The sequence below is a fragment of the Coregonus clupeaformis genome, chromosome 9, assembly GCF_020615455.1.
Source record: "Coregonus clupeaformis isolate EN_2021a chromosome 9, ASM2061545v1, whole genome shotgun sequence".
NCBI classification, from domain to species: domain Eukaryota; kingdom Metazoa; phylum Chordata; class Actinopteri; order Salmoniformes; family Salmonidae; genus Coregonus; species Coregonus clupeaformis.
In genome coordinates this window covers 20,440,892-20,501,839 of record NC_059200.1, presented here as the reverse complement: position 1 = coordinate 20,501,839, position 60,948 = coordinate 20,440,892, and the positions used below count along the sequence as shown (strand labels likewise).

The 60,948-nt window shown below is 44.2% G+C and overlaps 1 protein-coding gene across 1 annotated transcript; it reads right to left on the bottom strand.

Moving 5' to 3' along the window:
- Nucleotides 1–2,414: 2,414 nt before the first annotated feature.
- On the bottom strand, nucleotides 2,415–45,129 carry LOC121573438 (inactive tyrosine-protein kinase PRAG1). The gene is made up of 7 exons (XM_041885441.2): nucleotides 44,924–45,129; nucleotides 39,401–39,766; nucleotides 37,465–39,233; nucleotides 17,480–17,646; nucleotides 8,115–8,845; nucleotides 5,588–5,857; nucleotides 2,415–5,411 (listed from the first exon to the last, which is right to left on the bottom strand). Exons 2-7 carry the CDS (start codon nucleotides 39,665–39,667, stop codon nucleotides 4,605–4,607), a joined length of 4,011 nt encoding a protein of 1,336 aa, XP_041741375.1. The 5' UTR covers nucleotides 39,668–39,766; nucleotides 44,924–45,129; the 3' UTR covers nucleotides 2,415–4,604.
- Nucleotides 45,130–60,948: the final 15,819 nt, after the last annotated feature.

Genomic DNA, 60,948 nt, shown 5'->3' with positions numbered 1-60,948 from the left:
ACATTTCCCATAGTTTAAGGTATTTCACTTACTGAGAAGGAATCATATAATATAATATGCCATTTAGCAGACGCTTTTATCCAAAGCGACTTACAGTCATGTGTGCATACATTTTTACGTATGGGTGGTCCCGGGGATCGAACCCACTACCCTGGCATTACAAGCGCCATGCTCTACCAATTGAGCTACATGATTAAGTACATTGAAGATTGGGTCTGGGACATTCTACTTTGGCATAGGTATGTTCGTCAGTGTAGATACAACATGGTCTGATCTGTTAATTATACATTCAGACCTCAGGACATCTCATGGAGAAATTGAAGTGAATTGAATCATAACAGAGGGTTGGTTTGTGGTAATGTTAATCTACACATCAATCTAATCATGTAAATCTCTTTGATGTCAGTTCCTCATTTCAGTTCTTCCTTTGTCCTTCTAGTTAATGGAATGTTTAAAGATAACTATTCTGTAGAACTCTGGTATTTGCTGTGGAATGAGCCTCATGACCTCATGACCTGTGCTCATTGGAGAAACAAAAGAAGAGAGGCGCATTCAGTGTAGCCGTTGTCACTGGGGGTTGTCTGGGGTACTGAACTCAACTGAGCAACGCACGCACACACAACCCCCCTCCAACAGGATTGTCTGTGGTACTCTACCGAGTTCCTGCTCCCCCAGAAATGTAATTCCATTGGTCAGTGCTCCATAGCAACACATTCCACCTATGACAAAGGAGTTCTGTGTTTTTGAGAGAGTGATATGAAGCAGAAAGCAACACCGGAGGATTGAAGGGCACACGCATGCACGGTGTGTGTGCGCATGTACTGTATGTGCCGAGACCCAAAACCTCCAGACGAATGTTCATCCCACGTCTGCTTCAAGTTCCTGTGTCCAAATCACTAAGGACTTAATGGTCCACACACACGCAAACAGTCGGGAAGAAGGCATGACAGCGCCTCTTCCCCCTCAGGAGGTTAAAAAGATTTGGCATATGCCCTCAGATCCTCAATTAATTCTACAGCTGGACAATTGAGAGCATCTTGACTGGCTGCATCACTGCTTGGTATGGCAATAGCACCGCCCTCGATTGCATGGCGCTACAGAGGGTGGTGCGGTCAGCCCAGGTCATCACTGGGGCTGAGCTCCCTGCCATCCAGGACCTCTATATCAGGCGGTGTGAAAGGAAGGCCTGGAAAAATCATTTAAGACTCCAGCCACCCAAGCCATAGACTGTCCTCTCTGCTGCCGCACTGCAAGCAATACCAGTGCATCAAGTCTGACACCAACAGGCTCCTGAACAGCTTCTATCCCCAAGCCATAAGACAAAATGGCTACACAGACTATCTGCATTGACCCTTCTATTTTATTTTTGTACTGTCTCTATGCACATTCTACACACACACACACACACACTCATACTGACTCTACACACACCCACCCACACAATCATCATATACGCTGCTGCTGCTACTCTGTTTATCATATATCCTGATGCCTAGTCACCTTACAACCTATACATATCTAACCCTACCGCTCCAGTATCCCTGCACATTGTAAATATGGTATTGGAACTGACTGTATGTAGCTTACTTACTTTCTCCTGTTCTTATTTCTATTTATCGTGTGTAGTAGTGTTTTAGTTCTACTTGATTTTTTAAAATATATTTTTTTATAGCACTACTGCATTGTTAGGAAAGAGCAAGCAAGAAAGGTATTTCACTGTCCTAGTGCACGTGACAAAAACGTAACCTGAAACCTGAGCTCTCCCTCTCCAGGGTCAGAGAAGCAGTGGCCTCCCGTGGAGTGAACTTGACTGGAATGTAAATAGCTAGGAGACAGACCCAGACGGACCCGTTTCCATCTGTACGACTCTCTCTGTAGTTTCTCTCACACAGAGATACTGGGTTATAATTAGGTTTAAGCCAAGGACGAGACAGACAGGAATTTGATTTTGCAATGTGCTGCTGTGAACAATATTGAAGGGCGGAGACAGACTTTTTTGTTCCATTGAACATGCCACCACAATGAAGGCATTTAATTTGCACAAAGAGTGCACTGGTCCTCCTTAAATGGTTTCTATGATCTCTGAATCAGAAAGTTTCTTTTGTAAAATTCCCCAATTTCAATTTCCGCAATCTGACTAAAAGCTCCTCCACATTGTATAATGTACAGAGACATTACAACCAGGAATGTTAAACTATGTGTTTTCCGTGCAGATGCTTTTCACTGTAACTGTACTGTTTGGTACCACATTTTACAAATGGGCTTTTACATTTCCTTATGGCTCCTTGACTCAGTCATTCTAGACATTCTTCCATCCATTAGCAGAGATCTTACACAGTGCAATCAACACCACACACAAACACAATTACATCCATTGATGCCGTTCACAACCGAAAGACTGACGGAGCATGGTATGAATGTGTGAAAACATATTTACAATTTATTGATAAATGCAGGTGAGGCTCACATAAAAATGTACTGAATGTGTTAGTCATCATAGAGTGACGGGGAATAGAACAGAATAGAACAGAATGTGGACTGTTGTCCTGCAGCCCCAGGCCATAGCAATGATTTATCCTTGGAGAAACAAGCTCAGGAGTTGAAGCGTGCATGTGTTCCAAATGGCACCCTTTTCCCTACACAGGGCTCTGGTCAAGAGTAGTGCACTACGCATGGAATAGGGTGCCATTTGGGATGTAACGAAAAACAGAAAGGCCTTCCTCCAGTGACTACTACGGGTTACACGATTGGATATCATAAATACTTTCACTATGGATCTTATCCATTGCAATGATTAAGACCTGCTTGGGGTGGGGCTCACTATTTGATCTACAACCTCTTTATGTACAAGTTCTGTCTGTCTGTCTCCAGACCATTCTGTGAAATTCCAGTTTCACAAATTGCAGAGGGAGCAAAGGGGTTAAGATTTACAATTAGGTTCTCAGTCACCATAACACGTATATGGAGAACTAAAGGCACTATAACAATTTATAATATCAAAAACAACAATTATAGATTACATTAAAAGACATGTTCCGGTACTTTGGCGACTAAGAAAGTATTTTTTTAAACCTCCCGCTTTGGGCTGGATGTGTCAATGCGTAGTTCATACATGCATAATCTATGAGCAGTATTACCGTTTTAACTCAATTAGCCACGAAAACCCTAGTTTGAAAGTGACTTTTCTTGAAGCTGTGCCGGGCCATTTTCCCCACATTTCCCCCCCACATGGGCCAGCCCCTAGCAATTCAAGTTCTAGCCAATGAGCTTCAGCCCTCCCGCATTTGAGTGACAGCTAGCAAGAGGCCTGCCCAGCGTTATCCAATGAGGTTGCAGGGCGGGCCCAACGGCTCAGTGGACACAGCAGAGAGAGAGAGAGAGCAATGACGTGGTGCAAATACTTTATTTGCACATATGTGACGTAGTAAGCAATTTTCAGGGACCACTTTTGGCTCGTGAGCGCTACTTTCAGAACTAGTGGCTGAAAAGTATACAGAAGTACCGGAGAATCTCTAAGGTAAGTATTAGGGTAAGTGGGACCATAGCAGTGGTGGTACTGGCTGTCTTAGTATCGCTTAACTAATGAGATACATACAGTATTATGTGGCATTAGGCAGTACACGTTTTAGATTGGTTCATGTCAGACTATTTCCATGGTTCCCATCCCATCTAGGCCAATCAAAACAGCTTTGGTTTCAAGATGGCCACCTTTCTAACCAATACATGTCCTCCTTGTGGATTAACAAGGAGAAATACAACACCAACCACTCTAAACTGAGCAGTAGACGAGGCATCCTTCTGGAACCAGTTGACTCAATTTCAACACACTAGTTTGAATGTGTATGTGCAATTCAATACACGCCAGTGTCAATGCCTGTGTGTGACATAAAACCAATGTGTGAAAGCAAATCAAAGTTAGCTAGCTGCACATGCACAATCAAACATTTCTGTCAAGAGTTGCTGGACATGGATGAAATGAGGACGAGAGCTCTTGTTTGAAAGGGCAAGAAGTCATATTGATAAGGACAACACAAAACAGTAACACTTGAAATGTCTTGGCAGGTGTGTATACTGACTTGTTCATCAATACTAATGGTAAGTAAGTTTAGGTCTCTCTGCATCACTTCAATCCTCCATTCCCTGCTTCGTTTCTTCTCACAGCTGCTGTGTCTGGGGTGGAACAGAGAGTGCTCCGATTCTGGCAAGAGAGACTATCCCGGTCTGTTCTGCCCATCGCTGGCCTGCTTGTGCTTTGGGACGGTTCCTTACCAGCGGGTTTGTGTCTTTACAGTAAAGTAAACAACCGCAGTCTCTAGGCTAGAGACATACGGTAGAAGTGGAAGCTGAATGGACAGGAAAGTGAGTGATGCCTTGTTACTTTCATGCATTTGGGTGGAGAGCAGACAGGCAGGTTCACATTGTATCACTGTGTATCCTCCGAGACAGATACAGGGGAAACCCACGGCAGTTCATGGTCTCTACACACTAACGCAGTCGCCCCAATCCCAAACCCATCCAATCCTTTCAGATCTCCAGGAGTACCTAGGGGGTAGGAGTTAGGCGTTGATTTGGGATTCAGACGGTCTGTCCGGTCAGTGTGTCAGTCACTTGAGTGAGTAGAGCAGTTCAGCAGTATCACACAGAGACAGAGGGTGAGCGGCGCTGAAGTACTGACAACACAGCCAGTCCTCTAACTCAGCGTTCCTCTCCGGCTCCAGAGACCTCTCTGCAAACTTCATCATCAGTAGGGCTCTCTTCACGTCCAACCAGTTGAGGAGGCCCTCGTGGCAGGTCCCTTCCCCGGGGCCCAGCCTGTCCCCCCACTGCTGTTGCTCCATCAGGTCTCTTCGGGGGCCCCACAGCAGGCTCTGCAGCACCCGCTTGGCCTCCTGGATGTGGATGCGTTTAATGGGGTCCGGCTGGAGGAGTAGCCGGGTCAGTCTCTGGAGTCCAGCGGAGTAGAGAGAGACGGGAGGGATGGGGGGCAGGTCCTCACAGCTGTAGTCCTGTTCTTTCAGTTTCGGGCTGACCTCAAACGGGTTGGGCTGGTGGAGGAGCTCATAGATTAGAATACCGGTTTGGAACTCGTCGAATTTCCGGTACTGGGCGGCCGAGACGATCTCCGGGGCCAAGCGGGCATGGTCACGTTTGAGGCGGGGGTCATTGTGGGCGGAGTCCTCGGTGTTCCGCTGCTTGGCCTTGGCGAAGCTGGAGATGACCAGGCGGGGGAGGTGCTTCTGGTCGTGGGGGGCGTTGGGGTTGGCCTGCGGGGGTCGGCGGTGAGGGATCAGAAGGAGGTTCTCCAGACAGAGGTCTCGATGCGTCACCCCGTGCTCCTTTAGATGGTCCAGACCGTTGCAGAGCTGCAGCAGGAGGAAGCAGACCCACCGCTCATACACCTCCGGCTCGGCCTGTTGGAAAAACAAATACAAATGAGACACAGGCAGGCAAAAGTCAAGTAATATTGCGTCTTTCATTCCATGTCCACTATGGTGAACATCGCACCATTCAGTCAACGTTCCGGCATAGTGGCCTTCCTCAAGATAAGATGCAATGAAATGAGATGTTTAAACGGGCACAATCATACCTGGTGAAAGGACGCCCACTCCTTGACGAAGTCTGCCGTAGTCTGCTGTGGCACCTCCCGGGTGATAACCACCACACGCTCCTTGTCCCCCTGCGTGGGGTTGGGACTGGGAGGCAGCGAGGCCTCGTCAGCGGGGAGCATGCTCTGGGGCACGCAGGCTATGAAGTGGCCACAGTCCTGCTGGAGGTTGAAGTGGGGAGGGAGGGTCTGCTGGACGGACAGGCTGTAGAGATGACCCTGCTTGGCCTCAGAGGTCTGGCTCTTACAGATCTGGCGAGAGAAGAGGAGAGACACCGTGGTTAGAATAGAAACAAAGGCATAATGTGGAAGAAAATGTCTGCCTGGCTCTTAGATATCTGGAGAGTGGAGGGGGAAGGGTTAGACCACAATGTGCGGGAAAGTGAGGAAAATATTAGTTTTCTTAATAATTGCGCTTCAGAGAGAAGAATGGGAGAGACTGGTTAGTCACAGCCAGGAATGAGGAAATGATTCAATTACATTGAAACAGGGTTTAATACACCTCCCCATCCAAGACATTTCCCCTGGTTAAGTAGCTTTAAGTAGAGACTGTGAGGAATATTATCCCCTCTTGCTGTCAACAAGCTTTAAATCCGTCATTCATTTAGATCTTGTTTTCAATCAAGTAGTAGCAGACAGACAGTAATTCCAATAAGTATACCAGTCTAACTACAAGCAGCCATAAATGAGTTTCATCATGTTTGATATGAGTAAAGCCAAACACTGTGGGTATGTCCCTAATGGCACCTTATTCCCTGTAAAGTGCATTTTTGACCAGTCATATAGGCCCTAGTCAAAAGTAGGGCACTATATTGGGAATAGGGTGGTATTTGGGATGCAACTTGTCTATCTCTCCCACTTTACAAACACAGCTGAGCTCTGATATGACATAGGCAACGTCCCAAATGGCACCCTTTCCCCTATATAGTGCACTGCTTTTGACCAGAGTCCTATAGGCCCTGGTCAAAAGTAGTGCACTATAAAATGAATATGGTTCCATTTGGGACATAGTGATTTAATTGTAACTCTACAGATTGATGATTCATATGAGGGCTGGATGATTTCATTACGCATTCACATCACACAGCTGCTGCTGTGTGTGTTTGTGTGTGGGTAGTATGTTTGTGTGAGAGAAATAATGTGTGTGTGTGTGTGTGTGTGTGTGTGTGTGTGTGTGTGTGTGTGTGTGTGGGCCTTGACAACAGGGGTGTGTTTGAACTGTAAATCCTGGCTGGCATGAAAAGATTAATGGACCTAGAGGCATTAGGCAAGACTACAGAGCCTCAGGCAGCGAGCCCCCTTGACACACAGCTCTGGATTTACACGTTGCTTTTACACATTGCTAATGACTTTGGGACAAAGGTCAGTCAGAATGAATGCAGAGCCCTCCTCTCTCCTCAGTACAGCAGGCTACAGTAACACCTCCTCTCTCCTCAGTACAGCAGGCTACAGTAACACCTCCTCTCTCCTCAGTACAGCAGGCTACAGTAACACCTCCTCTCTCCTCAGTACAGCAGGCTACAGTAACACCTCCTCTCTCCTCAGTACAGCAGGCTACAGTAACACCTCCTCTCTCCTCAGTACAGCAGGCTACAGTATAGTAACACCTCCTCTCTCCTCAGTACAGCAGGCTACAGTAACACCTCCTCTCTCCTCAGTACAGCAGGCTACAGTAACACCTCCTCTCTCCTCAGTACAGCAGGCTACAGTATAGTAACACCTCCTCTCTCCTCAGTACAGCAGGCTACAGTAACACCTCCTCTCTCCTCAGTACAGCAGGCTACAGTAACACCTCCTCTCTCCTCAGTACAGCAGGCTACAGTATAGTAACACCTCCTCTCTCCTCAGTACAGCAGGCTACAGTATAGTAACACCTCCTCTCTCCTCAGTACAGCAGGCTACAGTAACACCTCCTCTCTCCTCAGTACAGCAGGGTACCTGGCTCGGCTGAGGTTCCCTTTGGTCTTCTGAGCAGTCTAAGAGCTTGTTAAGGGGTTGGCTTACTTCATTGTACAGGTTTGACTGTTTAACGAGGTAAGAAGATGACCTTGATTGATGAGTAGAATGTACACTGTCCAATCACAAGGGAGTTTGGACCAATCAGAGTGGAGTTTTGAATTTGAGCTGCAGATTACAAATACGTTCTTCTCACTGTAATTAGGGGAGATGCCTCTAGACATGTCTGTCATTGACACACACACACACATCCAGGCCACACGCTTGTTTATAATTCCACAGGTTCTTTCCCCAAAATGTATTCTCAGCCCCATTTGTTTAGTCTCCACACTTATTGCAATGTAAACATTAACCACAAGAGTCCTTGATATTAAAACGATGTGACATCAAAGCACTTCATGACAGCCTTGGCCCAAAAAACAACGCTACTTTGAAACTCAAGAAAACAGAGAGACTGGTCTCCCTTGGGAAAGCGGTCTTCTAACCTAAATGGGACTTGCTGGTTACATAAATAAAAGCTATAGAGATGAAAGGGAGTCAGTGTTCCAGTTACCTTGACTGCGTAGGAGTTGGATGGGTCTGAGGCGCAGGCAGCAGAGTAGTATACAGCGTCTCCTGCATTACAGCTGGCCTTGTTACAGGTCAGTTTGAACAGGGACCAGTTGCTCTCATCAAACCTCAGCGGGTTCTTCTGGCTACGGGTGAAGTGGTCCTCACACTTCAGAGCCAGGCGGCGCAGCGACTCAGCGTACAGGCCTCCCAGCTTGGAGTAGATCCCCTCTCTACTGTCCATGTTACTGAGCAGGGTCTTCAGCTGCAGGCCGGAGCCGTGGGGGGCGCTGAGCTGGGGGGAGGACGAGGAGGTGATGCTGCCTCGGCTGTGACCCCCTAGTCGGCCCCGAACTTTCAGGGGTTCGTCCAGGGTCCGGGAGCGCAGGGGGTGTCCCAGAGGGGTGTGACAGCGCTCTAAGGACTCAGAAGAGGAATAGAGGGGCCGGGGTTCCACTGGGGAGGATGGAAGACTGGATAGGGACGGGACGTTGCTCTCTGAGCCACCGGTGAAGGGGAGGCGGGGGTAGGCCCAGACTAAGGGTTTCCCGGCCATGCTGTCAGGGGCGGATACGGTGCGATTCACCATTTTCTTTTCGGGTAGGGGCGGTGGCTGCAGCTGATTGGAGAGGGTGTTGCTAAGGAACGGGTCAGGGTGAGGAGACCCTGGAGATGAGGCCATCGGGCTTCTGGGAAATGACGAGGTGCACGACAGACGAGGGGCATCATGGGAACCTGCAGAGAGAGATACAAGACATCAGTATTCATGTTGAATATCACACTGAGACAGGCTAGAGACGGGAAGATATTACATTTGAAGCACATTTCAATTTTTTATATCCTGAATTTCCTCAAACACATGACTGGAGAACTACCAGCAGCATCAAAACTTCTGATCAAACAACTTGCCACACTTATATAAAAATAAAAATAAACACAAATCAAATTGCCACAGCATAGATAAAACCTGTTAGAAATAACGTCTCACACTACTAAATCTTCCCCGGTTTACAGTATGTTCATCAGTCAGTTTAAGTGAACACACCATAAACAGGATTAGTACAGAACAGGTACAGTCGGTCACCAAGGGTTCAGGCTGATATAGATTGAGTGCAGAGACAGCAATAAGCAGAGTGAGGAGAGTGACTTAACTGTCGCTAGTAGTTACTGTTTAACTAGTAGTGCCTCAGGTGCCTGTACTGATTCTTATAAATGGGAGCTTTGTGTCCCAGTGCCTCTCTAGCCCATAAAGCTATACAGTACATTGCTATATTACCTCTTACCCACATAACTACAGTACCTTACCCCTCACCTGAAAACTCTTATTAAGAGTGACTTACAAATCAGTGCATTCAATTAAGGTAGGTAAAACAACCACATATCACAATCATTGAAGTAAAACCTTCTAAATAACCTTTGAAAATCAGTGCTAGTACCCATAAACCCATATCCTCACCCATAAACAGTACATACATTACCATACCCTCACCCATAAATCTACAGTACATACATTACCATACCCTCACCCATAAATCTACAGTACATACATTACCATACCCTCACCCACAAATCTACAGTACATACATTACCATACCCTCACCCATAAATCTACAGTACATACATTACCATACCCTCACCCATAAATCTATAGTACATTATCCACTCCCCAACAGCATCTGACTGGGTGGATTCGGCTCAGCAGGCTAGTCATAGTAGCTGCACCCATCCTGTCACTGTGGCCCTCCCCATAATGGCTTAGTCATATCAGTCAGCACACACACATTCATCTATTCATCTGTTCCCTCGGAGGGTGTAGTGACAAGTTTAGAATGAGTTGGTGCACAATTTAAGGTTCAAGATGATGGTCACAATGTCTGCCGTGCTGTACCATTAGAAAAGATTGAATTAAAGAGTAGAGCATAAAGAATGTGAAACTCCACAGTCTTCCCCAGAGAGACGGATAATTGTGTGGTTGTTGATAGTAAGGCTGCATAGATAGGGTCGCATTGGGAGCACAGACTAAATGAGTAGGTTTCCAGGGGGGAAATCTAAAGGAAAGATTGCATGTATGCATGAAGCGGCAAAATACCTTATTTTCCTCATTATCAAAGTCCCATAATTATCTCTTCAAACACTTCCCAGGAAGTGAGACAATTACAGACTGTCTGAGAGTCACTGACTGTCCCCATTCGCACCCTATTCCCTATGTAGTGCACTAGTTTTGACCAGAGCTGTATCGGGCCCTGGTCAACAGTAGTGCAAGAGATAGGGAATAGAGTGCCATTAGGGCCGCACCCCACTGGGCTTTAGACCGTATATGGAGAGATGAAGACTGTGACGCCAAACCAAACCAAGGTGCGTCAGACCTCAGTCAGCAGCGTGCAGGGTTACACACATACACACACTCTATGTGGAAAATTAGGCAACTCAAAACAAAGGCTGACAGACTTATACACACCAAGTCTAAAAGAGGAAGAGGAAGAGGACAGAGAAGAGGACACTACTTATTTTACTATAACCTCATTTGTTACTAACCTCATCTGTTACTATAACCTCTATAACCTCATCTGCTATTATAACCTCTATAACCTCATCTGTTACTAACCCCATATGTTACTATAACCTCTATAACCTCATCTGTTACTAACCCTATCTGTTATTATAACCTCTATAACCTCATCTGTTACTAACCCTATCTGTTATTATAACCTCTATAACCTCATCTGTTACTAACCCTATCTGTTATTATAACCTCTATAACCTCATCTGTTACTAACCTCATCTGTTACTATAACCTCTATAACCTCATCTGCTATTATAACCTCATCTGTTATTATAACCTCTATAACCTCATCTGTTACTATAACCTCTATAACCTCATCTGTTACTAACCTCATCTGTTACTATAACCTCTATAAACCCCATCTGCTATTATCCTATACCTCATCTGTTACTATAACCTCTATAACCTCATCTGCTATTATAACCTCATCTGTTATTATAACCTCTATAACCTCATCTGTTACTATAACCTCTATAACCTCATCTGTTACTAACCTCATCTGTTACTATAACCTCTATAAACCCCATCTGCTATTATAACCTCTATAACCTCATCTGTTACTATAACCTCTATAACCTCATCTGTTACTAACCCCATCTGTTATTATAACCTCTATAACCTCATCTGTTACTAACCCCATCTGTTACTATAATCTCTATAAACCTCATCTGTTACTATAACCTCTATAACCTCATATCTGTTACTATAACCTCTATAACCTCATATCTGTTCCTATAACCTCTATAACCTCATATCTGTTCCTATAACCTCTAATCTGTTACTATAACTCTGGGGCTCTATTCCCCCCAGGACCAACTCTGGGGCTCTATTCCTGGGGCTACCTGCCAAACTTGACAGTTTTTACTTAAAAAAAAAAAAAAAAAAAAAGTTTAATCTATCTTCATTTAACACATTTTAGTTATTTTTATATTTTTTACTCGCTCAACTTTTTTCATTCAACTTTTTCACCCCGGACGCTTTATCTGGACATGGTTCTATAGGACCTCCACCAACCGAAGCTAAGTAGTAACATTAACACTATGGCATCTAATTGCAGTCATGGACTCATAATATACAGGAGAACTATCGCCTTATGGTGAGGATAGCCGTGCTGCAAGCACAGCTTCAGACGCAATCGTTAGGCAAGGGCAATGTAAGTGTAGGAAAGGATGAAACAGCGTCTGTGCCACCAGTAAGCACAGATAGTAGTATAAATCCCCTTGCACGGTCCCCGCAGCCGGACAATTTTCTCAAGGCTTCTGGAAAGAAACGCTGTTGGCATGCTCAACCGGTGTCGCTCATTCAGCCGACAGAAACTTTCAACCGGTTCTCCCCATTAAACAACGAGTCAGAGGTCGAGCCTTCTCAGGTCTCTCCTCCACCCGTTACGGGGTCTGAGCCACCGAAGACTCCCACCATTAGCTCGGACAAATTGAAAACCCTAGTCATTGGCGACTCCATTACCCGCAATATTAGACTTCAATATTAGAATCATCCAGCGATCATACACTGTTTGCCAGGGGGCAGGGCTACCGACGTAAAGGCTAATCTGAAGATGGTGCTGGCTAAGGCAAAAACTGGCGAGTGTAGAGAGTATAGGGATATTGTTATCCACGTCGGCACCAACGATGTTAGGATGAAACAGTCAGAGGTCACCAAGAGCAACATAGCTTCAGCGTGCAAATTAGCTAGAAAGATGTGTCGGCATCGAGTAATTGTCTCTGGCCCCCTCCCAGTTAGGGCGAGTGATGAGCTCTACAGCAGAGTCTCACAACTCAATTGCTGGTTGAAAACTGTTTCTGCCCCTCCCAAAAGATAGAATTTGTAGATAATTGTCCCGCTTTCTGGGACTCACCCACAAACAGGACCAAGCCTGGCCTGCTGAGGAGTGACGGACTCCATCCTAGTTGGAGGGGTGCTCTCATCTTATCTATCAACATAGACAGGGCTCTAACTCCTCTAGCTCCACAATGAGACAGGGTGCAGGCCAGGCAGCAGGCTGTTAGCCAGCCTGCCAGTTTAGTGGAGTCTGCCATTAGCACAGGCAGTATAGTCAGCTCAGCTATCCCCATTGAGACAGTGTCTGTGCCTCAATCTAGGTTGAGCAAAACTAAACATGGCGGTGTTTGCCTTAGCAATCTCACTGGAATAAAGACCTCCTACATTCCTGTCATTATTGAAAGAGATTGTGATATCTCACATCTCAAAATACTTAATGCTACTTAATGTTAGATCCCTCACTTCCAAGGCAGTTATGGTCAATGAACTAGTCACTGATCATAATCTTGATGTGATTGGCCTGACTGAAACATGGCTTAAACCTGATGAATTTACTGTGTTAAATGAGGCCTCTCCTCCTGGTTACACTAGTGACCATATCCCCTGCGCATCCCGCAAAGGCAGAGGTGTTGCTAACATTTACGATAGCAAATGTCAATTTACCCCCCAAAAATGACTGCTTTTTCATCTTTTGAGCTTCTAGTCATGAAATCTATGCAGCTTACTCAATCACTTTTTATAGCTATTGTTTACAGGCCTCCTGGGCCGTATACAGAGTTCCTCACTGAGTTCCCTGAATTCCTATCGGACCTTGTAGTCATGGCAGATAATATTCAAATTTTTGGTGACTTTAATATTCACATGGAAAAGTCCACAGACCCACTCATCAACTCAGTAGGTTTTGTCCAACATGTCTCCGGACCTACTCATTGCCACAGTCATACCCTGGAAATATTGTGGATCTAAATGTTTTTCCTCATAACCCTGGACTATCGGACCACCATCTTATTACGTTTGCAATCGCAACAAATAATCTGCTCAGACCCCAACCAAGGACCATCAAAAGCCGTGCTATAAATTCTTGGACAACCCAAAGATTCCTAGAGGCCCTTCCAGACTCCCTCCACCTACTCAAGGACGTCAGAGTACAGAAATCAGTTAACGACCTAACTGAGGATCTAAATGTAACCTTGCGTAATACCCTAGATGCAGTCGCACCCCTAAAAACAAAAAAATATTTGTCACAAGAAACTAGCTCCCTGGTATACAGAAAATACCCAAGCCCTGAAGCAAGCCTCCAGACAATTGGAACGGAAATGGCGCTCCACCAAACTGGAAGTCTTCCTACTAGCTTGGAAAGAAAGTACAGAGCAATATCGAAGAGCCCTCACTGCTGCTCGATCATCCTATTTTTCCAACCTAATTGAGGAGAATAAGAACAATCCAAAATGTATATTTCATACTGTCGCAAAGCTAACTAAAAAGCAGCATTCCCCAAGCTTGAATGCCTTTCATTTCAGCAGTGATGAATTCATGAACTTCTTCGACGAAAAGATCATGATCATTAGAAAGCAAGTTACGGACTCCTCTTTGAATCTGCGTATTTCTCCAAAGCTCAGCTGTCCTGAGTCTGCACAAAACTGCCAGGACCTAGGATCAATCATGTTTTTTTATCCTATATCTCTTGACACATTCATGAAAATAGTCATGGCCTTTACACCTTCAAGCTGCATACTGGACCCTATTCCAACTAAACTACTGAAAGAGCTACTTCCTGTGCTTGGCCCTCCTATGTTGAACATAATAAATGGCTCCCTATCCACTGGATGTGTACCAAACTCACTAAAAGTGGCAGTAATAAAGCCTCTCTTGAAAAAGCCGAACCTTGACCCAGAAAATGTAATAAACTAATCGAATCGGCCTCCCATCTCCCATTCCTCTCAAAATGTTTAGAAAAAGCTGTTGTGCAGCAACTCACTGCCTTCCTGAAGAACAAAAGTGTATACGAAACGCTTCAGTCTGGTTTTAGACCCCATCATAGCACTGAGACCGCACTCGTGAAGGTGGTAAATTACCTTTTAATGGCGTCAGACCGAGGCTCTGCATCTGTCCTCGTGGTCCTAGACCTTAGTGCTGCTTTTGACACCATCGATCACCACATTCTTTTGGAGAGATCGGAAACCTTAAATTGGTCTATACGGACAAGTTCTTGCCTGGTTTAGATCTTATCTGTCGGAAAGATATCAGTTCGTCTCTATGGATGGTTTGTCAATTGTACGTTTCAGTGTTCCTCAAGGTTCCGTTTTAGGACCACTACTGTTTTCACTATATATTTTACCATTCGGAAACACGTTAACTTTCATTGCTATGCGGACGACACACAGCTCTACATTTCGATGAAACATGGTGAAGCCCCAAAATTGCCTACCCTGGAAGCCTGTGTTTCAGACATAAGGAAGTGGATGGCGGCAAACTTTTTACTTTTAAACTCTGACAAAACAGAGATGCTAGTTCTAGGTCCCAAGAAACAAAGAGATCTTCTGTTGGATCTGACAATTAATCTTGATGGTTGTACAGTCGTCTCAAAAAAAACTGTGAAGGACCTCGGCGTTACTCTGGACCCTGATCTCTCTTTTGAGGATCATATCAATACTATCACAAGGACAGCTTTTTTCCATCTTCGTAACATTGCAAAAATCTGAAACCTTTTGTCCAAAAATGATGCAGAAAAGCTAATCCATGCTTTTGTCACTTCTAGATTAGACTACTGCAATGCTCTACTCTCCGGCTACCCGGATAAAGCACTAAATAAACTTCAGTTAGTGCTAGATACGGCTGCTAGAATCTTGACTAGAACCAAAATATTTGATCATATTATTCCACTGCTAGCCTCTCTACACTGGCTTCCTGTTAAGGCTAGGGCTGATTTCAAGGTTTTACTGCCAACCTACAAAGCATTACATGGGCTTGCTCCTACCTATCTCTCCGATTTGGTCCTGCCGTACATACCTACACGTACGCTACGGTCACAAGACGCAGGCCTCCTTATTGTCCCTAGAATTTCTAAGCAAACAGCTGGAGGCAGGGCTTTCTCCTATAGAGCTCAATTTATATGGAATGGTCTGCCTATCCATGTGCGAGACGCAGACTCGTTCTCGACCTTTAAATCTTTACTGAAGACTCATCTCTTCAGTAGATCTTATGATTGAGTGTAGTCTGGCCCAGGGGTGCGAAGGTGAACGGAAAGGCACTTTAGCGACAAACAGTCCTTGCTGTCTCAGCCTGGCCGGTTCCTGTCTCTCCATTGGGATTCTCTGCCTCTGACCCAATTACGGGGGCTGAGTCACTGGCTTACTGGTGCTTTCCATGCCGTCCCTAGGAGGGGTGCATCACTTGAGTGGGTTGAGTCACCTGATGTGATCTTCCTGTCCGGTTTGTCGCGCCCTCAGGCTCATGCAGTGGAGGAGATCTTCGTGGGCTATACTCAGCCTTGTCTCAGGTAAGTAGGTTGGTGGTCTGTTGATATCCCTCTGGTGGTGTGGGGGCTGTGCTTTGGCAAAGTGGGTGGGGTTATATCCTGCCTGGTCTGGGGGTATCATCGGACGGGGCCACAGTGTCTCCCGACCCCCCCCAGCCTCCAGTATCTATACTGCAATAGTGTATGTGCCGGGAGGCTAGGGTCAGTCTGTTATATCTGGTGTTATTATCCTGTCTTATCCGGTGTCCTGTGTGAATTTAAGTATGCTCCCTCTACTTCTCTCTCTCCCTCCCATCCCAGAGGACCTGAGCCCTAGGACCATGCCTCAGGACTACATTTACATTTTACGTCATTTAGCAGACGCTCTTATCCAGAGCGACTTACAAATTGGTGCATTCACCTTATGATAGCCAGTGGGACAACCACTTTACAATATTTGTTTTTAACTGTAATTTTATTTGTAATAGTTTATTTTTTTTCCTCGAATGTTTTTAATTCAACATTTTTATTTTTTAGAGTATGTTTTTAATTTTCATTTGTTTATATATATATATATATATATATATATATATATATATATATATATATATATATATATATATTTATATTTATTTATTTATTATTATTATTTTTTGGTTGTGGGGGTGGGGTGGGGGGGGGGGGGGTAGAAGGATTACTTTTATACTATCCCTGGTATTCCTTAAAGAGGTAGGGTTTCAAGTGTCTCCGGAAGGTGGTCAGGTGACTCCGCTGTCCTGGCCTCGTGAGGGAGCTTGTTCCACCATTGGGGTGCCAGAGCAGCGAACAGTTTTGACTGGGCTGAGCGGGAACTGTGCTTCCGCAGAGGTAGGAGGTAGGGGGGGGACTACCTGGCCTGATGACTCCTTGCTGTCCCCAGTCCACCTGGTCGTGCTGCTACTCCAGTTTCCACTCTTCTGCCTGCGGCTATGGAACCCTGACCTGTTCACCGGACGCGTTACCTTGTCCCAGATCTGCTGTTTTCAACTCTCTCTCTCTACCGCTCCTGCTATTTCAACCTCTAAATGCCCGGCTATGAAAAGCCAAGTGACATTTACTCCTGATGTACTGACCTGTTGCAACCTCTACAACCACTGTGATTATTATTTGACCATGCTGGTCATCTATGAACGTTTGAACATCTTGGAGAAAAATCTGGCCTTAATGGCCATGTACTGTTATAATCTCCACCCGGCACAGCCAGAAGGGGACTGGCCACCCCTCAGAGCCTGGTTCCTCTCTAGGTTTCTGCCTTTCTAGGGAGTTTTTCATAGCCACCGTGCTTCTACATCTGCATTGCTTGCTGTTTGGGGTTTCTGTATAGCACTTTGTGACATCTGCTGATGTAAAAAGGGCTTTATAAATAACATTTGATTGATTGATTGATTGATATTCCCCCCAGGACCAACTCTGGGGTACTATTTCAACAGCACCAGAGATGATACGTGTAGTTGCTCTCAAAACAATGTTTTCTCGTGGATCTCTTGGCCCTAGTTATATGTCCCGGCTGGTGGCTGTAACAGTTACTCACCAGAATCAGAGAGAGCTCTGTTGGAGTCTCCAGGCAGGCTGTCGGTGGAGGCTGTAGGCAGGCTGCTGCTCCCCAGGCCACGGAGACTGTGGGTCAGGCTCTCGACAGAGCCCTGCTGGCTGCAGCGGTCCAGCTCCACACTGCTCTGGCTCATCTTACCAGACACCCTGCAGAGAGCAGAACAGAGGATATTACTCTCTGTGTGTGTGTTTGTTGCCTTATCATCTCATTTACATAACCAGGAAGTCACCTTAATAATAAACACAACAGCTTCCACCATTAAAAACTAATTATCACTGTTATCAAAACCGGCTGATGCTTACACGGCTTAAAAACACCTAACAAAATGTCTCTATTGCAGTGCTCAACAATTACAGTGTTCTCTCTTCCGAACAGTTAAACAGAACAGAACATGTTAGTTCTCCTGTCTAATTTCAGGGGACTGGTCAAGCGTGTTGTGTGTGTGTGTATGTGTGTGTGTTGTGCTGCCTGTCAGTTTTGGTTCAGGCTAAGAGGTTGTTTACGATCTATCGTTGTCTCTGTGAGCCAGAAATATAGCTTCCCCTCCATCTCATTTAGATATCTCAACGTGTCTGGATGTGAACAATACGGTTAAGCCACTACATGAGGTAACCTGCCTCCACAAGAACACATAAAACATCAGATACTAGTCTCACTTCCTCTTCTGAGAGGAACACGCTTCTGGCTGAGTGAATACTTGTTGTTGCTGTGTCTCTTAAAAGGAAAAAACCCATCCAAAATCTTTTGGTATTTTGTTCATTAGTCCACTGTTGATACAGTGCCAAAATGTTTTGCATGTCAGCATTAAAGTTTTCAAGATATTGGACTTTCAAGAAGCAAAGTGTCACTTGCCAGATCATCATGATGATGTGGCAAGTTACATTGAGACTGTATCAACAATGAACTAATGAACAAAATATCGTCTTTGAGTAGAGTTTCCCTTTAAGATAAAGAATTGATGGCACACAGAACTGTCTCATAGTCTTCTCAATGCCAAGTCATGAAAAAGAGACAATACAGATACTTTCTAGAGCTAGGGGATAATAATTATGTTTTGGAAAATGTCTGCCACTTTTCAACCCACCCTCTTTTCCATTTGAGTAATTTCCCTGCCAACATCCTACACTGTACTCTAAACATATAGATAGAGGAATCCATTTTTGGTTTCCCCTTTCATAGCTCCTATCTGATTATATCTGAATGAAAAGGAGCCCCTGATACCCTCGGGGGGTAGTTTTCCTAATCACGGGGTCCAATTAGGCTGAGTGACAGGCCGGCCATTCGGGATCCCATTGCTATTCAGTTGCTTCATTTCATCTGGTTAATGGGTCAAACTGAGCATAACCCCGCTCCTTCATCTCAGCTCATATTGACTGTCTCTATTGCTCTATCCACTAGGCCTTTAAACTTCAATCACATCGTAAATCCCCTCAACAAACCGCAGTGCAGGTGTGTGTGTGTGTGTGTGTGTGTGTGTGTGTGTGTGTGTGTGTGTGTGTGAACCCTCCTTATGCATGAGCAGAGCAAAACCCACTATCATTTTTCAGACCAAACAAAGGCGTATGATGATGAAAGACCGTGGAAATGTTGAGGCGGAGTGTGTGTGTGTGTGTGTGTGTGTGTGTGTGTGTGTGTCTCGGTCATGGTCCCAAGCTCTGAGAACATTTGTATCCTAAACATCTGATCTTCCCTCTGTAGGCTCTAGTGTAAATCACCTTAAAGTAAATTGCAGTGTACGGGGTAATCCATCTGCGTTTGCTTGGAGCTCAGTGCTTACAACTAATATGTAGAAAGTAAACCGTGCTACGGAACATATAGGATCTGTTGACACTGATATCATTACATGCATGTGGTATTTTTAAAGAAGCATCAGGGTTGAGGGGAGTGTGAGATATAAGGGGTCTCTACAGGTGGCGGTGTTTAAAGCTGAACCCCATTAGCATCCTGGTTAGGGCTGTGGCTGTCATGACATTTTGTCAGCCGGTGATTGTCAAGCAAATAACTGCCGGTCTCACGGTAATTGACCGTTAATTAACATAAGCACGTTTAGCATCTCCTGGCTCCAACGCATCGCCTACAAGCCACTGATGCAGACCTTTGGAACATCTACATTTTAAAATGTCTAATAAATCCATTTAATATAGCCTACACCATCACAGTAAATCCATTATTTACTTTAGACAGGTCTAAAGAAACATCATATGAAGAAAATGTAGTCTATTTCAGAAGAACCGAATAGCATACTGAGTTGTCCTCATGCTAGGCCCTGATATCGCTATGCCATATGGCTGTGGGCTACACTAGTTAATTTAGCATTATATGAAGAACACAATTGAACATAGCTTAATAAAATAGAAAGTATATTTTCTCCAAACGATTTCAAAAGGAAGTGCACACATGCAGCTATTCTGTGTTGAGCGGTTAACAAAGAAACAGGTCCTCCTATATGCTTAATTTAGAGTTACTTATGCAACTTTAGTTGTGATACAATCGTTGGGCTATATGTTTTGATTTTTAATACATTCTAAGGCTACATGATGGGAAAAAGTTGCATGAAAAGCATGATTTGTTTCTTGTGCAAGCTGCACACACACTTCATCAGTCTCATTCACAATTTGACAAGCACTTGATAACATTCTCACCAGGCCTCGAATCTTCTGGTGGCATCCCCCTTGTGTGGCCGTAATGCCCCCCAAATAAATCCATGCCTTTTTGCAGCCAAAGTGGCCGTTGTGCCCTCGGGCTGAATATAATAATTATAATTCCCTTCTCCCGGCTGCCGTGCTCCGAAGCATCTCTCATTCACATGGCTCTCTCAGATATCTCAATTCTCATTAGCCAATGCCTGTCACGTGATCGGGTCCTTCTCACAGGCATTTCAGCTAAGGAGTAGGCAACAAGTGAATGAAGACAGACACATCGGGGACACAACTGCGCGCGTCCCTCTTATCGAATTCCGAGGCGCATTTGAAGACATTAGAACTGTCCACAATTAGCCTACTTTTCATCAGCCAACAAGATGAGTAGGCCTAATGAACAGCAAAAGCACTAGCCTATGTCAATCTACTATCCCCCATAGTAAAAAAGTTGACGTATTCTATTGGTCAACTTGTCCTTCTGTGTAAGAAATAAATATTCCAAACATACTCTGGGACAGTTGTGGGATGCGATAGATCCCAAATTAATACAACCACTCGCATCAAAAAACCTTTTAAAAACAATGAGGCTGATGCAACAGATCAGAACGTTTAGCTTAAAATGTTGATAAACTATTAGGCTATTTCCTCACATTATAAGTGCAGCAATGCGCACACGGCAGTAGGCTATAAGCGCAAATGTTCCAAAATGTAACTAATGTATGCCAGTTAGGCTCTATGCCAGTTTTAAAGCAGATTAATGTGCTTAATTTTAAGAAGTTATTTGGCCACTTTAGTTGTGATACAAACCTTATCAAAACATATAGGCCTATGGGCTAGTAGCTAGGTGACTTTAAAGATGATGGCTAGCTAGCAGCTAGGTGACTTTACAGTGGCTTGCGAAAGTATTCACCCCCCTTGGCATTTTTCCTATTTTGTTGCCTTACAACCTGGAATTAAAATGAAGTTTTAGGGGGTTTGTATAATTTGATTTACACAACATGCCTACCACTTTGAAGATGCAAAATATTTGTTGTGTGTGTGAAACAAACAAGAAATAAGACAAAAAAACTGAACTTGAGCGTGCATAACTATTCACCCCCCCAAAGTCAATACTTTGTAGAGCCACCTTTTGCAGCAATTACAGCTGCAAGTCTCTTGGGGTATGTCTCTAGAAGCTTGGCACATCTAGCCACTGGGATTTCTGCCCATTCTTCAAGGCAAAACTTCTCCAGCTCCTTCAAGTTGGATGGGTTCCGCTGGTGTACAGCAATCTTTAAGTCATACCACAGATTCTCAATTGGATTGAGGTCTGGGCTTTGACTAGGCCATTCCAAGACATTTACATGTTTCCCCTTAAACCACTCAAGTGTTGCTTTAGCAGTATGCTTAGGGTCATTATCCTGCTGGAAGGTAAACCTCCGTCCCAGTCTCAAATCTCTGGAAGACTGAAACAGGTTTCCCCTCAAGAATTTCCCTGTATTTAGCGCCATCCATCATTCCTTCAATTCTGACCAGTTTCCCAGTCCCTGCCGATGAAAAACATCCCCACAGCATGATGCTGCCACCACCATGCTTCACTGTGGGGTTGGTGTTCTCAGGGTGATGAGAGGTGTTGGGTTTGCCCCAGACATAGCGTTTTCCTTGATGGCCAAAAAGCTAAATTTTAGTCTCATCTGACCAGAGTACCTTCTCCATATGTTTGGGGAGTCACCAAACGTCGCCTTTTGGCGAACACCAAACGTGTTTGCTTATTCTTTTCTTTAAGCAATGGCTTTTTTCTGGCCACTCTTCCGTAAAGCCCAGCTCTGTGGAGTGTACGGCTTAAAGTGGTCCTATGGACAGATACTCCAATCTCCGCTGTGGAGCTTTGCAGCTCCTTCAGGGTTATCTTTGGTCTCTTTGTTGCCTCTATGATTAATGCCCTCCTTGCCTGGTCCGTGAGTTTTAGTGGGCGGCCCTCTCTTGGCAGGTTTGTTGTGGTGCGATATTCTTTCAATTTTTTAAATAATGGATTTAATGGTGCTCCGTGGGATGTTCAAAGTTTCGGATATTTTTTTATAACCCAACCCTGATCTGTACTTCTCCACAACTTTGTCCCTGACCTGTTTGGAGAGCTCCTTGGTCTTCATGGTGCCGCTTGCTTGGTGGTGCCCCTTGCTTAGTGGTGTTGCAGACTCTGGGGCCTTTCAGAACAGGTGTATATATACACACTGAGATCATGTGACAGATCATGTGACACAGATTGCACACAGGTGGACTTTATTTAACTAATTTCGTGACTTCTGAAGGTAATTGGTTGCACCAGATCTTATTTTAGGGGCTTCATAGCAAAGGGGTGAATACATATGCACGCACCACTTCACCAATTTGGACTATTTTGTGTATGTCCATTACATGATATCCAAATAAAAATCTATTTAAATTACAGGTTGTAATGCAACAAAATAGGAAAAACGCCAAGGGGGATGAATACTTTTGCAAGGCACTGTATAGATGGCCAGCTAGTAGCTAGGTGACTTTAATAAAATCTCCCTAGAGTCGATTGATGCACCGGTTACATAACAAAAAAAGCTAGAGGTACACTACCGGTCAAAGGTTTTAGAACACCTACTCATTCAAGGTTTTTGTTTTTATTTTTACTATTTTCAACCTTGTAGAATAATAGTGAAGACATCAAAACTATGAAATAACACTTATGGAATCATGTAATAACCAAGAAAGTGTTAAACAAATCAAAATATATTTTATATTTGAGATTCTTCAAATAGCCACCCTTTTGCCTTGATGAAAGCTTTGCACACTCCTGGCATTCTCTCAACCAGCTTCACCTGCAATGCTTTTCCAACAGACTTGAAGGAGTTCCCACATATGCTGAGCACTTGTTGGCAGCTTTTCCTTCACTCTGCGGTCCAACTCATCCCAAACCATCTCAATTGGGTTGAGGTCGGGGGATTGTGGAGGCCAGGTCATCTGATGCAGCACTCAATCACTCTCCTTCTTGGTAAAATAGCCCGGATGTGTGTTGGGTCATTGTCCTGTTGAAAAACAAATGATTGTCCCACTAAGCCCAAACCAGATGGGATGGCGTATCGCTGCAGAATGCTGTGGTAGCCATGCTGGTTAAGTGTGCCTTGAATTCTAAATAAATCACAGTGTCTCCAGCAAATCACCCCCTCACCATAACACCTCCTCCTCCATGCTTTACAGTGGGAACTAGACATGCGGAGATCATCCGTTCACCCACACCGCGTCTCACAAAGACAAGGTGGTTGGAACCAAAAATCTCCAATTTGGACTCCAGACCAAAAGGGCAAATTTCCACCAGTCTAATGTCAATTGCTCGTGTTTCTTGGCCCAAGCAAGTCTCTTCTTCTTATTGGTGTTCTTTAGTAGTGGTTTCTTTGTAGCAATTCGACCATGAAGGCCTGATTCACACAGTCTCCTCTGAACAGTTGATGTTGAGATGTGTCTGTTACTTGAACTCTGTGAAGTATTTATTTGGGCTGCAATCTGAGGCTGGTATCTCTAATGAACTTATCCTCTACAGCAGAGGTAACTCTGGGTCTTCCATTCCTGTGGCGGTCCTCATGAGAGCCAGTTTCATCATATCGCTTGATGGTTTTTGCGACTGCACTTGAAGAAACTTTCAAAGTTCTTGAAATGTTCCGTATTAACTGAACTTCATGTCTTAAAGTAATAATGGACTGTCATTTCTCTTTGCTTATTTGAGCTGTTCTTGCCATAATATGGACTTGGTCTTTTACCAAATGGGGCTATCTTCTGTATACCCCCCTACCTTGTCACAACAACTGATTGGCTCAAACGCATTAAGAAGGAAAGACATTTCACAAATTAACTTTTAAGAAGGCACACCTGTTAATTTAAATGCATTCCAGGTGACTACCTCATGAAGCTGCTTGGGAGAATGCCAAGAGTGTGCAAAGCTGTCATCAAGGCAAAGGGTGGCTATTTGAAGAATCTCAAATATAAAATATATTTTGATTTGTTTAACACTTCCTTGGTTACTACATGATTCCATGTGTGTTATTTCATAGTTTTGATGTCTTCACTATTATTCTACAATGTAGAAAATAGTAAAAATAAAGAAAAACCCTTGAATGAGCAGGTATTCTAAAACCTTTGACCGCAGTGTTTTTTTTTGCATTGGAAGCGTCTCAATCCACCGCATCCGCCAGTGTCGCACTTCTGCATCTGTGGTGAAAGGTGTCAGAGTTAGAGCAGTGTTTGTCAGACCATGAGACATCCCGAAAATCAGTCTTCTGACGTATACGTCTGTAGTGTCCGAACGGTTTGACCTACAAACTAGTATGACCACTCTATGGAAAGGGGAGATTCTCATGAACACAATGGTTTTCTCCGTACGACCCCCACAAGTGCATGGGACTCGTCTGAAGGTAACCAGTAACAGTAAAAAAAAAAAAAAAAAAAAAAAGTATGATGGTAGTTTTGTGCCTACACCAAAAAAGGGTTTAAATGTGTAAAAAAAAAAAATATTTCCTGATTTTATTTCATTTTTTTCTCTTAGGACAGACACTTCAAAACCTTGTTTCTTATGATTTATTTTTTTACCCTCATTTTTGCCATTTATGAATGGTGTTATTCAATGCGTTTCTATGGGCTTTAGTAGTAAAGTTCAAAATCAATATTTTATCCAATTTTTTTTTATAGATATTGATTTGATACCTAAAGTGGTCCTAAAATTCAAAATCCAATATCTAAACTACTACTACTACGTAACATATCTAAACATAATTTCTCTCCCAGCCCAGGTCATGATGAACATTTCCATTGAACAATGGAACAACACAATTTTCTGTCTGATAGAGGAAGTGGAATAGAGAATAGAACCAGGGACTAGGGAAGGACAGCTCTGTCTGAAATAGATTACTGAGAACATGATTTCTCTTTACAGAGCAAAGGGTGACCTTGGCAAGTAGCCTATTTAGCCATCGATATAGAGATATTTTTCCGAGGATGATATGAGGGTTAGGGATGGGCATGAGTAATCAAGTACTCAAACGGACGTCAAAGCTCGATCTGTAACCAGAGATCACATTTCAAATACTGTAAAACTATTTGGTGGAATGTGCTTTATGGCTGACCGAACAGGCAAGTTAAATGTTGTCTTGAAGAAAACATTAAATTTGCTTTGACTCTAGTGTTCTATTTGTACATGTGCATTTGCGGGGCACAACAAGAAAGAAACCAAGCATCACACTGTTCTTCTCCCTAAATGACCTTTACCCTCCATGTCTCATTCACTCAATTGCGTTCCAACCACTCCCTCTACACATGCGTGCTGAGTGCGCACACAAGCTCCCGTTAGGCTTACAGAAATAAATGCCTATTAAAAACATATCTAACTGATAGGATATACAAACTACATTCCTTGACAACAGACAAGTTTTACCATCACAAATTCAAAATGGACTGGTTGATTGAAGTAGCAAAATATGTGCTCCAAAAACGAGCTGCAGTTTTGGAATAATTGTCTCGTCTAACTTCCGCTTAAACTACTTTGCGAACTGCTAGTGCCATTTACAGTTGGTTAGCCGAGGCTATAACCCCCTAAACATACAGGTTCCACATGGAAAATATGCAAAAACATTTGTTTGATAAAGACAAAGAGTGTATCTTCATCAGAATCATATGCCTACTCATATGCTTTACTCCCGAGTGGCGCAGTGGTCTAAGGCACTGCATCGCAGTGCTAGCTGTGCCACTAGAGATCCTGGTTTGAATCCAGGCTCTGTTGTAGCCTGCTGCGACCAGGAGACCCATGGGGTGGCGCACAATTGGCCCAGCGTCGTCCAGGGTAGGGGAGGGAATGGCCGGCAGGGATGTAGCTCAGTTGGTAGAGCATGGCGTTTGCAACGCCAGGGTTGTGGGTTTGATTCCCATGGGGGGCCAGTATGAAATTTTAAAATTAAATTAATGTATGCACTCACTAACTGTAAGTCGCTCTGGATAAGAGCGTCTGCTAAATTACTAAAAATGTCAAATGTACTCATGAAACAGATGTCGTGGCCGTAATTCATCACCATGCAGTGTTCCATGTGGAATTGTTCATCCATTTGGAAAATTCCAAAGAACAGGCAGAATAAACTAAATCGAACGTCTGTATATCAAAAAGACACATTTAGGTTTTTCTTTCAACTCGCCAAATTGAGCCCCGCTTCAAATGATCACTGAGACTAACTGCTCCAGACGCATCACTTCAGACTGGCAACTTCTTTCCTTTTTGAAGATTGTGTTCCACAATATAATATAACCAATTGATATCACGGTTTCAGTAAATTAATCTTAAAATGGCACTTGCTTTTTTATTTCCTGAATATATAAATGGAGTGCTTGAAAAAAAATAATGCGAGTTGAACGGTCAACAAATGTCAAACGCTACAGGATGATATGAGGATTCGAATTATTCATACCCCTCGACTTACTCCACATTTTGTTGTGTTACAGCCTGAATTTTCTCTCCCATCTACACACAATTCCTCAGTGACAATGTGAAAATGTATTGAAAATGAAATACAGAAATATCCAAATCCCTTGACTTTTTCCACATTGTTACGTTACAGACTTATTCTAAAATGGATTCAATAGTTTTTTTCCCCCTCATCAATCTACACACAATACCTCAATGACAAAGTAAAAACAGGTTTGTATACATTTTTGCACATTTATTAAAAATAAAGAACTGAAATATTACATAAGTATTCAGACGTTTTACTCAGTACTTTGTTGAAGCACCTTTGGCAGTGATTACAGCCTCAAGTCTTCTTGGGTATGACGCTACAAGCTTGGCACACCTGTATTTTGGGGAGTTTCTCCCATTCTTCTCTGCAGATCCTCTCAAGCTCTGTCAGGTTGGATGGGGGGCATTGCTGCACATCTATTTTCAGGTCTCTCCAGAGATGTTCGATCAGGTTTTAGGTCCGGGCTCTGGCTGGGCCACACAAGGACATTCAGAGACTTGTCCCGAAGCCACTCCTGTGTTGTCTTGGCTGTGTGCTTAGGGTCGTTGTCCTGAGCGCTCTGAAGCAGGTTTTCATCAAGGATCTCTCTGTACTTTGCTCTATTCATCTTTCCCTCGATCCTGACTAGTCTCCCAGTCCCTGCCGCTGAAAAACATCCCCACAGCATGATGCTGCCACCACCATGCTTCACCGTAGGGATGGTGCCAGGTTTCCTCCATACGTGACGCTTGGCATTCAGGCAAAAGAGTTCAATCTTGGTTTCATCAGACCAGAGAATCTTGTTTCTCATGGTCTGAGAGTCTTTAGGTGGCAAACTCCAAGCGGGCTGTCATGTGCCTTTTACTGAGGAGTGGCTTCCATCTGGCCACTCTACCATAAAGGCCTGATTGGTGGAGTGCTGCAGAGATGGTTGTCCTTCTGGAATGTTCTCCCATCTCCACAGAGGAAATCCAGAGCTCTGTCAGAGTGACCATCGGGTTCTTGGTCACCTCCCTGACCAAGGCTCTTCTCCCCCGATTGCTCAGTTTGGCCGGGCGGCCAGCTCTAGGAAGAGTCTTGGTGGTTCCAAACTTCTTCCATTTAAGAATTATGGAGGCCACTGTGTTCTTGGGGACCTTCAATGATGCAGACATTTTTTTTGTACCCTTCCCCAGATCTGTTCCTCGACACAATCCTGTCTCCGAATGCTACGGACAATTCCTTCGACCTCATGGCTTGGTTTTTGGTCTGACATGCACTGTCAACTGTAGGACATTTATATAGACAGGTGTGTGCCTTTCCAAATCATGTCCAATCAATTGAATTTACCACAGGTGGACTCCAATCAAGTTGTAGAAACATCAAAGGATGATCAATGGAAACAGGATGCACCTGACCTCAATTTCGAGTCGCATAGCAAAGGGTCTTAATACTTATGTAAATAAGGTGTTTTTTATTGCTAATAAATGTGCAAAAATGTCTAAAAACCTGTTTTCGCTTTGTCATTTTGGGCTATTGTGTGTAGATTGCTGAGGATTTTTATTTATTTAATACATTTTAGAATAAGGCTGTAACGTAACAAAATGTGGAAAAGGTCAAGGGGCCTGAATGCTTTCTGAAGGCACTGTATTTTTTAATTCTGTACAGGCTTCCTTCTTTTCACTCTGTCATTTAGGTTAGTATTGTGGAGTAACTACAATGTTGTTGATCCATCCTCAGTTTTCTCCTTTCACAGCCATTGAACTGTTTTAAAGTCACCAGTGAAATACCTGCACGGTTTCCTTCCTCTCCGGCTACTGAGTTAGGAAGGACGCATGCATCTTTGTAGTGACTGGGTGTATTGATACACCATCCAAAGTGTAATTAATAACTTCACCATGCTCAAAGGGATATTCAATGTCTGCGTTTTATTTTATTTTACCCATCTACCAATCGGTGCCCGTCTTTGTGAGGCATTGGAAAAAAATCTTTGTGGTTGAATCAGTGTTTGAAATGTACTGCTCGACTGAGGGACCTTACAGATAATTGTATGTGTGGGGTACAGAGATGAGGTAGTCATTCAAAAATCATGTTAAACACTATTATTGCACACAGAGTGAGTCCATGGAACTTATTATGTGTCTTGTTACAGTAATCTAAAAGGTTGCTTGTTCGAATCCCCGAGCCGGCAAGGTGGAAAAATCTGCCGTTCTGCCCTTGAGCAAGGCAGTTAACCCCCACAACAACTGCTCAACGGTATAACGTGGATGTCGATTAAGGCAGCTCCCGGCACCTCTCTGATTAAGAAGGGTTAAATGCTGAAGACTCATTTCAGTTTAATGCATTGTTGTGCAACTTCCCTTTCCCAGAGTATGCAACTTACTACTTATTAACACATCTTTACTGCTGAACTTATTCAGGCTTGCAATAACAAAGGGGTTGAATACTTACTCAAGATATTTAAGCTTTTTATTTTTAATTAATTTGTAAACATTTCTAAAATCTTAAATCACACTTTTGACATTATGGGATATTGTGTGTATCGTCGTGGTCAAATGTTTTGAGAATGACACAAGTATTGGTCTTCACAAAGTTTGCTGCTTCAGTGTTTTTAGATATTTTTGTCAGATGTTACTATGGTATACTGAAGTATAATTACAAGCATTCCATAAGGTGTCAAAGGCTTTTATTGACAATTACATTAAGTTTATGCAAAGAGAAGTTGCTCTCGTAGGATGTGTTGGTGCCATTCTGGATGCCCCAAACAATCGGAAAGGGGATTCATCAGAGAAATGACTTTACCCCAGTCCTCAGCAGTCCAATCCCTGTACCTTTTGCAGAATATCAGTCTGTCCCTGATGTTTTTCCTGGAGAGAAGTGGCTTCCTCGCTGCCCTTCTTGACACCAGGCCATCCTCCAAAAGTCTTTGCCTCACTGTGCGTGCAGATGCACTCACACCTGCCTGCTGCCATTCCTGAGCAAGCTCTGCACTGGTGGTGCCCCGATCCAGCAGCTTAATCAACTTTAGGAGATGGTCCTGGCGCTTGCTGGACTTTCTTGGGCACCCTGAAGCCTTCTTCACAACAATTTAACCTCTCTCCTTGAAGTTCTTGATGATCTGATAAATGGTTGATTTAGGTGCAATCTTACTAGCAGCAATATCCTTGCCTGTGAATCCCTTTTTGTGCAAAGCAATGATGACGGCACGTGTTTCTTTGCAGGTAACCATGGTTAACAGAGGAAGAACAATGATTTCAAGCACCACCTTCCTTTTAAAGCTTCCAGTCTGTTATTCTAACTCAATCAGCATGACAGAGTGATCTCCAGCCTTGTCCTCGTCAACACTCTCACCTGTGTTAACGAGAGAATCACTGACAATGTCAGCTGGTCCTTTTGTGGCAGGGCTGAAATGCAGTGGAAATGTTTTTTTGGGATGAAGTTCATTTTCATGGCAAAGAGGGACTTTGCAATTAATTGCAATTAATCTGATCACTCTTCATAACATTCTGGAGTATATGGAAATTGCCATCATAAAAACTGAGGCAGCAGACTTTGTGAAAATTAATATTTGTGTCATTCTCAAAACTTTTGACCACGACTGTAGGTCAGTGACAAAAATCTCAACTTAATCAATTTTCACATTTATGCTGTAACAACATTTTTGGGGGAAATATCAAGGGGTGTGAGTACTTCCTGAAGGCACTGTATATAGTCATATCCATGGGAGATCTAATAATAATAATATGCCATTTAGCAGACGCTTTTATCCAAAGCGACTTACAGTCATGTGTGCATAAATTTTTACGTATGGGTGGTCCCGGGGATCGAACCCACTACCCTGGCGTTACAAGCGCCATGCTCTACCAATTGAGCTACAGCAATAGAGAAGCCCACTCTTATAATGATACATCATTACATTATGCAGTACATTCTACATACAGCCAGGGTTCCTGAATGCATTAATGTCTCTGAAAATCCAATACGGATCTAGAACTGGCTGTTGTTGATCAATACAGAGAAAGGAGAGTGAATGTTATTACATTTACATCTTATCCAGAGCGACTTACAGTTAGTGAGTGCATACATTTTATTTTTTTCATACTGGCCCCCTGTGGGAATCGAACCCACAACCCTGGCGTTGCAAACGCCATGCTCTACCAACTGAGCTACATCCCTGCCGGCCATTCCCTCCCCTACCCTGGACGACGCTGGGGCAATTGTGCACCGCCCCATGGGTCTCCCGGTCGCGGCCGGCTACGACAGAGCCTGGATTCGAACCAGGATCTCTAGTGGCGCAGCTAGCACTGCGCACTACGATGCAGTGCCTTAGACCACTGCGCCACTCGGGAGGTAGAAGAAGTAGTAGTAGTAGCAGCAGCAGCATAAATCAGCATCATCATCCTACCACCATGACTGGACCTGAAAATAGCTTTCCTGTAGCCTCCTCCCAGCAGCACTGCAGCATCAACTAGCTGGGCTGTTAATGAAACATGGTGCTAGGCTAGAGAGGATAGAAACACAACATTAACACAGCCTAATGAGCACTACCTGCTGGGGAGAACCCCCCAGTACTGAACCACACAGTACTGAACCACACAGTACTGAACCACACAGTACTGAACCACACAGTGACACAGTACTGAACCACACAGTACTGAACCACACAGTACTGAACCACAGTGACAGTACTGAACCACACAGTGACACACTACTGACGCATCTTGGCCACTCATCTCCGCCTTGGCAAAGTGTTCTTGTCTAACCACAACGTAATTTGGAGCGTGTACCACCCTGCTTTCAAGTCAATTCGCTAATTCTTCATGCAGCTGACATGCGGTAATGTTAATTATTAGTGTAATAGCCTTTAGTTCTTGCCATTTTGTGTTAGTTATTGTGATAGGCTCACGTTTTAGTGGTACAGCGTACCCCCACTATTTATTTTGCCGGCACACCGGACCGGCTTACTTTCACCCCTGTTCACAAGTAATGCTGGTGTGTTGCAATGCTGATTCTCTTGCTGTTGCATGCAGGGTCGTTTTTATACTATGGTAGAAGAATAGTGACCATTGTTTCAGCAACGGGCTGGTCACATGAACAACAGGCTGGTCACATGAACAACAGGCTGGTCACATGAACAACAGGCTGGTCACATGAACAACAGGCTGGTCACATGAACAACAGGCTGGTCACATGAACAACAGGCTGGCCACAAACCACTGCCTTGCTGCCAAGGATATAAAAATGTACAGCCACAGGGCTCTCCTTCCTTCCCTCCCTCTTTCTTTCTCCCTCCCGATTTATGAGTCCTCAAGGTCTAGTCATGCTACCCGGATGGATATAACCCATTTAACATTCAATACACCCTACATCCTTTGCCAGACTATCTTTCCCCCCCATCACCTCCAGCTCATCAGATGACTGGGGTTGCATCCCAAATGGTACCCTATTCCCTAACCCTATCTGGTCAAAAGTAGTGCACTATAAAGGGAATAGGGTGCCATTTGGGACGCGGCCTGTAAGCTCCACATCCACAAGCCATGGAGGAATAAACCTGGGAGGGGTGATGGAAGCTTATGTAATCAGACAGGATATGCATGTATCTATCTGGGCCATGGTTTCACACACAGGGCTGGGGCCAGGAGTCAGAGAGGAGAGAGGCTGACTGACAGCCCAGCCGTCAGTACTGACCTATGGGGAATTTCCCCAACACCTTTCTGATGCATTTCAGTCACTTCAAACCATACTTCCTTCAGCTTGAAATACTGTCCAAAGTACTGTCAGACTGATTTGTAAGACTGTCATAGCCCCAATTTAAAAAAGTACACATTGCCTGTTGATTACGTCACTCTTTTACATGGGGAGGTCGCAGAAGTTATTTTATATCAAAATGGGGTCGCAGACCAAAACAGTTTAGGAACACCTGCTGTAGACAGTCAGCACCGTATAAGCTTCTTTATGCAATACACAGTACCTGCAACTTGCCATTAAAGCAGTAGACAGATGGTTAGTCTAAAAGGTGTCAATCAGCTCATATCTGAAACCATTATTAGTTTGTTCAGAAGCACTGTAAAAGAATTCAGCTAAAAGTCTCAATACAGTCCCTCACACTGAAGTATCAGCGAAGGTCCAGGCATAGCGGATATCAGACACATGATCCCAGATCTGACGGTCCCCATCAGTCAGAAACCACCATGAAGTAACACAACTCTCCAAGTGTCTCTCCACAGGAAAAGCAATGGCACCTCCTTGCCGGGGACAGTTTGGTAGTTCCCCGGGGCACAATCTGCTCTTGCACTGCCAACTGAAAACACCCTCATCCCATAGTATTAGTGCTGAGCGATCAGTGCTTTCTGAGGTCGTTTTGGATTCGGTTCCATTATTACAAAACAATCACGGTTGCAAATAGTCCTGATAGCCACGATTAGCTGTTCAGGAGTCTTATGGCTTGGGGGTAGAAGCTGTTAAGAAGCCTTTTGGACCTAGACTTGGTGCTCCGGGACCGCTTGCCGCGTGGTAGCAGTTGTGTATATTACATTTGATGACTATTATTTCATCCCAAGTCCTCATCTCATCTCTATAGAGCTGCTGCCTCTGCTATCTGACAAAATCACAATTTTAGTAGTTCTTCAAAGTAAATAAGGCCTACTTTTATGACTGCTGAATACCAACTATCAATCACTTAGATCATGTATTTTCAGGTAGATACCTCATGAAGCAACTGCTCTCTATGTATCCCCTCTTGATCGCGCATTCTTTTGTCTAGCATAGCAGGCATAAAATAAACAGACCGGACAAGTAGCCACGCAATGGATTATGGTTAGTGTAGTTAATTATCACGTTTTCTGCGCTAAACTATGTAGAATATTGGCCTACCACATCGCACAGTTCAGGCTTGATCCAATTGATCTCTAGAGAAACTGCACTCATAGAAAAAACCTGAACGAAATGGAATTCAAATAATTGAACCAACATGGGCCAATTAGTTGTTTAAAAAACGAAAAAGAACCGACATTTCCGTGAATCGCTCAGCACTACATAATAAACACACATACTATTTGGGGTAAGACTGTAGGCCACACACACACAACGGTTTGGACCAACTGTCACCAAGGATAAAAGGACTGGTTCAAAAGTATCACCTAACACGAGGATCTCACTGCGACAATGTTTGTTTGTTTCCTCACAGTGATCAAAAGAACTGTGAAACACCCATGAGAAGGCCATATTTCTCAACCATCTGTTTCTTTAATGATTCATCACACAAAACGCTGCCTCATCGGTGTTGGGTTGGTTTGCCTGTTTTCCTCCTCCACATCCCTGTGGAAACGCCACCGTATCACTGGTTGAGTCTTAAAATGGCACCCTATTCCCTATGTAGTGCACTTCTTTTGACCAGAGTACTTTGGGCCCTGGTCAAAAGTAGTGCACTATGTAGGGAATAGGGTGCCATTTGGGAGGCACTACACTGTCAGTTTGTCTTCCACTTCCCCGTGTTACACTATTCTCAAAGGCTTTCTAAGTCACTGTCTTGTTGTGATTTAGGTCTGTTCAAGATGTTTCCTGAATGTATTATGTGAATTGTGAGATTGAATCTGCTGCCATGTTAAAAGGGACACTTCACTGTAGTCTACGTGAGGGCTGAAGCAACTCCAGGGCGTTTGTTTAAAGACAAGCTTTCTGGCTTGGCACAGGCAGGTCAGACCAAGAGTACAGTATTACCCTTAACAGTTATGCTCTGGGAAAACAAATAAGATCAGAATACCCAAAAGCATGACATCGCTAGGGCAAGGCATGTTCCCACATGAGTCTCTAGAAAGTGTATTTTTACCAGTGCAGCAGCATGCTAGCAATGTCATAATATAATGGGAGAGATGCATCGGCTTACTAGTATTACAACCAAAATAAAGGTCTGGGAAACGCCATCAGCAACAGGGGTGATAGTGTTCCCTACAGCCAGCCAAACGCCATCAGCAACAGGGGTGATAGTGTTCCCTACAGCCAGCCAAACGCCATCAGCAACAGGGGTGATAGTGTTCCCTACAGCCAGCCAAACGCCATCAGCAACAGGGGTGATAGTGTTCCCTACAGCCAGCCAAACGCCATCAGCAACAGGGGTGATAGTGTTCCCTACAGCCAGCCAAACGCCATCAGCAACAGGGGTGATAGTGTTCCCTACAGCCAGCCAAACGCCATCAGCAACAGGGGTGATAGTGTTCCCTACAGCCAGCCAAACGCCATCAGCAACAGGGGTGATAGTGTTCCCTACAGCCAGCCAAACGCCATCAGCAACAGGGGTGATAGTGTTCCCTACAGCCAGCCAAACGCCATCAGCAACAGGGGTGATAGTGTTCCCTACAGCCAGCCAAACGCCATCAGCAACAGGGGTGATAGTGTTCCCTACAGCCAGCCAAACGCCATCAGCAACAGGGGTGATTGTGTTCCCTACAGCCAGCCAAACGCCATCAGCAACAGGGGTGATAGTGTTCCCTACAGCCAGCCAAACGCCATCAGCAACAGGGGTGATAGTGTTCCCTACAGCCAGCCAAACGCCATCAGCAACAGGGGTGATAGTGTTCCCTACAGCCAGCCAAACGCCATCAGCAACAGGGGTGATAGTGTTCCCTACAGCCAGCCAAACGCCATCAGCAACAGGGGTGATAGTGTTCCCTACAGCCAGCCAAAACAGGAGCTGTTGCTGAGACTAATTTGTTTTGTTTCTGATGACAAACCTTAACAGTTGCCAAATAATTAAGAGTAGGAAAAGTCACTGGGATTGTCTTGATGCATCAAATGACCTTGCTCCCCGAGGACTTAACCTAATACTGTATAAGTTAGACACATTTTAACACACATGTATGAATACCACCACTACAGCTTCCCTGCAGGTTAAAACTTAGACATAAGTAGTCATCTACACAGTGAACCAGCACAGCCTTGTTGACCAAACACCTGAAGCTCTGCAAGGACTTGAGGAATATACAGTTGTATTCTAAACCTACCCGATAAAGCAAGGCTTATTTTAAAGTGACCATTTGAAGTCAACATGCTGGCGAACTGTATGTCTCCTTCTGGTTTGGGTCTGAGTCAGAAAGCTCAACGTGTAGTAGTAATCTGAAGCCCCGTGGTCTAAATAGTACAGGGGGAAATGTCACTAGAGTTCAACAGCTAGGTTATTCTATACAGCCATGTTATGTCTGTGCTTAGGTAGGCTACAACTTTCTCACAGATGTCAAAAACATTATAAAGTCAATTACAATCTGAGATACATCTTAGTTAAATGCATATCAACAGCTTAGTTAAATGCAGATAATTGACAAGGTTATCTTTGTATGTGCCTGTCAGTGTCAATGGGACAAGGCACAAGGACTCTTTTACCAGTCCCATCTATTGTGTGGTGGCCAAAACTAACTTACAATGTGACAGGGACATTTTTTACAGCCCATCTTGTTCTTGAAATGACAATGAAAAGTTAAGACTACTACAAATGGAACAAGGAATGCATTGAGACTGGTTGCGGAACAGTCGGAATGATCCTTAGGGTTCTAGAATGAGAATGGAGGCTGATACCGGCTGAATAATCTCACTATGAAAGGAGAGATCACAGTAGACAGACGCCCCCCTGGCCTTGCATCACTGCATCACTGCATCAACAAGGAAGCATCGTTTAATCATCACACACAGAGAGAGAGAAAGAGAGAGTTGTTTTTTTTGTTCTCACTTTTGTTTATTGTGTATTTCATTTGCTTTGGCACATGTTTCCAATGCCAATAAAGCCCCTTTGAATTGAAAAGACAGAGAGACACAGACTAAAGGGACAGACAGAACTAGAACACCACCCATGTGGTTGCTAGGCTGAAACTATTTCATCAAAACACAGTTGACATTCCCAAAACAGTCAGTGAATACTTAATAATCAAAACAGCGAAAAACTTTTAGAGTACAAAGAAAATGTAAAATGTCCACACTGCTCTAAGTGTTAATACCTTCTTTCGTTACTTAACTTACACAGCCGTGCATTACTGTATCCACCTATGGAATAGTAGCGAGTGACTGGGACCTGGTGGCAGGTCGAGCGTTGGGCCAGTAACCGAAAGGTCGCTGGTTCAAATCCCAGAGCCGACTAAGTGACAAATCTGCCGATGTGCCCTTGAGCAAGGCACTAAAGTTAACCCTAAGTCACTCTGGATAAGAGCGTCTGCTAAATGACTAACATGTAAATCACATCTAAAGGATGGGATATACTTTGAAGTTTCACAGATAAATACATATCTCCCATTAGAAAATTAGAATCCAATTCATGATAAATGAGGTCCATTACTGTCGTTCTATAAAGAATGACACTCTATTGCTGGCATGAAGCACTATACTATGCCTGTACCAAGGAGTGCACTGGATAAGTGAGCCTAAAAACAATGAACATTACAGATTAAAGTTATTTCTGTCATGATACATTTAGAATCACATTCGCTTAAAATATTGTGTCACATCAATATGGAGTAGCCATCCATTTCCAACTGAAATCACTGACAAACTCAATGACAATACTGTATTTTCAACTAGTAAACTACAAAGACAAGCAAACCTACTTCGTCAAGAATGACTGATTTTCCAAAAGCCCATTCATTTTCAGAGTTTGTCATCCATGGCCTTCCTGTTTCAGACTCCTACACTCTCTGGAATACCACCCAAAGCTCAGTGGGAATTAAATGATACAGGTACCGTATATCACAAAAGAATGACTAAACTACAAAGATGCGCAAAATGACTTCACTATGACTGATGTTCATTCTACACTGTCAGGAATGCCACCCATAGCCCGTAGCTCAGTCAGTGTAAGTGTTTAAAAGCAAAAGGCCCAGGTTCTTACCTGTGGTGTTTCTTAGGGGGAGGGGGTGGTGGAGTGGGGTCATGGCTTGAACTCTTCCCCTCTGCTGAGAGCTGCTCCGTGCGTTCTGTGCTGGAGAGAGACGACGGAGTCGACTTGGTCAACATGCTCCCGTTATGTTTGCCCTCCTCCGCGCTGCCGCTGCTGCAGCTTGCCTGCTTCTGACTGGCACCATTGTTGGCTGCAGTGCCTGGCAGGGTGCTGCCCTGCTGGCCCTCGCTGCCCTGTGTCACCCCCGTGGGTCTCCAGTCACTGGCGTCCCTCCAGACAGCCGCCCTATTGATGAGCCCCGTCACCCTGCTCTGAGAGGCACTCTCCTGAGCATGGCCCTCCTCTGTCTCCCCCTCCTCCTCCTCCTCGATCCGGCCCTCCCAATTCCAGGTGGTGGTGTGGAGCTTGTGCCTCCGGGCATCAGACGAGGCTGAGCTGTGGGGCTCCATCTGGGGCTTCACCTGCACCTGGACGTCCCTGGAAGACGGTGAGAAAACCAGAGCCTGTATGCTGAGCTCAGGCAGAGGCACCGGGGAGAGGCTGGAGGTCCCCAGGTGCGGTTTGGGCGATCGGTTGTTCCTCTTGGGCGGTATAGGGGGGCTGTTCTGGGGTTTGGGCTGGAGGGAAGCAGGGAAGGCTGGGGATGATGTCTCTGTTACAGAGGAGCTGGAGGGCCACTTGAAAGCTGGGCTGCCGGGGTTGCTGAGGGCCGTGGGGCTGAAGTAAGGCCACTGGGTGCTGACGGCCGAGTCCGGACTGCTCAGATAGAACGTCCGGTTGTTCTCCTCAGTATGAGCAGCCCGGACGGTTATCTTGGCCCTCTGGTTCTGACCCTCTTCTGTGAGCTCCACCTCCAGCTCTGAGTGTTGTTTTTGGGCCTGGGGCTTCCCGTTCCCTCCTCCAGCGCTCTGAGGCCTCCTCTTCCTCTTGGTGCTCTCAGCGTAGATGGGTTCTGACGACAGCGTATGTCCGTCTGAGGGAGAGGGACTATCTGGCCCCACCAGTCCGAAGCCGTCCGGCCCTGTGAGAGAGTCTGTGCTGCTGCGGTAGGAGCAAGAGTCTGACAGAGACAGAGTACCAGGCTCGGAGAGGAAGGAGCCACTTCTGCCTCCTCCACAGGACTGGAGGTTGTGCCCTAGAGGCCCTGGAGATGCCCCTGAGTCCAGAGTGGTTAAGGATGGGACGGGAGAAGTACTGGACTGGTTGGTGTTCCCAGACGTGATGCCCCCATTACTGGGGGCGGCTGTGGTGGTGATAAGACAGTTACTGATGCCGTTACCGGCTGTTGCCATGGCAATACCCAGAGGTGCTTTCACTTCCTGGACAGCCTGGACTGTGGAAGACCCTCTGGTGGTGGTCACCATGCCGACGCTGTTCCCGTTGCAAGTACTCTCTGTGGTTTTGGTAGTCTTGGTGATCTGTTGCCTATAGGACGAGTCACCTTTGCTATTCCCTTTCTCCTTCAGACTGTGAGGCCCTTGGCCGTGTCTGTCCTCCTGGGTCACTAAGACACTGCTGATGATCATACTAGAGTCCTTCTGGAGGGCCGACGGGGACAGAGAAGACCGGGGGCTGATAGGACCGGGGGAGAAACGGCTGCCGGGGTAGTCCATCTTCCCAGGGGTTGTAGTACTCTGTAGTACGGCCTCTCTCAGGGCCTTGTTACAACCGTTACTGTCTATGTAGATAGGGGACAGGTCCAACATCTTCTTAAGGCCCAGTCGGTCCACTGGACTCTTCGGATTGTCCTGAGGGGAAACCTATTGAGGGGAAACACAATTCATGGTTATATAAAGCATACAAACATTATTGAATCACTTCACATTAAGTGACTAAAACCTATGGGTTTCATTCTAGATGTACTTATTTAGTCAAATGCAAAGGCATACAGTGTCATAAATGTGTATTTGAGTTAGTGAGATCTCACCTGCTCTATGTTCATGTTGAGGTCTGCCAGCATCTCGCCTGAGTCAGGGAGCATCATGGTGGGGCGCACGGCGATGGTGGGTTTGGAGTAGGGCGAGGGCACGGTCACTCCTTGGCCCTCCTCCTCCTCACCCCTCAGACCGGTCCTCAGGGTACCACAGGGCACTGTGCTGCCACCGCTGGCACGGTGGGCGCTACGCGGATGGAAGCAGTTCTTACACGAGCCGGGTTTCCACACGTGTTCTGAAAACTCACCGCAGGCCGACATGTTTGTCTGAAACCTATAGCTGATGTCACTGGAGGTGGGAGATGGGATGAACCGGCATGGTTCGTAGTTGTACACAGAAGCCCGGTGTCACACGAAAGCCTGCAGAAATCAGAATGACAATGTGAATAGAGTTGTATTTACGGTGTCGATTCTCATGTTAAAGCACTGTTACTTATCTTATCTCCTTGAGTTAATCAATAACTATCCTAACACAAAGGAATGCTATTGAGAGCACACACAGTGTTTGAGCTGAGTTTCAGGGAGCTGAACATGACAGCGGAGGTTATGAACACGACGATTTAGTTCCCCAATAGGCAGCCCGATGGAAACATTTGACCTGCGGGTGATTTTATTTACATTATTGGACGTAAAAGACTGTGAAATCAGCTCATATTGATTTTGATTTAGGAAATCTGTTCCCAAGTATTCCCACTTATAAATAGAGGCATATGTGATAGTATCCCAATGTAATCAATGTTTGAAATTATTCTGTTTTTGTCAAATACTATATCTGTTTGGGATTCTTGCGGTCAATTTGCAGTGTACAAATTATTTATAACTATTTTTCACCCCCCCGACCATCCGCTCAAGGGAAAATCGGCCTGCGGCTGGATGTAATTGGGGACCCAGAGTTTAACGCGTTTCCTATACCTATTTGAACTCCAACAGATTTGTCAACCTGGATTCACAGATCCCCCTACAGGTACTCGCTGAGACAACAGTTAGTCAGACAACCGGTCTCCTTTCTAGATGTTTTTAACCCTCAACATTACACCATTCAGTTTTCTCTGTTGAATTACGAAATACGAGTTCATTCATATCAACGCAATAAAAATATAACTTTTAAGGAAAAGGTATTTTAGAGTTGGTTGTGGTGTTGCGCAATGATCAAAGCACTTGACACCCCACTGATGAAAACCAAAAGGTGCAATACTCAGTTACGTCCTAACTAGCACCCTATTCCCTACATTGGTTAAAAGTAGTGCACTATGTAGGGTATAGGGTACCATTTTGGGACACAAACCTCCCCTCCTCAGCCCTTTCCTCTGCCTAACAGAACTAGCATTATGTCTGGTTCAGGAAGCACCACAGCTGTCTGACTGCAGGGTAAATTAGAATAGAAAGATGACAGTAAACACCTCATGAGCATGTTAACAGGACATATTCCATCATGGCTATTATTATTATTATTATTATTTATTTAGCAGACGCTCTTATCCAGAGCGACTTACAGGAGCAATTAGGGTTAAGTGCCTTGCTTAAGGGCACATCAACAGATTTTTCACCTAGTCGGCTCGGGGATTAGAACCAGCGACCTTTCGGTTACTGGCACAACGCTCTTACCCACTAAGCTACCTGCCGCTATGACATTGTAGCAACATTGATGTGTATTTCATTGGTTCCACAATAATATTCTATGGATTCAATTTTCCCAGTGATTCTAACAAATTACTTATGGCCAAATCCATCAAGTGTCTGAATTTGTGTGGTCATGTGGTGCCAGTAAAAGTTTAAACAATACCAGGCTTTAACCTCTTCGTGGTAAACTCAACAATCTCCACCACTATCACGCCACTCCAGATGCCTCTGAGCTCTGTCCTCGTTCCCAAGCTTCCTAAATTAGAGGGTCCTACTTTCTGTTGAGTCCACAAGACCCCCAGGAACATAAAAGGCGTTTAGAATGCAGTCTCATGTTGTAGAACGCCTCAAACATCCCAGAGGTCAGAATGCCTGGAATGTGGAGAGGCGCAAGTGTCACACCACCACCCCAGCAGCAGTACCACCAGCAGCATCTCGAACACCTCTCCCTGTCTGAGTCATGTTAAAGACTGGAGGACGGTGAGAAAATCAACATGACTAGAGGGTTTGTCTGTCTTGGTTCTCCTGGGTTCTCCTCCCCTCTGTCTTCACACAGAGCTAAATACCTGGAGACAAGCCTTGGAAATGGCACACAGCAGTACACACTACCCCACCCCCTAAAGTCAATAAGAAAGCAATACAGAGGATGTAGCCTTATATAAAAGCTGATGGAATAACACAGATTACTCATCCAATATCAAACAACACCAGAAACTGGAATTTATGGTATTGATTTTCTAGCTTTATAATATCTAGGGACCAACTATAGACTTGGGCTTTAGGAGGAGGGGAGTTTCTTGACTTAGTGAGATGCATGTTTACACCTACAGCATAATCTGCATTCCTTTGTTGTTTTTCTGACACAATAACTATCTGGAAAGCACCGGAAACAGCACTGATTGTTCTTTCAACTGTTTTTCCAATAGTATGAGTAATACATGTAGCCTATATTAAAATATATGACTTATAGCTGTATGGCACATGGTCTACTTCTGAATCTTATCTTTTCCATTTTCTCATCAGCCTGGGTATCCATCTACAGTACATTCAGAAAGTATTCAGACCCCTTATTGAATATTTATGTAAATGTCAATTCAGTTTTTTATTTGTAATAACATCTGCTAAAATTGTCTAAAAACCTGTTTTTGCTTTGTCATTATGGGGTATTGTGTGTAGATTGATGAGGGGGGGACGACGACGACTATTGAATCAAAGGCTGTAAATTAACAAAATGTGTAAAAAGTCAAGGGGTCTGAATACTTTCCGAATGCACTGTAACACCCAAAACAAAAACAAGACTGGACATGTGGTGAGGAGGAGTTTAATTTGAGGCTGATGTCAATTTCTTCAGCTCCATCACCTCTAGAAATGAACACGGCCAAATCCTTCCACAGATTCTGAGTGTAGCCTACCTCCTCCTTTCTCAGTAGAAATGACACTATTCTATGTAGGACTACTCCTGTACTCTGAGACTAACATCTATATACTAGTATGGTCAGACGGTCAAGAGTCATGACACAAATTCAAGTCTGGACTTTCTTAAATAAACAAAGTTCTGTCATATAGCTGTTAAGAATTTCAGAAGTGAAAATGGGGGGATGAAAAAAGTGATCAGTGGTGCAAAGGTGACCTGCTGCATGGGTCTGGGTCAACTTTGTCCTCTCAAACTTTGTGGCATTCCGCCTCTTGGGAACATAATAAAAGCCATCTTTGTCTCTCTGTGAGTGTGTAATGAACTAGTGCTGCCTCTGAGCTGTAGCCTACCCCCTGACGTCTCGGCCTAGCATGCAATAACAGAACAGTGCCTGGAAGCCAATGACAGAACAGTGCCTGGAAGCCAATGACAGAACAGTGCCTGGAAGCCAATGACAGAACAGTGCCTGGAAGCCAATGACAGAACAGTGCCTGGAAGCCAATGACAGAACAGTGCCTGGAAGCCAATGACAGAACAGTGCCTGGAAGCCAATGACAGAACAGTGCCTGGAAGCCAATGACAGAACAGTGCCTGGAAGCCAATGACAGAACAGTGCCTGGAAGCCAAAGACAGAACAGTGCCTGGAAGCCAAAGACAGAACAGTGCCTGGAAGCCAAAGACAGAACAGTGCCTGGAAGCCAATGACAGAACAGTGCCTGGAAGCCAATGACAGAACAGTGCCTGGAAGCCAATGACAGAACAGTGCCTGGAAGCCAATGACAGAACAGTGCCTGGAAGCCAATGACAGAACAGTGCCTGGAAGCCAATGACAGAACAGTGCCTGGAAGCCAATGACAGAACAGTGCCTGGAAGCCAATGACAGAACAGTGCCTGGAAGCCAATGACAGAACAGTGCCTGGAAGCCAATGACAGAACAGTGCCTGGAAGCCAATGACAGAACAGTGCCTGGAAGCCAATGACAGAACAGTGCCTGGAAGCCAATGACAGAACAGTGCCTGGAAGCCAATGACAGAACAGTGCCTGGAAGCCAATGACAGAACAGTGCCTGGAAGCCAATGACAGAACAGTGCCTGGAAGCCAATGACAGAACAGTGCCTGGAAGCCAATAACAGTACAGTGCCTGGAAGCCAATAACAGTACAGTGCCTGGAAGCCAATAACAGAACAGTGCCTGGAAGCCAATGACAGAACAGTGCCTGGAAGCCAATGACAGAACAGTGCCTGGAAGCCAATGACAGAACAGTGCCTGGAAGCCAATGACAGAACAGTGCCTGGAAGCCAATGACAGAACAGTGCCTGGAAGCCAATGACAGAACAGTGCCTGGAAGCCAATAACAGTACAGTGCCTGGAAGCCAATAACAGAACAGTGCCTGGAAGCCAATAACAGAACAGTGCCTGGAAGCCAATAACAGAACAGTGCCTGGAAGCCAATAACAGAACAGTGCCTGGAAGCCAATAACAGAACAGTGCCTGGAAGCCAAACTGCCTTATTCCTGTCACCCTAACAACACAACACTACTGACCACACATAATGCATTATTTGCTCAGGGCTAGCCTGATGCAGTGGGGAACGCAACCTGTGTGACAATGGTTAGACTCAGTGGCAACATTTTGACAGTCATAGGCAAATAAAGACAGGGGCGGGGCAGGGCTATGTCAAAGAAAGAACAGCTGAAAAAATTGATTTATTGGTTGACTTTTACACTTTCAAGTTCATTGCAGCCATGAGACGCTTAAGACAAGATTGATATTACGTGACCAGTAATTCCATCCTGAGCACGCACGCGCACACGGGGTGTGTGTGTGTGTGTGGGGGGTCTATGGATCGATACTCGACTATGTAATAAACGGAACAACAACTATATATTACCAAATAGGGCCTTACATTCTCAACCCGATCACGGACGATATCCATCGAATTATCTTAAGGATCTACAAGGCATTACCACGCAGTGTGTTTTACGCGAATAATTCATTCCTGTGCTGAGGCGCCTGTTTGAACATCGATACAGAATTTCCCATTCAGTTGATTGACATTTATTCTCATTCGAACCGCGACTCCTGAAGGTATCATTCTTTCCATTTTCTGAAACAAGTGGGATGCCTATAGCCTCCTAGAGGACGTGCCTCGTTCCTGAGAAAATCTATAGATATATGTTGACATTTTCAAGCTCCTTATCTTTGTTCAGCCATGGTCTCAAATAACATGTTTCACTTTTCGTATCTAAATGTGTCATCCTGGACCATGGTTACAGGCTAAGCATTAACACCTGTGACATATGCCTACCCAATAAGGGAGTTCTTAGCCTGGTTATAAGGAGCAAATACTAAGTAGAAGGACAACCTATATAAATTAAACAAATACTGGCTTAAATAAACGTAACTGTATATGCGAATCTATTGGCCGGGGAAAAGAAAAACGCGTGCCAATTCTGTGGAAAGTGTCAAATGTTTTTGCTTACCTGAGCACTTCTCCCGTTCTTGACTTGCCTTGCCAACGCCGTCTCCCTTCCCAAAAAACTCAAAACACCTTAGGTCCCAAAAACAAAGTGGCTCATTTTTATGTTATTTATCCCACGTCCGACACACCGATAGGTAGCTTGGGAAATATGTGGACTCCCAGCAGGCAGCTTTTATCCGCGTCTCTTGAAACTCGCAGCGAGGTGAACTGGTGGAGGAACGGGCGGAGGAACGGGCGAATGGTGAGTTTGAAGCCCCTCAGCGAGGGGCGGAGCTTCCTATTCTAAACGAATAAACTCCACGTTGAGTCGCAGACTAGTCTGGCCACATTCAAGTGCTTGTAAAGTGGTTTCGGATACTATTCAATTTAATTTAAAGGGGTTTTATTGGCATTTGAGACATATGTTTACATTGCCAAAGCAAGTGAAATAAACAATAAACAACAGTGAGAAGACAAAAAACAACATCAACAAAAAAACAACATCAACAAAAAAACAACATCAACAAAAAAGAACATACAAAAATGTACAGTAAACGTTGCAGTACAACTAGCTCACCTTCTGCTCTCCACCTGTGGCGAATTGAACTGAATTGAGAAGGAGAGAAACACAGATACAGTGAGGGGGAAAAGTATTTGATCCCCTGCTGATTTTGTACGTTTGCCCACTGACAAAGACATGATCAGTCTATAATTTTAATGGTAGGTTTATTTGAACAGTGAGAGACAGAATAACAACAAAAAAATCCAGAAAAAAGCATGTCAAAAATGTTATAAATTGATTAGCATTTTATTTTTTTATTTTTTTTATTTCACCTTTATTTAACCAGGTAAACCAGTTGAGAACAAGTTCTCATTTACAACTGCGACCTGGCCAAGATAAAGCAAAGCAGTGCGATAAAAACAACAACACAGTTACATATGGGGTAAAACAAAACAAAGTCAAAAATACAACAGAAATACAATTAATATACAGTGTGCAAATTTAGCAAGTTATGGAGGTAAGGCAATAAAATAGGCTATAGTGCAAAATAATTACAATTTAGTATTAACACTGGAATGATGTGCAAGAGATGATGTGCAAATAGAGATACTGGGTACAAATGAGCAAAATAAATAACAATATAGGGATGAGGTAGTTGGGCGGGCTAATTTCAGATGGGCTGTGTACAGGTGCAGTGATCGGTAAGGTGCTCTGACAACTGATGCTTAAAGTTAGTGAGGGAGATAAGTGTCTCCAGCTTCAGAGATTTTTGCAATTTGTTCCAGTCATTGGCAGCAGAGAACTGGAAGGAATTGCGGCCAAAGGAGGTGTTGGCTTTGGGGATGACCAGTGAGATATACCCGCTGGAGCGCAGACTACGGGTGGGTGTTGCTATGGTGACCAATGAGCTAAGATAAGACAGGGATTTGCCTAGCAGTGATTTATAGATGGCCTGGAGCCAGTGGGTTTGGCGACGAATATGTAGTGAGGACCAGCCAACAAGAGCGTACAGGTCACAGTGGTGGGTATTATATGGGGCTTTGGAGACAAAACGGATGGCACTGTGATAGACAACATCCAATTTGCTGAGTAGAGTGTTGGAGGCTATTTTGTAAATGACATCGCCGAAGTCAAGGATCGGTAGGATAGTCAGTTTTACGAGGGCATGTTTGGCAGCATGAGTGAAGGAGGCTTTGTTGCGAAATAGGAAACCGATTCTAGATTTAACTTTGGATTGGAGATTCTTAATGTGAGTCTGGAAGGAGAGTTTACAGTCTAACCAGACACCTAGATATTTGTAGTTGTCCACATACTCTAGGTCAGACCCGTCTAGAGTAGTGATTCTAGTCGGGTGGGCGGGTGCAAGCAGCGTTCGGTTGAAGAGCATGCATTTAGTTTTACTAGTGTTTAAGAGCAGTTGGAGGCTACTGAAGGAGTGTTGTATGGAATTGAAGCTCGTTTGGAGGTTTGTTAACACAGTGTCCAATGAAGGGCCAGATGTATACAAAATGGTGTCGTCTGCGTAGAGGTGGATCTGAGAGTCACCAGCAGCAAGAGCGACGTCATTGATATACACAGAGAAAAGAGTTGGCCCAAGAATTGAACCCTGTGGCACCCCCATAGAGACTGCCATAGGTCCAGACAACAGGCCCTCCGATTTGACACATTGAACTCTATCTGAGAAGTAGTTGGTGAACCAGGCGAGGCAGTCATTTGAGAAACCAAGGCTATTTAGTCTGCCAATAAGAATGCGGTGGTTGACAGAGTCGAAAGCCTTGGCCAGGTCAATGAAAACGGCTGCACAGTACTGTCTATTATCGATCGCGGTTATAATATCATTTAGGACCTTGAGCGTGGCTGAAGTGCACCCATGACCAGCTCGAAACCGGATTGCATAGCGGAGAAGGTACGGTGGGATTCGAAATGGTCGGTGATCTGTTTGTTGACTTGGCTTTCAAAAACTTTTGAAAGGCAGGGCAGGATGGATATGGGTCTGTAACAGTTTGGATCTAGAGTGTCACCCCCTTTGAAGAGGGGGGATGACCGCGGCAGCTTTCCAATCTCTGGGGATCTCAGACGTTACGAAAGAGAGGTTGAACAGGCTAGTAATAGGGGTTGCGACAATTTCGGCGGCTAGTTTTAGAAAAGAAAGGGTCCAGATTGTCTAGCCCAGATGATTTGTAGGGGTCCAGATTTTGCAACTCTTTTAGAACATCAGCTGTCTGGATTTGTGTGAAGGAGAAGCGGGGGGGGGGCATGGGCAAGTTGCAGCGGAGGGTGCAGAGCTGGTGGCCGGGGTAGTGGTAGCCAGGTGGAAAGCATGGCCAGCCGTAGCAAAATGCTTGTTGAAATTCTCGATTATTGTAGATTTATCGGTGGTGATAGTGTTTCCTAGCCTCAGTGCAGTGGGCAGCTGGGAGGAAGTGCTCTTATTTTCCATGGACTTTACAGTGTCCCAAAACTTTTTGGAGTTAGTGCTACAGGATGCAAATTTCTGTTTGAAAAAGTTAGCCTTTGCTTTCCTAACTGCTTGTGTATATTGGTTCCTAACTTCCCTGAAAAGTTGCATATCACGGGGCTATTTGATGCTAATGCAGTACGCCACAGGATGTTTTTGTGCTGGTCAAGGGCAGTCAAGTCTGAGGAGAACCAGGGGCTATATCTGTTCTTAGTTCTGTATTTTTTGAATGGGGCATGTCTATTTAAGATTGAGAGGAAATTACTTTTAAAGAACAACCAGGCATCCTCTACTGACGGAATGAGATCTATATCCATCCAGGATACCTGGGCCAGGTCAATTAGGAAGGCCTGCTCGCTGAAGTGTTTTTGGGAGCGTTTGACAGTGATGAGGGGTGGTCGTTTGACCGCGGACCCGCTACGGACGCAGGCAATAAGGCAGTGATCGCTGAGATCCTGGTTGAAGACAGCGGAGGTGTATTTAGAGGGTAAGTTAGTCAGGATGATATCTATGAGGGTACCCATGTTTACGGATTTAGGGTTGTACCTGGTAGGTTCGTTGATAATTTGTGTGAGATTGAGGGCATCTAGTTTAGATTGTAGGATGGCCGGGGTGTTAAGCATATCCCAATTTAGGTCACCAAGCAGTACGAACTCTGAGGATAGATGGGGGGCAATCAATTCACATATGGTGTCCAGGGCACAGCTGGGGGCTGAGGGGGGTCTGTAGCAAGCGGCAACAGTGAGTATTTGACCCCTCTGCAAAACATGACTTAGTACTTGGTGGCAAAACCCTTGTTGGCAATCACAGAGACGTTTCTTGTAGTTGGCCACCAGGTTTGCACACATCTCAGGAGGGATTTTGTCCCACTCCTCTTTGCAGATCTTCTCCAAGTCATTAAGGTTTCGAGGCTGACGTTTGGCAACTCGAACCTTCAGCTCCCTCCACAGATTTTCTATGGGATTAAGGTCTGGAGACTGGCTAGGCCACTCCAGGACCTTAATGTGCTACTTCTTGAGCCACTCCTTTGTTGCCTTGGCCGTCTGTTTTGGGTCATTGTCATGCTGGAATACCCATCCATGACCCATTTTCAATGCCCTGGCTGAGGGAAGAAGGTTCTCACCCAAGATTTGACGGTACATGGCCCCGTACATCGTCCCTTTGATGCGGTGAAGTTGTCCTGTCCCCTTAGCAGACAAACACCCCCAAAGCATAATGTTTCCACCTCCATGTTTGATGGTGGGGATGGTGTTCTTGGGGTCATAGGCAGCATTCCTCCTCCTACAAACACGGCGAGTTGAGTTGATGCCAAAGAGCTCGATTTTGGTCTCATTTGACCACAACACTTTCACCCAGCTCTCCTCTGAATCATTCAGATGTTCATTGGCAAACTTCAGACGGCCCTGTATATGTGCTTTCTTGAGCAGGGGGACCTTGCAGGCGCTGCAGTATTTGAGTCCTTCACGGCGTAGTGTGTTACCAATTGTTTTCTTGGTGAATATGGTCCCAGCTGCCTTGAGATCATTGACAAGATCCTCCCGTGTAGTTCTGGGCTGATTCCTCAACGTTCTCATGATCATTGCAACTCCACGAGATTGACAGTTTTTTTGTGTTTCTTCCATTTGTGAATAATCGCACCAACTGTTGTCACCTTCTCACCAAGCTGCTAGGCGATGGTCTTGTAGCCCATTCCAGCCTTGTGTAGGTCTACAATATTGTCCCTGACATCCTTGGAGAGCTTTATGGTCTTGGCCATGGTGGAGAGTTTGGAATCTGATTGATTGATTGCTTCTGTGGACAGGTGTCTTTTATACAGGTAACAAACTGAGATTAGGAGCACTCCCTTTAAGAGTGTGCTCCTAATCTCAGCTCGTTACCTGTATGAAAAGACACCTGGGAGCCAGAAATCTTTCTGATTGAGAGGGGGTCAAATACTTATTTCCCTCATTAAAATGAAAATCAATTTATAACATTTTTGACATGCGTTTTTCTGGATTTCTTTGTTGTTATTCTGTCTGTCACTGTTCAAATAAACCTACCATTAAAATTATAGACTGATCATTTCTTTGTCAGTGGGCAAACATACAAGATCCTGGTTCGAATCCAGGCTCTGTCGTAGACGGCCGCGACCGGGAGACCCATGGGGTGGCACACAATTGGCCCAGCGTCGTCCAGGTTAGGGGAGGGAATGGCCGGCAGGGATGTAGCTCAGTTGGTAGAGCATGGCGTTTGCAACGCCAGGGTTGTGGGTTCGTTTCCCACGGGGGGGCAGTATATATATATTTTTTAATAATAATGTATGCACTCACTAACTGTAAGTCGCTCTGGATAAGAGCGTCTGCTAAATGACTAAAATGTAAATGTAAATGTACATGAAGGCAGAGGTTGAGAGCAGAAGGTGAGCTAGTTGTACTGTAATGTTTACTGTATGTTTTTTTTTGTTGATGTATTTTTTGTTGTTGATGTTGTTTTTTGTGTCTTCTCACTGTTGTTTATTGTTTATTTCACTTGCTTTGGCAATGTAAACATATGTCTCATTATGATTGCATTATAACCGGGGCCAAAGGAGGCCCAGCTCCACATTGTCAGTACCATTCAGTACCACAACTGAAAGGTCACCTCACCGAACAGCTTCCAACCACATCTGCACACCGTTTTTTATATTTATATTTATTTTATTTGATCTTTATTGTTGTCTATCACTTGTTTTCTTTGGTGCAAATATTTTTTTTTAAACAGCTTCGTCAAAACAGCCAGGCAAACAAAATGCACACACACACACACACACACACACACACACACACACACACACACACACACACACACACACACACACACACACACACACACACACACACACACACACACACACACACACACACACACACACACACACACACACACACACAGAGAGAGTTGAGTTGACAACTCTCCCCTCAGGGCAGGCAGACCCAAAAGGGACCTGTGTGCATGTGAATTGTTTTCGTCTGAGCAACCCATAATTACCCTAATTTGCTGATAGGGGATGAGTCATTTAATTATTAACTTTCAATGCAAATTCAAAACACCTGCCTTCTCCCTTTTTCCTGCAACAAAAAGGTGATCAAATCATCGCCTATCAACCTCCAATGTATGGGCTGGAGAGAAAAAGAGGGAAATAGGAGGACATGTACTGACATGTTCAACAACACATACCAACATACTGATGCCAGGTTTATCTACACAGTCAGTTAAGGTTTGATAAGTCAAATCCTATGTTATTGTCTTCCTTTTATGGGACACAACCTGAAAACCCGATACACACACACGTACACACACACACACACACACACACACACACACTTTTGCACTAATAATTTACTGCTGCTACTCTGTTCTTTATTTTACTCTTATTATTATCTATCCTGATGCCTAGTCACTTTACCCTGCCTTCATGTACATATCTACCTCAAATATCTTATTATTATCTATCCTGTTGCCTAGTCACTTTACCCTGCCTTCATGTACATATCTACCTCAAATATCTTATTATTATCTATCCTGATGCCTAGTCACTTTACCCTGCCTTCATGTACATATCTACCTCAAATACCTTATTATCATCTATCCTGATGCCTAGTCACTTTACCCTGCCTTCATGTACATATCTACCTCAAATACCTTATTATTATCTATCCTGATGCCTAGTCACTTTACCCTGCCTTCATGTACATATCTACCTCAAATACCTTATTATTATCTATCCTGATGCCTAGTCACTTTACCCTGCCTTCATGTACATATCTACCTCAAATACCTTATTATTATCTATCCTGATGCCTAGTCACTTTACCCTGCCTTCATGTACATATCTACCTCAAATACCTTATTATTATCTATCCTGTTGCCTAGTCACTTTACCCTGCCTTCATGTACATATCTACCTCAAATATCTTATTATTATCTATCCTGTTGCCTAGTCACTTTACCCTGCCTTCATGTACATATCTACCTCAAATATCTTATTATTATCTATCCTGATGCCTAGTCACTTTACCCTGCCTTCATGTACATATCTACCTCAAATACCTTATTATTATCTATCCTGATGCCTAGTCACTTTACCCTGCCTTCATCTCCATATCTACCTCAAATACCTTATTATTATCTATCCTGTTGCCTAGTCACTTTACCCTGCCTTCATGTACATATCTACCTCACATATCTTATTATTATCTATCCTGTTGCCTAGTCACTTTACCCTGCCTTCATGTACATATCTACCTCAAATATCTTATTATTATCTATCCTGATGCCTAGTCACTTTACCCTGCCTTCATGTACATATCTACCTCAAATATCTTATTATTATCTATCCTGATGCCTAGTCACTTTACCCTGCCTTCATGTATACTGAACAAAAATATAAACGCAACATGCAATAATTTCAAAGTTTTACAGTTCATATAAGGAAATATAAGGAAATCAGTCAATTGAAATAAATAAATTAGGACCTAAACTATAGAGTTCACATGGGAATACAGACATGCATCTGTTAGTCACAGATACCTTAAAAAAATAAAAGTACGCCATGGATCATAAAACCAGTCAGTCTCACTCCTCTTCAATGGCTGTGCGAAGTTGCTGGATATTGTCAGGAACTCGAACACTCTGTCGAACACGTCAATCCAGAGCATCCCAAACATGCACAATTGGTGAAATGTCTGGTGAGTATGCAGGCCATGGAAGAAGTGGGACATTTTCAGCTTCCAGGAATTGTGTACAGTTCCTTGCGACATGGGGCCGTGCATTATCATGCTGAAACATAAGGTGATTGTGGCTGATGAATGGCACAACAATGGGCCTCAGGATCTCGTCACGGTAGCTCTGTGCATTCAAATTGCCATCGATAAAATGCAATTGTGTTTGTTGTCCGTAGCTTATGCCTGCCCATACTGTAACCCCACCGCCACCATGGGGATCCTCTGTTCACAACGTTGACATCAGCCAACCGCCTGCCCACACAACGCCATACACGTGGTCTGCGATTGTAAGGCCGGTTGGACATACTGCCAAATGATCTAAAACGATGTTGGAGGCGGCTTATGGTAGAGAAATGAACATTCAGTTCTCTGGCAACAGCTCTGAAGGACATTCCTGCAGACAGCATGCCAATTGCATGCTCCTTCAAAACTTGAGACATCTGTGGCATTGTGTTGTGTAACAAATCTGAACATTTTAGAGGGGCCTTTTATTGTCCCCAGTACAAAGTGCACCTGTGTAATGATCATGCTGTTTAACCAGCTTCTTGATATGCCACACCTGTCAGGTGGATGGATTATCTTGGCAAAGGAGAAATTCTCACTAACAGGCATGTAAACAAATTTGTGCCCAACATTTGAGAGAAATAAGGTTTTTGTGCGTATGGAACATTTCTGGGATCTTTTATTTCAGCTCATGAAACATGGGACCAACACTTTACATGTTGCGTTTATATTTTTGTTCAGTGTACATATCTACAGTGAGGGAAAAAAGTATTTGATCCCCTGCTGATTTTGTACGTTTGCCCACTGACTAAGAAATGATCAGTCTATAATTTTAATGGTAGGTTTATTTGAACAGTGAGAGACAGAATAACAACAAAAAAATCCAGAAAAACGCATGTCAAAAATGTTATAAATTGATTTGCATTTTAATGAGGGAAATAAGTATTTGACCCCTCTGCAAAACATGACTTAGTACTTGGCAAAACCCTTGTCGGCAATCACAGAGGTCAGACGTTTCTTGTAGTTGGCCACCAGGTTTGCACACATCTCAGGAGGGATTTTGTCCCACTCCTCTTTGCAGATCTTCTCCAAGTCATTTCAGCTCCCTCCACAGATTTTCTATGGGATTAAGGTCTGGAGACTGGCTAGGCCACTCCAGGACCTTAATGTGCTTCTTCTTGAGCCACTCCTTTGTTGTCTTGGCCGTGTGTTTTGGGTCATTGTCATGCTGGAATACCCATCCACGACCCATTTTCAATGCCCTGGCTGAGGGAAGGAGGTTCTCACCCAAGATTTGACGGTACATGGCCCCGTCCATCGTCCCTTTGATGCTGTGAAGTTGTCCTGTCCCCTTAGCAGACAAACACCCCCAAAGCATAATGTTTCCACCTCAATGTTTGACGGTGGGGATGGTGTTCTTGGGGTCATAGGCAGCATTCCTCCTCCTCCAAACACAGTGAGTTGAGTTGAGGCCAAAGAGCTCGATTTTGGTCTCATCTGACCACAACACTTTCACCCAATAGTGTATTACCAATTGTTTTCTTGGTAACTATGGTCCCAGCTGCCTTGAAATCATTGACAAGATCCTCCTGTGTAGTTCTGGCCTGATTCCTCACCGTTCTCATGATCATTGCAACTCCACGAGGTGAGATCTTGCATGGAGCCCCAGGCCGAGGGAGATTAACAGTTATTTTGTGTTTCTTCCATTTGTGAATAATCGCACCAACTGTTGTCACCTTCTCACCAAGCTGCTTGGCGATGGTCTTGTAGCCCATTCCAGCCTTGTGTAGGTCTACAATCTTGTCCCTGACATCCTTGGAGAGCTCTTTGGTATTGGCCATGGTGGAGAGTTTGGAATCTGATTGATTGATTGCGTCTGTGGACAGGTGTGTTTTATACAGGTAACAAGCTGAGATTAGGAGCACTCCCTTTAAGAGTGTGCTCCTAATCTCAGCTCGTTACCTGTATAAAAGACACCTGGGAGCCAGAAATCTTTCTGATTGAGAGGGGGTCAAATACTTATTACCCTCATTAAAATGCAAATCAATTTATAAAATTTTTGACATGCGTTTTTCTGGATTTTGTTGTTGTTATTCTGTCTCTCACTGTTCAAATAAACCTACCATTAAAATTATAGACTGATCATTTCTTTGTCAGTGGGCAAACGTACAAAATCAACAGGGGATCAAATACTTTTTTCCCTCACTGTACCTCAAATACCTTGTACCTCTGCACATTGATCTGGTACTGGTACTCCCTGTATATATCTCCACATTGATCTGGTACTGGTACTCCCTGTATATATATCCACATTGATCTGGTACTGGTACTCCCTGTATAGAGCTCCATTCTTGTGTATTTTATTTTATTCCTCATGTGTTACTATTTTTAAACTGCATTGTTGGGAAGGGCTCATAAGCAAGCATTTTGCTGTAAAGTCTACACCAGTTGTATTCGGTGCATGTGAGTGACAAATACATTTAGATTTGATTAGATATGACTGGCTTTGTGATCTAACACCCATAACATCCCTATTAACATTTACATTTTACATTTTAGTCATTTAGCAGACGCTCTTATCCAGAGCGACTTACAGTTTTAGTGAGTGCATACATTTTTCATACTTTCATATTTCCCTCTGTCCCAAGTCAGATATTTGTTCTTTACAATCCGAGAGGGAGTGGACATTTGTTCCATGTTCTCATATTGGGTGGAATCTGGGATCTTGGGCGTCGTCCCAAATGGCACCCTATTCTCTATGTAGTGCATTACCCTATTTGGCCCTGGGCAAAAGTAGTGCACTAAATTTGGAATAGGGTGCCATTTGGGACACAGCCTTGGCATTTTCCAGCTTCTTCTCTCAACAGAACTCCTTACACCCAACGATGACCTGACCTTTTGACCTCTAGGAGCATAACTCAGGTGATCCTATGTGTCCTATATAACCCTCCTATTTGTATAGCTCTTCTAGCTCACTTCCTCTCCCCCTGTGAAGGAGACTGGGAGTCGAGGACTGATTTCCTCCTTCCTGGATCCTGAACATCATGCAGCAGATAGTGCTGGAGGCTGAGCCAAGCCAAGGAAATCCATATAAGGACAAGGGCTGTATAGTAGATGGAATAAGAAGTATGATATATTTTACACGGCCTCCTGTTTGAGGTTATGAGGGCGAGTTTACCTTTTTGTTAGCCTGGGTGTCAGTCAGTCTCGTTTATGCTCTATTGCGTGTTCGGCATGACAATTCCATAAGGAGTTGGCAAGAGAGTAGCAATGGAAGAGCACACAGGCTTCCCTTTTGGTTGTCTAGGGTTTGAGATTTTCACTGTTGCTATGGAAGTCATTCCAAAGGGTAGGTTCAACAGAGCAAATGAAATGTAACCATACATTATCAATCATATATAATCAATGATGCTATTTAGGGAAGTCATCAAAAGCTATTGTTTAAATTCAGCCCAGGATTCAACAAAACATATATAGGCCTACGGTTTCAAACTTTGGTTGATTTCAAATGGAATCTAAAAGTTAATAATAAATATTCACATCTCCATCTCAACCAAAAATCTAAGTTAAAGAATAGGATTAAATCAAATCAAATTGTATTTAAAGTTTGATTTGATTTAGTCCTATTCTTTAACTTAGATTTTTGGTTGAAATGGAGACGTGAATCCAACATATCAATTATTAATTTCTGGACAAACTGGAGTTGAAGCCAGACTCAGTTGCACAGATGGAGCTATCCAAGCAGAAGAAACATCTCCTTCAAATGTTTATATTTGGTTGCATTGTCAACCAAACACAATTGAATATTAGTTTTGTAAGACAGTAAGTAGCCTAATGTTAAGGCTATCTTCCAAACTAATGTAACAGTATTTATTCAAATTTGAAATGATTAACACATCTATGGTCACATTTTGAGGTTACTGTTACTTCACAATTGCTACAATAATCTGCACAGAATCTCAAATTCTGATGCACAACCAAATTTCTAAATTGCACCTTCTGTATTCTACTATTCTAACTTGATTCAACCAGTACAGACCATCCTCACAATGTGAAAGAGAGAGAGAGAGAGAGAGAGAGAGAGAGGAAGAGAGATTGAGAGATACACGGTATAGCGCGATTGAAATTTAAAGAAAATGTTCCTTCGTTTCAATCGGAAATGACCTTGATTGAATCAAGCCCTATGGTTTCAGAGAGGATGGTAGGCCTATGCTGCATTCGCTTCCCTATTGGCTCAGACACGAGACGTATGTTGCAGGGTCTACAGACAATCACGGACTACAAAAGGAAAACCAGCTTCCCTATAGGCTCAGACACGAGACATATATGGCAGGGTCTACAGACAATCACGGACTACAAAAGGAAAACCAGCTTCCCTATAGGCTCAGACAAGAGACGTATGTGGCAGGGTCTACAGACAATCACGGACTACAAAAAGAAAACCAGCTTCCCTATAGGCATATAGTGAACTACGTTTTACCACGGCCAGACAGGGGTTTCCAAGGGTATATATCATCACCATTTCTATTCCCCCTGTATTACTAGAGCTGTGTTGTTAACCGTGACGCTTCTTTTCCAACACACTGCGACTCCACTATGTAGGGAATAGGGTGCCATTTGGGACGCAGGCCATGCTGCCGCCCCCTGCTTCCAACACGCTGATTAAGCCCACGAAGGAGAAGCCATGCCTGCCAGTGCAAAGCATCCCTCCCACTGCCTATCTATGAATTATTAAAGAGAAGATCATCTTGAATTAAAGTCAGCCAAGGGAAAAAGGGGTTTTAATGCGCGAGAAGAAAAAAAAGTGCAGGGTTCAGACTTGATGAGCCAATAGGAGTCATGGTGTAACCTCCAGGCAGATCGCTGAAGAGTGACTTCGAAATTGGACGTCTATCCATGAAGTGCCTTCAAAACCGACCACCAGGGGCAACAGTGAGCGCTATTACCATGAAGTAGGCTTAGGTTTTGCTAGGTGTGGCTCACAGGAGGTTGGCCGAACCTTAATTGGGGAGAACGGGCTTGTGGTAATGACTGGAGCGGAATCGGTGGAGTGGTATCAAATACATCAACCAAATGGAACCGATACTAAGCAGGAGGAGTCAACCCATGGTGTCAAAATCACTTCAAAACGTGGATAAACGTTCTTGTTCTGCAGTGAGACTGTGAGAACTTGTTGGTAACCTCACCCCAGAGTGGTTATTGGTGTGTGTGTGTGTGTGTGTGTGTGTGTGTGTGTGTGTGTGAGAGAGAGAGATGGGGGTAACCAGAGTCCTTGCAGTTGGGGTGGAGACTGGAGATTGGGTAGGGACTACTGAGCAGGGAGATATATAGCAATTATTCTGTGAAAACTGCTGACTAAACTGCTGATTAATTCCTCTTACTGTATATCTCTGTTGAACCAATCCCCCAGAGTGGTTTAATAATCTGGATTTTCCTCTGTGTCAAAAAAGGCACCAACCCTGCATGGCTTCTCTCTAGGCTACTCATTAGCTTCTCAATCCCTCTTTTCACATTACTTTGCAATATTTAAAGGGCCAATCCGCATTTGAAACAATAACAAAGCGTTCTCCCCACCACTGTTTCTGTAAAAAGTTGAGGGATGGGGCTGGAGAAATGTAACCACTCTCAAATTCATAGACAGCTATGGATGCAAGGACTGACCATCCATGATATCAAAATTATATACTATACAGTGTTTGTTTACATTTACTTTGTTTGACTAACATTGGAGTAAAACTAGCTTATATTTTGGCTTCTGATGGGATACAACAGTTTAACTAAGCTCATGAGGCATTTATAAGTTATATTCTTCAATAATCAATGGGTACATATCATTAATTTATAAAAAATGTGTGGATCAACTGCAGATTGCCCCTTTAAGGTTGGCATTGGCAAATAGTTGACTATTTTGAAGGCATGACTTGACCTGCTGGTTAGTTGGTTATGGGCACACAAACCTCCATTTCTGTATTTTTGTATGATATAGTAAGACCTAAGGGTACATACTAGTCATTCCCATGGGATGAGCTATAAAGGCGTATGAAGGAAAAAGAAATCTGTGTGTTCCTGTGAATACATGACAAATACCTTGATTGGCACACCGCTCTGGTCAACAATGTACTTAGCGATGTGACTAAGAGTACATGTTGCACGAGTACAATGTACTGAGGTGCCATTTATTATTTTCTCTATGTTTAGCTGTCTGTGGGTGATGCTGTGCTTTGTACTCTTACTGATTAATGTACCACTGTGTAGTGTAGAACGTACCAGGAAGGAATGTTATTTATTATATCAGGAAGGAAATCGTCTTTGTGGTGGCCCCCTACCCTCATCCCGACTTCCCCAACTTTTAGTAGTTCTATCCAACATGTTTCTCACCTCTCCTGCACACGTTTTTCTTTTTTTCCACTGTCACCATGTTATTTTGTCCTTTCACATGTTCACCCCCCATTCCCAACTACTAGTCATACTAGCCAACCCCACCCCCTTCACCCCTGGCCTATCCCAAAAGGTGGAGTTCAAAGTTCAACTCACTCCTACTGTTTGTTTGGGCTGATTGACAAAACAGTTTGACTGGCTGGCTGGTACCAGTAACAGGTTGGTTTTGGTTGGCTGGTCCCAGTAAACAGGTTAGTTTTGGTTGGCTGGTACCAGTAAACAGGTTGGTTTTGGTTGGCTGGTCCCAGTAAACAGGTTGGTTTTGTCCTCAGATGCCTGGTAGGCTGGTCCCAGTAAACAGGTTGTTTTTTTCCCACAGATACCTGGTAGGCTGGTCCCAGTAAACAGGTTTGTTTTGGTTGGCTAGTCCCAGTAAACAGGTTGGTTTTGCCTCAGATGCCTGGTTGGCTGGGCCCAGTAAACAGGTTGGTTTTCTCCTCAGATGCCTGGTAGGCTGGGCCCAGTAAACAGGTTGGTTTTGTCATTGGATGCCTGGTAGGCTGGTCCCAGTACACATGTTGATTTTGTCCTCAGATGCCTGGTAGGCTGGTCCCAGTACACATGTTGGTTTTGTCCTCAGATGCCTTGAAGGCTGGTCCCAGTAAACAGGTTGGTTTTGGTTGGCTGGTCCCAGTAAAGAGGTTGGTTTTGTCCTCAGATGCCTGGTTGGCTGGTCCCAGTAAACAGGTTGGTTTTGTCCTCAGATGCCTGGTTGGCTGGTCCCAATATGACACCTACCATATAACACTTCCACTCCCTTCCCCTTGTAAAAGACATTCCTTTACCACACCAAAAAGCGACCCTGCTCTGTGAAAGGACTTTCACCTTGTTACAGTACAGTAGTTGTTTACAAAACCCTTTTAGTTCAGTTCAACCATCATCCTTCTGGAATGTGTTTTTCGATTGGGGTCAAACTGGTTGAATGAACAAGATCCGACAATAAGGTTTCAGGAAATGCCCATCTGGGTCAGAGTCGTCTCTTCTGACAGACTGTTAACATAAATGTTATGGTTTCTGAGATTAGGGTCAGGGCGTTGTATTGTATTCGCCCAGGTCGCGTCCCAAATGGCACCTTATTCCCTTTATAGTGCACTACTTTTGACTAAGGCCCAAAGGACTCTGGTCAAAAGTAGTGCACTATATAGAGAATAGGGTGCCATTTCGGACATACAGCCAGTGTGAGAAAAGTTTTCTCAGCAAACAAACCTCCACTCTCAGGTGCATCGTAAACTGTTGTAACCAACGCAACTTTCAAAGGTTCCCCTTCTGTGTAACTGTATGCCTCTGGGAGTCCAGACGCTAAAACAGGAATTAAAGACCGGTGTGTGTTTGTGTGCTTGCCTGTGTGTTTGTGTGTACGTGCGTGTGTGTGCGTGCCTGCGTGTGTGTTCTCACGCTGTGTGTGTGTCTCTGGCAGGTAGTTAAAGACAGAGAGGTGGGTGTCAGTTTCAGCAATGTCTTTTTCCATCTGTGTTGCCATGGCTGCACAGTGTTTAAATAAAGGGGTAGGTGTAGTTTGGAATGCAGCGATAACGCGGCCGGCGCTGCCTGTGTGTGCGTGTGCGTGTGCGTGTGTGTGCGTGTGTGTGCGTGTGCGTGCTGCCTGTAGCGCCACACCTTGCCGCCCATGGTTAAACACACTGTACACAAGCCCACCCTGAGTACTTTAATGCGTAGCTTCCCTCACTTACTCACTGCCATGACGAGATTTCTCCACTGCCATTTATTGATGCGTTCCTCAACATGTTGCTACAGATCCTCTGCCTCCCTGTTGGTTATGAAACTAAATCACAAAACAAAACTTCACAGAACTCACAGAACATATAGATATAAAAACTAAAATAGACAAACGACATACTGTAAAAACGTAAAAATTATCATTAGTAAAACCTTTTCTATATTGT

Excerpts from the sequence above, each read along its gene's own strand:
- LOC121573438 (XM_041885441.2), bottom strand. The coding sequence starts at position 39,667 with ATGTCGGCCTGCGGTGAGTTTTCAGAACACGTGTGGAAACCCGGCTCG. Across the intron at positions 17,647-37,464 it reads CCCCCTAAGAAACACCACAG|GGTGTCTGGTAAGATGAGCC; the intron begins GTAAGAACCTGG and ends TGCTCTCTGCAG. Across the intron at positions 5,858-8,114 it reads CCAACTCCTACGCAGTCAAG|ATCTGTAAGAGCCAGACCTC; the intron begins GTAACTGGAACA and ends TTCTCTCGCCAG.